This window comes from Amblyomma americanum, chromosome 2 (assembly GCF_052857255.1).
Source record: "Amblyomma americanum isolate KBUSLIRL-KWMA chromosome 2, ASM5285725v1, whole genome shotgun sequence".
In the NCBI taxonomy this organism is placed as follows: Eukaryota; Metazoa; Arthropoda; class Arachnida; order Ixodida; family Ixodidae; genus Amblyomma; species Amblyomma americanum.
This window is the reverse complement of record NC_135498.1, coordinates 164,165,663-164,237,751: the sequence shown is the minus strand read 5'-3', so window position 1 is coordinate 164,237,751 and position 72,089 is coordinate 164,165,663. Positions and strand designations below refer to the sequence as shown.

Here is a 72,089-nt window from a genome sequence, read left to right as displayed (position 1 = left end):
TCATAAAATTAATATCCCTTTCAGAGCCATCATATTGGATGCTGGCGCTTGACACCACGCTGTGTATAGTTTTCTACAAAAGCATCTTTCGGTGCTAGTTCTGGAGGATTTTTTCTTGGTTGACAATATAGACGAGGTATTTCATTTCCAAAAGCAAAACAATAATATTCCTGGTTTTTGTTCTGGCTTCAGTATTGACATCGAAGATCTTTACTACTCTCTTCCTCACAAAGGGATTATGAAAGCGGTGAAAAAATGCATCACTGACGAGAATGATGAAGATGGCTTTATGGGACAGTGCGGAGTGCCTGTTGACACCTTTCTTGAACTGTTGTCTTTTTATTTAAAATCAACTCATTTAGGTTGACGGGGTGACATCTCTGTACAAAAAAGTGAATGTGTACCGGATCGAAGGGTGGTGCCTTTACTGTGCAATATTTTCTTAGGTCAAATCGAGAGAAAACTTGGTAAACATAGTGATGGAATGGCATTGAGGATCTTTAGATTTGTGGATGATTTCTTCGTGCTGATTCAAAAAGTCAACTTCAACAGGCAAATGGTAGACATGTATTGCAGTTGTTTCGAGAGTGTGCTAGTGGCATGTCGTTTACCGTTTAAGTTGCTTTGAATGAATCTCTCCAGTTTTAAGCTATGTTATTTTTCAAGAACGACCACTTATGTTGGCTTTACTCCCGAAGGTCCCGGAAACAGATATTAAACTATTCTTCAGGACACTTAAAAACTGTGAAACCATGTCATTGCTATCTCTTTCATTCGCTCGAGCCAACAGAACTCGCGTCATCACTGTGTCCAAGATAGTCTACTGTTACAGGTGCCCAGGCTAAAAACTGTCGGTTTTCCGGATTCAGTTATCACGATGACTACTGTAACGTTCTTGCGGATGCTAAGGACGGATTTCGTAAATTCAAAAAGCGACAATGCATGTAAGATATGGCGGTTATTACATACATACACAAATAGCACATAATATGAAAAATCTGGCGGGAAGGATTGATGTCTGAGTCAAATAATTTGAGCGGGCTCTGCCGGGTCATTAGAAACCGCGATGAAAAGGTGATAAAATTTAGTTTACTCAAATGCCAGATTCCACACACGCCAAGGTTGGTGAACTGCGAATGCTTAGTAGTTTATGAACTTCCACTATTATGCAATAAGGTCTACATAGGTCAAACCAGTCGATAGATTACCGTTGGCTTGCTTGAGCACCTCAATTAGCTCTCAGGTTCCAGATATTACCTAAAAGCTCACGATTGCGGGAAAGAAGAAAAGAAAAGATAAACTGCCGCCTCTTGGTTACCGCACGGAGATTTTGTTTGGCCACCGAGATAAGACGACCAGGGAAATAATGGAAGCTTATTTCATCAGAAAAGAAGAGGTCACATTGTGTCAGCCAGCCTTCCTTGTTGTTGGTTGATAAAAAGGTATCATGTCTAGATAATTCATGATTTTTTCTGGCTTGAAGTAATCAGGTAGGGTAGGAGGAGAGGAAGTGGTAGGCTCTCGATGGGACTTCTCCCCACGTCAGATGACTGGCGATTGTTTTACTTTCTTGATGTTGCTCCTCAAAGCGCTTGATTTATGCCCTGTCACGTGATTATCTTGCGTAAATGTTTGATTTTATCAATAAAATTTGTTGCCAGATAGCGCTCGTCTGTGTTGTCTTCTTGCTTTTGTCCGTCATCTATTTGGCGCTGTACCGCCCACAATGAGTATTTGAGAGAGCCGTATGGCTATTATCTACATTTGCAAAGCTTGTTAGGAAAGATGTTATGACAAGTATACCTTTTAAATTTAGTGGAGAAATTTCAGGGACGCTGCTGAAATTGCTGAGGAGAATAGCTGGAGAAAGCTGCAGCAGATCCCACACAAGCACTCGCCTTAAAGGCTCATTCAGTTCCGCGAAGCGATCAACTCTGTCATATTCAGCAAACGTGACACGCCTTCCGGCATCCTGAGGTGCGAATCACGGTGTCAAGAAATTGTCGTCAGGACTGAGTGCGCAAAATGGGGCTTCCTTCCTTCGGCCGCTTCCTTCGCTAAAGAAAGACCAATTAGTTTCGGTGATGCAAACTTTTATTCTAGCACTTTAATTATGTGCAGCTGTTTGTCCGTGAGCTACAAGTGCTTTACACTTGATTCTTGGTTGTTGTCTCTTTTTTGGTCGCTATTTTCTTATTTCAGCACACATGACTTCGGCATGGATTGAATTCACTGATGTTCCTCCACACTGTAGGTCACTCCATGAACAGCCAGCAAGATAACTGGAGTAGCGCGAAGCTACGAGAGGTGGAAACTTCCGCGTCCTCAGGCGTTCTCTGATATTTCGTCGGCAGTTGTGTAGAGCGGGCGAATGGGGCAGTACTGTGCCTGCTGGCATCATATGCGAGTTGCACTGATTGTAAGCAGCATCTGATCGTGCAGTCACATCAGTACGACCATGGCTTGCGCGTAATGTGTGAAAAAAATTGTACCTACGGCCGGCATGAGCAACAAGTACGATTTATGCACAGTAGACAGCGAAATTCCAGGCCTCGAAGCAGGTGCGTTGGTAGCTGTACATAGTGTGTTCTTGTGCAAAGATTAAATGTCGCTTGGTATGAAGAGATCGTATCTTCTATCCATAAGGACATGAAACGAAATGGTCATCAATGATATCTGCGCCTACTTAGCGCTGTAGCAAAATCTATACTCCAATGGAAAGTTTAAACCGCGTAATTCGCGAGAGTCTTCAACGCATACGCAAGCGAGATGCATCCATTATTACCAGTAGCTGCAAGAATGTAAGAGCGACATGTTCAAGACGTTCCGACACGCACTAAAGATAAGCTTCTGAGCGGCTCTCCTCGGACAGTATGTGCGAGAAAAGCAAACGCGTTACATAGAATGAAACAGCGACAATGCCTTAAATTGTGCACAACACACTTCGGTGATGGTTGAAAGCAAGTGTGATCAAAAAAAGGAGCGGCCGTCAAATTCCGCTCTTGTTTCCGCTCAGCGAGCACAAACGCGCTCGGTGGTCGTTGAATAGAATGCCTGCCGTTCTTGGCCGTGCTCATAAATTGAGCGCGGCCATATTGACCTGGCAAACTGAGCATAAATTGAGCTGGCAAGGAACCTTCGACATAAGGAACCAAAAGCAACTACAACAATCTGGAAAAATGTGGAAGCAGCTCCGCGTCGTCACGACGACATTTGGTGAGTGTGGTCGCGTCTCGCGTCAAAAACAAAATGATCAAGCTGCGTGACGGTAGCTTTGAGCGACAGCGAACATTATAGATATTCATGGCATTATCGTCAAGAGATTCGTGTGGAGCCATTCAACGATTCGATCGTGATGCACGCTCTCTGAAGCGCAAAAAGTTAAAAATAAAATGAAAAATTTTCATAGAAATAAAATTTTATTTCTCCATACATGAACTGCCATTTGTTATGCTATCATTTGAATAACGCTGCTTCGGAAGTTCTATCTTGTACAAAAGACATCCGAATTACGACCACAACGTATCTAGATGTTAAAATTATTGAAGTCCTAAGCAAAGCAAACGGATCTGGAATACATTTGGCATAACTTCTTCCAATCATCTAAATCAGTCAAGTTTGTCTGGTACTGTTTTCTACAAATAAGTAATTCATACAAAGGTAAAATAAGGAACCTTCCTATCAGCTGCGTACTAATAAGCGTAAAAATAATTATCAAGATTATTCATGGAGCACCAACGCAGCCAGCTAACGCATACATTGTAAAAACAGGAAAGAGATTTCGTTAGCCTAACTTCTGTAGTATTTACTCGTACCCAGGCTGGCCTCGATTCTCATCCGAAATGAGAAGGTTAAATGCCTAATGAAAAAACACTTTCTATGAATGTAAGCCGGCCGAAAAAAACAACCGAGAACGACCGCAGCGGCAGCGGTCAAACAGCTTTTATTTAAAAGAGCTACCCCCGCTCACTCGTCCTCGTCGTCGCTTACATCTTTATCACCGTTCTCTTCGTAGAGTGCACACTCTTTTGTGCCATAAAGTGCATTTGGAGCGAACGCGTAACCAAGCTTTGCGGAGATGTCTCTCCAGGCTGCACCGATAAAGCTAGCTAGAACTCCTACGGACGCGCACTTGATACAGCGTGCTGGAGATCGCTCACTCGATTCATTGGCCACGTGGAATGCCTCGCTCTCTTGCCAGCTCTGTTGCTTTGGCCTCTAACACTTCTGTGGCCACTGGAATTGCCGCTTACTTCCTTAATCTCACGAGCTCTCCCAGTGCTGATTCCACTCCAGGATGGGGGCCGTTCTGCGGGCCCATGATGGCCCTCCTGGAAGGAAGGAAGGAAGGAAGGAAGGCCTCAAACGTTGCTGGCACATACCCACTACGGGGGAGTGGCCAAGACACAGGCGGTTATCCTCTTTTCGGTATATGCAAAAAAAAATCCGCAAGCTGCCCCCTCTAACGGCGAACATTCTTTTCGTCCAGGCCACAGTGCCGACCAGATTGCAGGGTTGAAGACTGCTCTGCAGCGAGCAAAACTTTTCGATTGAAGTCGTCGCTATATTGACACCGTTTACATGGTGCCATGATGTCGGTGAAAAACCACATGGGAAAAATAACGTGTGAAAAACTTGCACTGCAGACGAACATGTGCATGCTACCCACGCTGTCAAACGTTGTCAGATAGGCAGCCAATTATCGTGAGTACTTTTACCTGCATCGGCTACGGATAATATAACGCCTACAGTGCCACATTCTGTTTGTGTTGTGCGGGGGCGCCACCTGTTTGCTACTTCTTTTCCTTTTTATGCGCTGTTGTCGTATTTAATCAATGAAACGAAGAAATCCTGAATATAAACGTGCGTTAGCGCTTCTTATCTCGTGTTCTTAAAAACGTTCCCCTATTTTCGAAAAAATACCGTAAATAATACCGTAGCAGACGCATAGTATCACTGAAAATAATTCTTAAGTAGCCATCGACCGAACTATGCCGAAGTGTCTTCGTTTTGGGGTAGATCTTAGGCCCTGTTGCAGTCCACACCAGAGTGAGGTCCTCATTTCATATTTTCTATAAAGTTAGAGATTGCGATATCTCTAATGTTGACTGCTGCAAGGAACTAGTAAATGCTGATAGTCAGCAACGAAAGTCAGTGGTGTTGGGAATATTGCCAATAGCATTGCACTGTGTAGCATGGAAGCCGTAATATCAGCGCCTTTTGGTAGGAGCGGACAAGACTAGTCCGTTAAGGCAACCATAGACTGTGGAACTTCCTTTAAATGAAGTCCTCTGAGCCCAGCCACACATGCTAACCATACTAAACGAATGAGTGGTGGTCGAACATGCGGTTGAGAGTGAACAGTTAAGAAAAAGGATGAAAAAAAAACCAGCATACTGAGGCGCCTGCCGAAATTAGAGCATCAGGGAGCAAGGTCATCTGGTAATCTTGAAGTAAAATGTTTAGCTTGCGGAAGGGCAGCAGTTTTGCGGTGCTGGGAAAGATGCCATCAACTACAATTTTAATACGTGAAAGGTTCGTGAGGTTGGTGAGGATTTCCGAAATTCGAGCATTGAAGAGTTCAAGGGCAAATTGCGCACATATAATTTCACGAGTGTAAACACAATACCAGTTATCACTAAAAAAATTGCCCCCGGCATAAAATGAGAGGCCAAATAGTGGCAGTTAATGCATATTCACCCACTGTTAAAAAGTTTTCATTCTTGAAATGCGAAATCTTGATATGAGGGATAACGTCCATGTCTCTAGGTACAAAAGATGACTTCCGATGAATGTTCGAAGGCCCAGATACATGTACAAGGTCCACGCTCTAAGAAAGAAGGAGGGTAGTTTAAGCGCAGGCGTTCCGGAAAAAAAACACAGGCGAACTTTAGGATGAAGCGGAAAGTATATGCGATAAATCTAAGAGACTGCGTTCTCTTGCCGGAACGAATATTTCTTTGCGCAGCATGCCAACTAGCAGAACGCCTTTCGCAGTGGCATGGTCTATGGGGGAACCCCAGGCAACAAAGGTGTGATACTTAACCTGGAGACACTACCTGGTCTGAAGGTGGACAATTAGATGCGGTCGATAGACAACAAGAGTTTTTTGCTGAATGAGATGGTGGGAAACTAGCAGCGCTTACCTGTTGCATTGAGACTGAAGTGAAAGTCGTTTGACCATTGCTCGAGAAGATTTTACGCAGAACAGTAAAGATTAATGAAAAAGTGTATGCCACGGGAGAAAAAGATGCTACGGCTACAGCGTACGCATAGATTTTCACAGAACTGCATGGAATAGAGGTGAGCAAGATGTTGGGAAGAGCAAGCGAGAGAACACCCCCCTGAGGAAAGCATTTAGCCTGTGGAAATCTGCTAGAAGTAACTCGGCTTTGATAGCAATAAAACAAGCTCTCAACTGTAAATGCAGAGGTAATTCCATAACGTAACTTGGAAATGCGTCCGCCTGCGATGTTTCTAATAGTTTGCAGTGTTCGATGCTGTTGTAGGCTTTGAAACATCTAGTGCGGCAAGCGCGGCGTACTCTTTTCGTGGTTGAGAGACTTGTATATTGCTGTCAGGGTAGGTTGTGCGCAACGTAGAGAGTACCGCGGCGTGAAACCAATTAGGCTGAGTGGGAACGACACGTCCTCAGAAATGAAATTAGGTGTACTTCGGCCAAGAAAAGCCCTTTCGACAAATTTTACCGATTAGGTTTATGTTGTCTAAAATAACACTCACCCTGGCTCTTAAGGATTATGTGCATATTTTTTTACAAGGCGACGACTATTCAGGATCCAAGAGCCTTTAATAGAGTAATGAAACCTGCTATGGAGCCCACAGAAGACTCCTAAGAAAAGTTTAGACATATTTAAATGACACAGTCAGCGCTTGGAGCAGCATGAGGGGAGCAGAGTACAATTTGCAAGAGCTAAGAAACAAAGCCATCTTCGAACCCATCCATAGAGCAACATCTTTAATGTGCGGAATGCTCGAGAGGCGGTAACAGTAACAGTCTCTTGCCTTCTACTCAACGCTAGGGGAGAGGGGAAGATGAAAAGACAGAAATAGGAAGAAGGTGAAGGTGAGAGGTGATATAATAATCTGAACACGGGATGCGACCTCTTCTATTGACAGTAACGTCAATGTCATAACATGCGGTCACTGCGTAAGAGTAACAAGAACGGCTGCAACCATGGTTAGCAGGAGCATAGCTGGCCTGGCAACAGGCATACATACTACATGAAAACATGCGAAGAGAGCGCAAACCAGATCTTTGATTACCGTAAACATGTGCTCCTCGGTTGTTATCGCTTTTGGCCGACACTATCCAGCACCAGGAGTAGGCGACTGAAGACTGCGCTGCTGAGTCGTCCTTGCTAAGCTACATCCGCGTTAGTACCATTCTGTGAGGGGAAGGAATAACAGTTGTAAAGCAACACTCTGCACCTCTGCCAGACACCTCGAAGGACTTAACGATTTCTGAGTCTCACACCATGGCAGTCGATTGTTGCTGTTCTCCTCAAGAAAATAATGGTGCGCAGCCACTGCGGGTGATTGGCCAAGGCACAGACGGCGACTAACAGGTGCTCAAAGTATTTAATGATAATAATATTAAAATACAATGGAAATAAAAGTGCAGATTTAATTAATCAAATTAACAATAAAACAATTTGAGATTGGCGACTGAAAATGCGAACGGGGTTAATCGTGCCGTGTTTAGGAAGCTTTCGTGAAATTTTAGATAGAATTTGAGCAGGAGTAGCCAGAAGATAGAGTTCAGAAATATTTTAGGCTGGCAGCTGTGGAGTTCGCTAACCTTTCCGCGAACTTGTTTGTCTTGTGTTTGCAAGGAAGGCCGCTCGGAAGTCGCCAACAAAGGGACCCATCCCGTCCCTGCCTCCCCTGCTTACGGCGAACGTCCTTATCTACTCCGCGCTGTCACGGGCATAACCCTCCGGGAAGCGCCCTAATCATATACAGCTGTTGACATGCGTGCGTTGCCAAGGGGTTGCCGAGGCTTCGGGAAAGAAGGGGATTGCAACTGGCTCAGTCTGAAGAGGGGAAACTCAACTGGCGCGATCGGCAGGATCACAACTTCTTTCTACTCGAGGCATTAGACGGAGGGTGAGAAGAGTAAGTCGGTGGACAAGCTGTTTATCCTTAAGGAGAAAACGTGAAGCTGCGTCGAAAGACGACGTTAAGAGCTACAGGATCACTGGTCGTGGCCGAGTGGACGTCGGAGACTCAAGTCAGCGAGGAGCTGAAGGAGCCGGGCAACGACAAGCCATCGTAGGTTCGAGTCAGCAATCTGCTGCAAAAGGACCAGGCGCCCACATCGAAAAGGTTCTGAAAAGAACCAGGTCACCCAGCCAAGCCAGTCAAACGAGGCAGAAGTCAGCGAGCTGCTGAGAGATGCAGGGCTCAAGTCGTCCGCATCAAGGAGCCTGTCGTAATCACTTAGGACGACGAGATCACTGGGGCAGAGAGCAACCAGTAAGGTAGGAGACCTTTCGTTCTCTGAATTCACCATGTCGGTGTAGTGCCTAGTGCCAGAAACGATAGCACGGAAAACGGAGATGGCTGCCGTACGGTATGTTCGGGAGGTCATGATGCGACGCGTTGAGCGGGAAGAGGCTGAATTCTTCTGATGAACGGTTTAGTCATGTTGGAAATAGTTTTCTACTTGTTTGTTTCTTCTTGCTTTATTTATGTTGTAAATATACAGTTAACGGTCTCTTCTCTTCGAATAACGTGAATGGTTGCGAGTTAGAACCACCAGGTCACCAAGAAAACTCGATTTCATCATCAACAAGGTGTTTCGTCACATTTCTTGCTTGGGAGGTGCGGAGTTTGCTGAGCTTTTCGCGAACTCGTTGGTCTTGAGTTTGCAAAGAAGGTCACTAGGAAGTCGCCAACAAAGGGCCCCGTCCCGTCCCTGCCTCCCCTGCTTGCGGCGGACGTCTTTATCTACTCCGCGCCGTCACGGGCATAACCTGCCGGCAAGAGCCCTAACCAGATACAGCTGTTGACATGTGTGCGTTGTCAAGGGGTTGCCGAGGATTCGGGAATGAAGGGGGTTGCAACTGGCGCAGTCTAAAGAGAGGAAACTCAACTGCAGCCATTTCGTGTCTGAGAGGAAGGTTTGAATAGCGGAGAGCACATTCCTGTTGCTGGTCCCAAGGGTGCAAGCACCAAGAGACAGAACAACGCCAGCAGAGAGACTTAGACCGAGCTATCGTAAAGGGTGCTATAGCAGGCGCCTCCGTAAAAAGGAGAAGCGAGAGCAGGTCGCAAGAAGTGGTCTATCGTCTCGGGTTCCGCGTAGAGCGGCACACTGGGGAGACCACCAGACCAAACCTATGCTGGTAGAAGTTTACCTTAAGTAAGCGACAACGTAGACACGTGAAAGAAACATCAAGCTGTTGCGATCGCCATCCTTTACCGCACCACGAGTAGAGAAGCCGCTGGAAGTTGGGAGAGGAGGTAAGTGCTGCTGCTGTAGATTCTTTCAATAGCAGATACCTGCGAAACATGGCCACAGTAATATAAGGGCAGGGCGTAAGGAGAGATATGAAGGGGCCTTAAAGAGATGACTTCGCCAGGTTATTAGCACCCTCATTTAAATGAATTCCTCTTAACCCAGGTACCCAAACGAGCCATAATGAACACATGCGGGATGGTACCAAGCATTTGAGTAAGCGGAGTGCCTGTGTCCCGCATATCCCGTAGAAGCGGTGAGAAAGGAGCACAGGGATAGTGAATCCGTGATAATTAGGACAGAAGACAATAGCCTGTTTTACTTGCTCAAAGCCAGGACTACTGGTTAAAATTCAGAAAAATAAATAGTGGTGAAATCGGTTTGGCGGAGTGAAAATTACCAGTCCAGAGAGAAAGAAAATACACACACCAGCGTTTTCATCACACTGTGACGCATCGCAGGAAATGAAAACATGAGAGTGAAAGCACATCAAGTAATCTTGTAATAAATTGTTGAGCAAATGGAAAGGCATAAATTTTGCATGGTTTTCAAAGATGTCTTCAAAGGCAATCACAGTAGATGTAGAATTGGCGCATATCGGAAGAGTGTTCGAAATGCACACGTTTAAAGGGTCAAGGAGAGATCAAATTTGAGGCATGAAGTGAAGAATTGCACTTTTTTACAAACGTTTGGACTTTTAAGAGCCGAAATATTCAAGGTAATGGCGGAATCCGTGCCACTAGGTGCAAAACAGAATTATCCCAAAATTTTGATAGGACCAGACAGAGGCGCAACGCCTCACACTCCAAGAGAAAAGGGGGGAAGTTTATACGCACTTGATCCGGAGAACAAGACACAGATGAACTCTAAAACAGACGAACTCTAAAGCTGGACGGACATACATTCTATAAATCACCAAAGCGAGTGCCTTCTCATGCCGCAGCATGCTGACCACCCATACTCTTTTCTCAGTGCGATATTCTAGAGGCCGGCGTACTTTGCGATGTCTGTGCACGTTAAAGAACTTGTGTCCTGCATTGAGATAGAAACGTGTCAAGAGGCCGAATGTGATGCACACATGTGAGAAACTATACATTAGCTATAATGAATGGTTGGTATAAAAGAAGATTCAGATCAACAGCCTGAATTTCGCGCTGTGTCCTCATGTTTAAATGATACATTTGCCATGAGGCGAAACTCAGCATACGAACAACAGCAGGCCACCACCTCTTGTCGACCCATCTATCCTCAAAGAGCGATAAGTTTTTAGTTTCAACCACGTTTCCTGAAGATCAATTTGGTCTAGAGTTAGTTAATGGGTTAAACAACCTAAATCTGTTCAAGCGGAAAGAATTGACCGGAAGTTCTACTGCTATACTTTCAGCACCCCCAATTCTACCGAAAGAGCTGCAGAGGCTACCGCCTGTTACAAAAGACTGCCTTTGAGTGGAAACTTGGGGTGATTCATTTCGTCGTTGCCAGGGGGCAAGACAGATCCGCAAAACCTACCGGATACCCACTGCGCTTTTGAGCTCGCATCTGAGCTTAGATATGAACGCACTCTACAGATGATACTTTTGCCACAGTGTGATTTGTATATCTGATTTTAGGAATAGACAAAGGCTCTGACTGAGTAGTGACGGGCACAGAAGTTTGGGGAGGAACAACCAAGGCTAAAGAGATTGTGCCACAAAGAGGAGCGGTGGAGGCTTGAAACAAAGTGGACATCTGTGAGTCAATGACCTGTGAAATTCCCGCAGATAGATTGTCTACTATACAATCTATGGCACTCGTCAATGCTTTCTCTACTGCAGCAGCTATCTCTCGAGACAAGGTGGAATCCACAACAGCAGCATGCCGCGCTGCCACACTGGAATAGCCCGATGCTCTAACCTTTATAGCTGCAAATGCCTCTCGTCTTGTGCACCCGCGCTCGTCAATTAACTCCGGCACTTCAACTTCTTCAGCCCACGCTGTACCGTTAGTATGGCTTGCTGAGTGGCCCCCACATCACAAACAGCACTTCTCGTGCTCAAAACACCCAGCAAGTTCATGGCTCTCTCCGCACGAACAACAATGAAAACTCGATTCACAGGCGTTGGCACTATGGCTAAACCTCCAGCAATCGCAGCACTGTAGAGCAATGTAAACTTATCGGCACAAAAAAACCAATGGCCAAACCTAGACTTCAGATGGGCAAGTCAGCCCGCAAACGTAGCTATAATTTCTCGGTTGGTACCTTCGTCCCGCCCACTATTCCGTTGCATCGGTGAATGGCGCTCACGCCAGCCGAAGTTAGTTTCTCTATCGTCTCAGACGCGCTCAGCTCTGGGTCTACACCGCGGAATAAACATTTAGAGCATGCCAGATGAGGAAGTATAAACGCGCTCACCAGGTGATTGGCGAGAGTACCTGTACAGCCCAGATGTTATTAAGTCTGACTGAGCGCCAATTCACGGGAAGAAGCGCAATTGCGATGCTGCTTCCTCCGCCATGGAAGACGCAATCAAGTGACAACTCATCCCGGGAGAAACAGGCTGACCAGGGAGAGCTACTCTAGCCTGGGGAGCTTGTGGACATCAGTCTATATTCCCGTGTTCAGTCATCCTGAAAAACAGAAAAAGAACGCAAGAAATCAAGCTAAAATTCAAGAGAAAGCGCAGCACCGCCAGGTACTTAGCCGCAACCCATCAGAGATGGTCAGAATCGTGGAAATGGTGGCGGCTTTCCGCAATATTCAAGTTGTTGCGGTTTGCCGCATAAAATGGCACCTACCCGTAAGGGGCATTGCCCATAAGCAAGCAGTGGCGATAATAATGATGATGATTATGATGATGATGATGTCCTTCGGCTTAATGGCACATACCCACGGCGGCCAGGGTGCATTCGCCTAGGTGCATTGTGGATACAAACGTACTCATGAACAATGAGCGGAGTATTTTGATAGTTTCATGTCTTTGACTAGAATTTGTACAAGAAATGAAAAGGAACTAAAAAAACAGCAGTGAATTGTCATTCCAGCAGAGGAATTTGCCTGATGAAATTATATAGTGAATATATTCGCACCCTGGATTCAGAGCATATCACTTGGCGCTTGCCCCGAAGGAGGGGAGAATCGGAGCAGATAGACGGTGCCCTAGTCGAGTAAGGCGGAGCTTAAGTAAATTCTACAGAGAGAAGCGAACCGCCAGCAGTGACATTTCGAATAATTTTCGTACCCCTCCTCGCTGAACCACAACCCACACGTGAATTATTACGCGCGGAAAAGATTTCCTGTCCGCTTTTTTGGGAACCTGTCCAGCTTGTTATAATTATTGCGCCTTTTATTTGATGCGCAGGTGATTTCTTGTAGTAAAGGCAGTTTTTTTCATTTGACGCTAGTGGCTTTTTCAAGTCGGGTTAATTAGAAGAAGAAAACAGCAGTGCCTCCAGGCTGTCTCTCGCTACGCATCGACGAGCTGGCTCGATGGAAACCGTAATCAACGCCGCACAGCTGGAAGGGAGCCCGGTCTCTAGTAACAGTGATCTGGCCACCAGCGCGGAGGACTATGCGGGTGCTGTGAATGAAGCCACTGTTTGGTTAAGCGAGGTACTGAAGGCCAAGGGTACAGGATGTCGGGTCAAGCGGCCTTGAGGGTGGTGCTTTTGAGTCTCCGACGCCAAAATGGAAAAGAAGTTTCCGAGACTTCTACCAGCTTACAGCATTCCACTCTTTCTTTCACTTCTCAACATTGACGCTCGACTTTCTTTAATCGCTGGATATTTGAGCCGGCACCGGTTTTCGAATCTAGTTTCTCCTAAACATGACGCGAATGCACTTTCTCTATGCATCAATGTGCTTTAAACAATGTACTGCAGAATACATTGCATCAGAATAAATGGCAGGGTGTTAACTCTGAAGTTTTCCTTCCTTTTTTTGTATGCACACCCTTCCACGGAGACCTTTGGAGAGCCGGCAGGCTGGAGCAGCTCCAATGAGCCCAAGTCCGTCTCTGCTCCGCCCCTCTCGGCGAGGAAGACTCCCCGGATCATCTCGGCGGCCCCCTCGCTGCTGGCGTTGACGCGGTCTCTGCCGTCTCCCGGTCGGCTGTCGCCGCCTTCCCACGACAAGCAGCGGATGCTGCCTCCGCTCGATGAGGCGGAAAGCAGTCGCGCCAAGACAGGGATCCCTTCGCGCCAGGTACGGCCCTTTCTGTGCGCTAGCGGAACGCTCTGGCGGAGAGGGTCTGCATTGATTTCACAAAGGATGTAGCGTGGTAGTATGATGGCTCTGGCATTTCCACGAAGGACGCAACCTTTTCATTACAGTGAGCCATAAAAGAGGACCATGAGCAGGCGTGGGACGAGTGTGCGGGAAGGTCAAATCGAAATATTACTAGCAGAAAGCAGAACCCTCGAAGGTGAGGTAAGAAATCACAGGCAGCCTCTTCAAGTACACGACGGAAGAATGAATTCTGGGCTCGCTACTTATTTCAGACAACCAAGCACTAAGTCTTCTGCCTGTATACCCGCACAATACGACACGAGACAGTAAGTACACCTCAGAAAATAAATGGACACCATATAACCAGTGCGCGCACTTCGTCTGCCGCTGGGCTTCAAAGTCGTTCGGAGGGCTAACTCGAAAACAAGTGCCCTGCCCCCCCCCCCCCCCCTTATACACACACAGTTGTGCTCCCCATACACGAGAAAGGTGGACGACTTTTTCTGTATTGTGGATCAAGGTGTTGCAGCCTTTCCGCGCGTACTCGTCTGCCAAACGCCCACGACCAGCTCCCTTTGACGATACCTTCACAGTTGCTAGCATGTGGCATACTAGTGAGTAAGGTTATTCTCTTATTCGCTTCTCGAAGGCACAATCGCCGCATTGTACAAAGTCTGTTGGGCATGCGCGATACTGCAGCCTATCCTCTTTGTTTAACCCTTTATGTTGCGCTTTGTGTCAACCGGCGACGTCAGCTGATTCGAGCCGCCTATTCTTAATTCCGCAGCATATTCTGCAACCGGCCAGCAGAAGCCGTCCTGAAATATAACAAAAGTGTTAGGTAGCCTTTCGATTATCCTCTGCTGGGATTATCCTCTGCTCCACCCGGTGTTTCGCGGTGTCAACCATGTTAAATGGTGTCGCTTTGGGACGTTAAATCCCCATAAACCAAACCATAAACCATACATGTTAAATTCTCTATGGTTACTGCACCAAACTGTCGTGAGAACCACATTTATTTTCCTAACTCAATAGCAGTCTTTCCTTCATGTTAAACGAATTCGACCGAACGTCACGCTCTCCAATTGCGTTCTTTGAACAGGCTGTATTATTGCAAAACATTTCGTGCGCATGTTATGAACTATGGCGTCGCTATTCACGTGTTATCGCCGCACGTAAATTCGGTAAAACAATTTTTTTATAAGACCGCACTTAGATTTTCCTGCACCCGTGCGCCGAACCATCTGAAAGGAAGCACGGTCCCAGTCCCAAAAATCAGCCCCACGAAAGAATTGTGGACCCCGGCACAGGGCATATGGCTGCCGTTTGCTTAGCATGCTATCCTCGTTGAGGAAAAGAGAGGAGGGCAATCCGGGGGTATTACCTGCACCAGACAGATCCCTTGTAAATGTTAACCCTCTGAAACCAAAGACGAGATGAATCATACGAACGAAAATCTAAGGTTCAAATCATTACTTTGCAGCACATCATCTGCATGTGCAAATCTCAGTTGGAGCACAGTGCATTGCATTCGCTGTGCAATTCCTCGTTCGATATTTTGAGAGGCGCAATGCTCTTCAGGTGATTTTAACTCCTCCTTCCAAACAGTCCTGTGGCAGGAATAAAACATTAAAACTGCAATTTCGACTGTTAGCGTAACGCATTGCCAGCAAAGAAGCGATGCAGTCACTGGTATTGCATGACGAGTTCGAAACCCCTACGACTTTGCTTGAAATGTAACTGAGAACTTTTCACGTTACGGCGGCGTATAGATGAGTGACACGGTTAAATTCTAACCATTTGTCCTGTCCGCCTTCTTACGATCAAGGAAACCGAGCAGGTTCCGAACAGGCCGTGCAGTACCTGCACCTGGTTAGTGAATGTGTCGCTTATTTTTATCCTTTTATCTCTGGTCCAAGAAATTTTACGCGAACCTTTCAGTATTAAAATTTTCTCGCTTTATATAATTTAGCGCATTATTTGTTTATAATCGCCTCTTCAGCCGTACGAATTTACTTGCTTACACATGAACGCGAATAATTCTGCGACAGCCAAGGCACAAATATGACTGCGTTGATAGTTGGATGCTAACGATAGCTGTGCCGAATTTTATCTTGTTTAAACAAAGTATTCGCTCCGAAACATTTCTTTTCCAGTGCCCCTCTATCCTAGAAAGCCGTTGCCTGCGACTTAAGTGCTGTCATGAAGGAAGAGGCTTCAGTCGCCGCCTCTGGTATCGTAGACCCCGCAAAAGAATGTCGACAGGGTTAAGAAACAATGGAGCAATTAGCTCCAGCGCAATGGGGGCCTAAATGAAGCGGTACCGCTCTGCAACGCAGGCCTCCGCCGAGCTGTATGATCTCACCGGTGCCCATCGGATCTCGGCTGAGCCTTTGGCGCCACGGCTGCCAAGGCTTGCGCGCTGCTTCCTGGTGACGGTCGCCGTGCTGTGCATCGGGTCTGCGCTGCTAGCCCTGGTCGCATGGAGGCTGGACAGCGATCCACTAGGCACCGACCTAGTGCAGAACGTGTCCGGTCTGGTGCCCTGACTGGACAGGCTCGCCTCGACCGCCAAGGCAAAAGACTCGGCTGAGGCCCAAAATCTGCCATCCGCGACGGGTCAGACGCGGTGGCTGCAGCGCGGATAGTCGGCCTTGTCTTATGGCCACCACTGTAAACGCTGTTTGATGATGTCCACGCGTTCTCGATTAGAAGAGAAAATGTTATTGATGACGTGGCTGTTCAAGGACAAATTACATTGTCCTCTGCATTCAATGATTCAGGTTAGAAAGAAAACTTCATTTCTCTGCAAAGATGTCAACGACAATAAATTACGATAATGAGTTACGACAACGTCTTTAATCGGGTCATTTGAAAAGACTGGACACCATCAGCTCCGCCTACTGCCCTTTTTTATTCCATCTCACCGTGACGCAGGCCACCCTGAAGGATAGTGGTGGGAGTTTGGCTGCCGTAGGCACCGTAGTTGTATATAACTTTTCTTGTGTCGATTTTCGCGGTAATGAAATCTCTGATTGCTGGCAATCTTTGTGAAAGTAAACAAAGACGAAAGATACACGTTCAGTATTAGTTACATTATCACATAATAACCGCAGAAGAGTCCAGGAGCTGCCCTTAAAATAAAAAAATTATTCATCGCTAAGTTATTTTCCTCTTACATGTGGTACCGACGAACGGTGAAACGAGAGGAACCTCATTCATTAGGCTGGTGTGAGAATGCTAATTACAATGAGTGTAAAATGCCCGTTACGTCACTTTCGCGGTTGTAGTATAGATGATTTCGATAATTTCTTATCATTGAGAGCCCAGAATAAAACACAATCGCAAAATTTAGAAAGGTTCTAGATTGCAAGCACGTCGAGAATAGCGTTTGCCCGGCCTGTAAATATCTAATAAATGGGCTGGACTCTCCTAAACACGAATAGTCACTTGTACTGCCACGACCTAGGCCTTCATTAGGCGCCATTCATTTACTTTTTCTTTCATTAGTTAGAGCTGCTCTCTGTCCCATAGTTTCTATACCATTCGAGTGAAACAAATTGGTGACATCATGCTTACTTTTTATCTTGTTATTCTTTTTGGGGTGGAAAAACAATTACCGTAAACTAAGATATACCTATTGCGCTGCTGAGAAGTACCCATTTCCGCCAGTGCCGCGCCCTCGGAACCTTAAGTTTGTGTAAAAACAGGTGTAAATAGTTTTGGTTGTGGGGGGTTAACGTCCTAAAGCGATCCGGCCAATGAGGGACGCCGAATATTTCGACCGCCTGGAGTTCATTAACTTGCAATGACATCGGACAGTACACGGGCCTCTAGATTTTTACCTACCTCCATCGAAATTCGACCACCGCGGCCGTGATCGAGCCCGCTTCTTTCGGGTCAGCTGCCAAGGGCCATAACCATTCAGCCACCGCGGCGGCACAGGTGTGAATGAAAGCGAAACTAGGACCTGTTTTTAGGAAACAATGCAGGCATTCAAATTACATTTTTGCCTGCAAGGAGGGGCAGATATGAGAAGGGAAAAGGAAAAAAATCGATTCCTGAAGTAGAGGTCAGAGGTAACGTTAAAGAAATTCTCCGAGTCTGCGAGTGGAGCTGCACTGGCGCACGTGCTGGTACAAAGCATGCAGGAGTCCTATAGTGTAATGGCCCGAGGAGTTCATGAGGCCAAATTCACAACAAGCAGCTACGGGAAAGGGTAACTAAGACAGCAAGTGGCGACAGTGATAAACTGGACGACAGCAGGTCAGACAATGGATCAGCATCGAGAACGCCTGTCAAGAAAATGGAGAACTCTGAATTGTACGAACGTCCGCTTTTGATTCACTTGCCGGCCGCCCTGCTGCTCTTTCGTATAGCGGTAGGATTTCATTTTGCGAGCAGTTGTTTCAGTACGGTCCAATTCGCGTTAACTTTTTCTAAAAGAACGGGTAGTGCTAACAAGACAAACAAATTAAAGTGAGCGTGAATTCAGACAGCATAGAGAAACTGGGCGCATCATTGATAAGGCTGGTTGTTCGTCTATCTGAAAAATCTGACCAAATCTTTGAAACTTTAATTGAAATAAACATCTAGAATTACACCAAGTTTCCAAAAAGAAAAAAACCCAACGCGCGGTCTAGTAATTACTAAGGGTGTTGTGTGCACTAGAGCACATTTCAATTTCTGAAATATGTAAGATATTCAGACAATAACCCTTTCACTGATGGCTTCGCTAAAAACACTACACAGTTGCTAATTGCTCAATTTGCTGGGTTAGCAAGAACATGTACCAGCACAGTTTGATTTCGAAGCTCCGTCGTGCGTAACGACAGAATGTAGCCTACGTGATAATTTTGGTATTTTGCAAAAACTATTTATAATCAGCCCTTCTATTTTAGATAGATAGATAGATAGATAGATAGATAGATAGATAGATAGATAGATAGATAGATAGATAGATAGATAGATAGATAGATAGATAGATAGATAGATAGATAGATAGATAGATAGATAGATAGATAGATAGATAGATAGATAGATAGATAGATAGATAGAAAAAGAAGAGGAGGGAAAGGCGGGCATGTTAACCAGAAAGGGGTTCCGGTTGGCTACCCTGCACTAAGGAAGAGGGATTAGGAGACTAAAAGGAGGAAGAGAGAAGGGAAAAAAGGCATAACCTTCTGTTTTACCTTATACCTGCTCCTACATTATTAAACGGATATATATATATGTTGTATATATTTCTGGCACACGTAACAGGCGGTCGTTTTTATCTTTATCGTGCCATATTGCTTAGCAAGCTTGCCTTGATAGCAAGGAATTATTCGTTCCTGTTGAAAATTGGAAAGGTACAACCAAATCTGTTACAAAATAATTGACTGTGAAGAAAACTTTATTACCTAACCATTCTCTGGCGCCTGGCTCGAGTCGTCGGTGGTGAAATGGACCGACATGGTGGTCCGCCGATCCGACAGCCCTTCACCTCGCAGCGATGAGACTGAGGCCTTACAAAATTCGCGACTCTAAGAGTGTGACCAGTGCATGCGCTCTACGTAATCGCTTTGTGGCTGAACAGAAGGTCTGCGAACTTGCAAGTCGAGTAAATGTAGTGGTAATAAAGAAAAACATTTCCGAGTGAAAACGAAACTTCTTCCTATTACACATAGGACACCATCCGGCAAGTTAAACAGATGGAGATAGTTTTGCTCCTTGACTGCCACTACTGAAACTGGCAATTTCGACAACAAGGTAGGCGGCGAACTCAAACAAGCGGCGACAGCAGCAAGTGCACTCGATACGCTTTCATCTGAAACAGGATTACCATTGTTCTCATCCACGCTGATTTTGAAAATGGCAGCGACACAAAATGGCTGCACTCCAGCTCGTGGGAATTTAGCTGCTGTCTTCCCGCTGTAACGGATGAGAGTTGGCATCAGAAGGGGCTCACTCAATAAGCCTGGCAGCGAGGACGCTGAACCCGCACGTGCATGGTTGATGTTCCATTGGCCGCAGCTCGAGCGTCTCTGCTGGACATATGCCGTAAAGGAACAGTGTTTTAGTGCGGTCGCATTAAGAGCCCCAATTTTATACTTCGCCGATCTTTCTATGTCCGAAGCCTCTGCAAGGTGGCCCACGTCTGCCATGGTGGGGCACCTTGCCATTGTGGTCAATCTGCAAGCACGCTTCATTGCCAACTATGCAAAACAATTTACTGTCAAACACTATGTAGGCGAGCGGGTTTCGAACCCGCAGCGGCATGAGCAGATCAGCTCCACTGGCCACTACATTAGACCACTACACCATCACCGCAGCCGAATATCCTGCGTGTTTAACTGCCAGTCTTGCGTAGTGCTTTGGATGCCGTTGTCTTCATGAACTTCCATCTGCAATAATCACCGGAGGCCCGCCTTGCAAGCTCATTTGCAGCTAGCAATCTAATCTTTTAAGTGAGCACCTTACACCAGAAAAATTGCTGAACACCAAGCAATGGCCTGGTAAAGCCGAACGTGCTTTTACATGTGGTCTGTGGTCGCTTGAAGCAGTCTCCCTAGCAAATACTCTGGATGGGGATTCTTCAAACATACAAACACGTTCAACTGGCACTTGCTCACACAATTCCTCACCAGCCTGAGGGGTTCGGTTAGCAGGTTGGTCCTGTTCGGAGTCTCGAAAACGTAGTGAAATTCTATAAGGTGCGGCTAAGGAAAAACGGCAATAAGCAGATGGTCCGCTATTGTGCGCCCCCAGTACAATGCGTCCATGAAAGCAAGCAGAGTAAGTGAAACGGGTTCTCACGCTCCCTTTGAACGGATCGGAAAACAGTTATGAACGAAGCTCAGTTAGAAATGCGCAGTGAGATGTGAACATAGCGAGAGTCAGCCCCGCTACCTAAATGATGGTCTTGTGGTAGAGCATACGCATTGCATTTATAGCTGCTGGGTTCCATCCCCGGTGCCGCCGGGTACCCGCCAGTCTTCTAATGGGTACAAAGTTTCTCTACGCCTGGTGCTCGGCTTTTCTGTGGTGAAAAGCTTGGAAAAAGGGTCTTCGACCAAACCGTTGCGTTGATGGGCCGGTGATTCTTTCCGCCGTCAAACAACCCTAAATAAATCTCAAGCATTAGCAGCACACATGTTTAGTCGAAGACCTTTTTCCCAACCATTTCAGCCCAGCAAACGTGAGTACCAGGTCGGGGAAAATCTTGTACCATTATAAAACCGATGTGTACCCGGCGTCACTAGCGATATAACCCAGCGCCTCGCTAATACGAGGTGGAAGCTCTGCCACAAGGCCACCGCTTGTTTTTTTTCTTTATTGCGTGAAAATATTTCCCAAAAACAAAATCTAAGTATGTTTAGGCCACAAAACACCAGGCGTCGGTGCAAGCCCATCGCTAAGTTGTCAAGCTGCTAAGTTTCCAGAGCACTAGGGCAAGTCGCGTCTGAGGTTTCTGCTAAGCGAAGAGTTCAGCCTCAAATCCATCTACAGCTCAGAAGGCTAGGCTGTCTTTAAAAAGGCGGGAACCTGAATTCAGCCTCTTTCGGCAGGCACGTCGAGAGAAGGTGCGTAGAAGCTCCTGCGGTGCACTTTTGTGAGGATGCCAGGTCCCTTGACGAATCTGCCTTTGGGAGCACCAGCTGGGGGTTCCTGTGTTGATATGAGCTCGAAGTTGAGCATTGTTATCCAAAGTGCGTTAAAGAAAGGAGAACAGCACCGATGCTGTTGCCCGCGAGGATAGAAACCCGAATCTAGGGTTATTTACGCCTAATATTTTAAATACTGCTTGGTGGTACAAGATTATACCTGCCATTCTTGGAAAGCATAGCTGGCACAAACATTTGCTACCGGTAGAGGCCTCTCGCTGCCTGTATGCGGAATCGTAGGATAAAGTGAACTGGTCGAGAAAGAAATCCACCTTGTGCTCTGTGAAGGAGTCCTGCGCATAGGACAGGAACAGTTTCCTATAGAGACATGGGCGCACTGCAGTCGCCGTAGTTCTATTCCGTACCGTAGCCGGGGAAAGGCTAATCATGTCGCTGTCGTTAAGTCCGGCTCATTCCAGCTAAGGGCTAATGCCTAGCTATAGGTCAGCCAACTAAGCCCGTACGGTCTGCTGAGATGAAAGCTGAATTCTCTCTAAAATTGGCAACACCATCTCAGAACCAATAGAAAAAGCTGACATTGAAGTCTGCCATCGCGTGCCGACGCGAACTGCTGGGAAATCGCACATCCTCGTCCAATTCAAATCCCGCAGGAAGCGGGACATTGTCCTGACGAAGGCGAAAAAAACACGGTTTACAAGCAAAGACATCGGCCTAGACAAATCAGAAGCAATATATGTTAATGAGCACCTCTGTCCAGCATTGAAGAAACTACTTGCAATGGCTGTGAAAAAAAAATATGAGTGTAACTGGAAATCGGTGTGGTCCTACAACGGGAAAATCTTTGCCAAGCAGGCAGATAACACGCCCACTGTGCATGTGACAGGTGAGGACGTTGTCGACAAGATTTTTTCTACTCAAGCGGGCAACACAGCTCGTGATGCCGATAACGTGTGATTGCCGACATCGTGCTCATCTGGCTATCTGCTTCGTGTTTTCAAGCATTGAAAGATGGATTATCAGGAGCTTACTCTGCCATCTGATGTGAAGTTTGATTATTTATCATGCGAATCAGTTACGCATATCAATGCACGTTCAGTGAACCGTAAAGAAGATGACATTGTCCTTTTATTACAGCAATTTTGCTCTCAATTTTCTGTCCTAATGCTGTCGGAAACTTGGTATACAAACAGCAGCAAAATGTTGGAACTAGATGGTTACAATAACTTCTTTCTTAATCGTAAAAACAGCAGGGGTGGTGGCGTCGCAATTCTAGTTGCAAAGCACAAGAAGTGTGAAATTTTGCCGGAATTCAGTAAGACCACTGTGGATTATGAAATCTTAACGCTGAAAAATAAACAAGAAATAATTTCTGTCTTGTATCGTCCACCAACTGGGAATGTTGCACGCTTCTTAGAATTTTATGAAGACTTCTTGGAATTTATTTGTAAAAACAACCTTAGGCTCATCAGTGGTGGTGATTTTAACATAAACATGTTAGAGGAAAATAACTGTGTTCGTGACTTTAGCACAAAACTGGTTTCATCTGGTTTCATAAATGTGATTAAAACACCAACTCGAATTACATGTTCTACATCATCCATGCTAGATCTCATTGTTACGAATCTTGACACTGAAATTTACAATGCAGGCACAGTTGCCTGCGACGTTAGTGATCACTGTCCTACTTTCTTAACATATCGCATTGATTCACTGGACAGGAATGTGAAAAGGGAAACATTTTTTGTTCAGCGCATTACCGAAGGAAAGCTAATCTCGTTCAAGAATGAAATCATGAACCAAGATTGGTCTGCCGTGCTAAAAAATGTGGATGCGAATGACGCGTATAACGAATTCATAAATCGTTTTGTGTGCATCTATGCTAAACATTTCCCTTTGCAAACTATCGTGCCAACAAAAAAGATTAAGAAACCATGGGTCACTCGAGAACACTTACAAATGATCAAAAATAAAAATCGTCACTTTCATTCTTTCTTGCGTGCACGTTCAAAAGAAACTCTAAAGGAGTTTAAAATATTGCGGAATAAGCTAAACGCTGAGCTTCGGAGAGCCAAATCTTTATACTATGAGCAGTTATTTGCAGACTGCGCTCGACAACGCCCGGACGCTGCATGGAAAGCAATAAACACTGTTTTGGGTCGTAAAAGTAAAAGTTCCCTTCCGGATGTTTTAACACATGAAGGTGGTGAATTGAGCGGTAAAGCGCTTGCGGATTACCTTAACAATCATTTTGTGAGTATTGCAAATCCTTGTGACTATCCTCCAGATACAACTGGAATCTCCACTAGTACAATGAAAACAATATACCTTCAGCCTACTGATGAGCAGGACATTTATAACACTTTCATGTTGCTCCGAAACAGTAAGGCGCTTGATATTGAAAACATTCAAATCATGCCGATAAAGTATGTATTGACCTTACTTACATCCGTACTTGCTTACATATTTAATTTAATACTGGATTCAGGCGTCTTTCCTGAAAAAATGAAATGTGCCAGGGTTTCTGTAATCTTCAAGGGCGGCGACCCAAACTTGGCAAAAAACTATCGCCCAATTTCAGTCCTCCCTGTATTTTTTAAGGCACTAGAAAAAATCATTTTTGCTCGTATAACTAACTTCTTTAACAAAGAAAACATAATAACAAATGCACAGTTTGGTTTTAGGAAGGACAGATCGACGGAAACTGCTTTACTAACATTAAAAGAAAATATTTTACGAAACATAGAAAGTAATTTGTTCTCGTTGGCTGTTTTTATAGATTTCAGCAAGGCTTTTGACTGTCTGGACCATAACATTCTTCTATCCAAAATACAAGCTTACGGGATCTGCGGCACGTGTCTAGCTTTGCTGAAATGCTACCTCAGCAACAGGTTTCAGAGAGTGTTTGTCAAAAACTGCAGCTCATCCCTTTTTTCGATAAAGAGTGGCGTACCCCAGGGAAGTGTGTTAGGTCCGCTGTTGTTCAATACATACGTTAATGAGTTGGTGAATATTGATAATACAGTAAAACTAGTGATATATGCTGATGATAGTACTATTCTTATTTCTGGCCCAAATGCTGATGGTTTAATCATGCAATGTAATGAATTTTTAGCTAAGCTATCCACATGGTCCAAGTTACACAGACTTCAAATCAATTGCACTAAAACTAAAGCTATTATATTCCGCGCTAAAAAAAAAATAGTTGAAATAAATCACACTATAACCTATGAGCACCAAGAAATTGAAATCGTTGACAACCATAAAATATTAGGTGTACATTTTTCCTCACATCTAACCTGGGATGCTCACATTGATCACCTTCGTAAAAAACTTTCCTCGATTACAGGAGTTATATCGCGCTGTCGTACTGTACTGCCACCCAAGATAAAACTTCAAGTATATCATGCTTTGTTTAACTCTCATTTAAGATACTGCAGTCTAGTTTGGTGCACAACCACAAAAACCAATTTAAATAAACTCCTGGTTTTACAGAAAAAAATCATCCGTTACATAGCAAATATTGAGCCCATGGAAACTACAAAGGGTGCATTTGAATCATTCAATATCATAAGTGTAGACAAGTTGTATGAATTTCGCCTATTACAGTCAATCTACTTTTCCTCCCCTGAAGTTACTAACCTTCTAAAGTCCTTGGCATCCTTAGAGCGACGAAATATTAGCGTGCAAACAAGAAATGTTGATGCCTGGGCAGTTCCTCATTTTCGTACATTTTATAAATATCAGTCACTTACCCATAACCTCCCAACAATACTAAAAAAATATAGACACACAGTGGGCTTGAACAAAAAACAATTACATTCCTGTTTTGTGCAGTTGTGATCCATTAATTTTTGTTTGTTGTTTCCGCGTATGTGCTTTTCAGTTGTTTTATTTTGGTTTCAGTTCATTACTGGTAGCTTTATGTGATTGACATCATTATTACCTGTCACAGTAACTGTTTTATTATTTCCCTATTACTGTCTACCTATGTACTATTCATCTATTATGTTTCTATTCTTTACGCTGCTGCCTTGTAATGGTCTCTTGGGCCTCGTCAAGCTTTTGTGTAGCTTTTAGCCCAAGAGACCATCCAGTTGTCTTCTGGAAATAAAGAAAGGTGTAGATGTAAGCCCGTACGGTCTGCTGAGATGAAAGCTGAAGAGGGTTCGCACCTCGACGTGATTGAACCGCGAGCTGCCCGCAGCCTGTTCAAGCCGACGAAAACTACGCCCTGGCCATGAGAATAGTGTTTTACCTTGAAAAAGTCACATGACTTTACGAGTCCGTTACGCGAATGTGTTAGTGTTAGCACGGTGTGAAAGCAAGTAATTTTTAAAAATATAATTTTTAAACGCGACTGCTCGCTGACTCTTTCCTGAAGATTTCCTGATCCGGACCGCATTCATTGTCGCCTCTGCCGCATATGCTTATTACTCACAGGTAATGAGACTGGCCCTGTGAGTTCCTGGAATCGGGCGGGTGTTTTTCCACCCACTTTGTTCATGGCGGCGGTGGTATCAAGTGCCCTTCCGAGGCCTACCACGCTTCGCATTCTCTGCTGCCGCGCGTAATATTCCGGCCGACTGTCCGGGGCCTGCTCACCGACACCCTCGCACGGCATGTAGCGTCCGCTGCTGGCTGAGCTGTTCACACACACACACACACACACACACACACACACACACACACACACACACACACACACACACACACACACACACACACACACACACACACACACACACACACACACACACACACACACACACACACACACACACACACACACACACACACACACACACACACACACACACACACACACACACACACACACACACACACACACACACACACACACACACACACACACACACACACACACACACACACACACACACACACACACACACACACACACACACACACACACACACACACACACACACACACACACACACACACACACACACACACACACACACACACACACACACACACACACACGCACACACACACGCACACACGCACACACGCACACACGCGCGCGCACACACACACAAACACACACACACACACACACACACACGCACACACACACACACACACGCACACGAACACGAACACGAACACGCACACGCACACGCACGCACACACACACGCGCGCGCGCGCACGCACACACACACACAGACGCGCACACACGCACACACACACACGGCACGCACACGCACACACACATGCACGGCACTCGTTTTTGCTGACCTCGAAGGCAGCGTTCCGCGCGCATACGGCGAGAGACCGTGCGTCTTTCGGCCAATGCTCTGGCCGGCGTTAACAACGAGGGCACAAAACTAAGCAACGAGCTATGAAGAGCTCATACTCTAAAGCATGCATCTGCTTTATCTGCCTCAAGACAATATCACAGGGTCATGGCGGAGCGCCAAAAACGTCAATGCTGCCATCGATAAGCAGGAGGTAAAGAAACCTGATAGAAAGATTCGACCAGTCTCTAACCTGCGATAACATCGAATGGTACTTGCAAATCTCCATCCTCTTGTGGGATGTTTTGCAGCGGACTTAGAAGAAGCGCGGTAATTTTACTCCTCATTCTGTATGATACCAAACTTGTGCACAATAGATTGATGAGCGCTTCATAAATTTTCTGGTTGTACTGCGCAGCTTATAACTGATATGCACCGGCACTCTGCATCTGTTGTTAGGGCCAAATTCAATTTTAGACAAATTATTGCTTATTTCAGGGACGGGACGTGTGTGACGAGAGAAACTGCAAATCGGATTGCACGACCCTCATAGGAGGAGTACTCAGCCTCGCCTTCCCTGTAGCGCTGTTTGTTTTTCTTGGTGTTTTTTATCTGCATACGTCTTTGATGCCAGCCTCTGCAGCATTTCTGAATGATTACAATGCATAGAACATTGTTTCACTATATTAGATGCTCAGTTGAAAAATCTGACGGCAGCCGTCGGGTCTAAGCAACCGGGAGCTGGAGCTGCTGTGTTGCCATCCGCGCTGGTTCTAATTCACCTCGGGACTGAGCTTTGTTGTTTCCTGGATATCATTTGCACGGACAGTTTCTGAAAGTTTCTGATAAGTTCGCCTTCGTGAGCTTCAGGTTCGCAGTGGTTTCTAGACACTGTGGGCTTCAAGTGGCCGAGAACTTCCACTAAATGCATTTCATACATTATGCACAGTACAGCCTGTTGACAGCCTTTCTGCACACAAGTTGGTTTTGTTTATAGGGTTTAGCGTACCAAACGAACTCAGGTTGCGAGGGACGCCCCAGTGAAGGGCTCCAAATAATTTCGACTACCTGGGGCTATTTAACGTCCACTGGCATCACTCATTGCACGAGACTAGCATTTCGTCTCCACTGAAATGCGACCAGCACGGCCGGGATGAAATCCACGTCTTTCGGGTCATCAAAAATAAGCGGTCAGCGAACGCAGCAGCTTTTCCTGCGCACAAGTCAATCTCCTCATCAATTCCACAGACATCACATGCACGCCTACGGCGATATACAGGCAGTGAACAATTCGTTGGCCCACCATTCTGACTGGCGAGGGAATGCTCCACGACGTCGTCATCTGCTCTTTGTGCTCGTTCTTTTGTGTTCAGCCGCTCCTTTTTGTAGCCATTTGTACGAAGAATAGTCAGGTTTTAGTTTCTTGTCCTTGTCCTCTTATGCTCTTGTGTTGCCCAAACTCTGCGTCGGTTGTCCTTTGCGTGATCCCTTTCATCTTATCATAGCGCGGTGGCTGGCGCACCGTCTACGCAGAAGCTGCTCTCGTAATACCATGCCCAAATCCTCTAATTTTTATAATCGCATTTCACGCAAAGCACGGCGCACAGACATTCGCTCTCTGCAAACGACAGGTTCGTGCCAGGAAGAGCACAGAAATACCCCTCTAAATGTGCCAGGTACAAAAAGCAAGAAAGGATACAATTAAGTTACAAAATAAGCATCCGACGTACTCCTCAGCTCCAGCTAAAAGCGGTAGAGAAAGGAAATTTTCGTTTATTGAGGCTAGTCGCCAAGCACTAGGGAAGGACACATTTCAAAGAGCGGGCTGCAGAGATAAGCCCAAAACTGCTTGACTTCGGCGGCTATATTTCAGCCATCAGCAAGTCGTTTGAATAAACGTTTCCGCCGGAGTGCTGTACCTTTTTTCCATAAAGACTGTAAGGGGAACTTTGAAACAATCTGAACCAATTCTATATTAGCACATTTAAAAACGCAAAAATCTAGAAGGAAACCTCTGTGTAGACATTAGAACCTCCTCGCAGCGCACAGTCGAGAATTCTATGCATTCGCAATTGTACACCATCGTCGAATACATTGCCAGCATCGTTTCTAAGCCGGATACGAAGCAGGCACCTCTTTTAAAAACGGAGCCTGTTTTTATATTTATTGATATTTAGATAATAGTTGATCGGCTCACAAATTCAACGTACTCATGTTGTGCAATAAATTAAGACTACTGTCACTTTTCGAGAGAGAACGATATGAGACTTTAAACGTACTTCCAAGGCTCCAAACGATGCTTACTTCCTGAACATCACACCTCCCCGCTGCTTCTCTAGCATACGTATTCCACTTTAAGAAATCCGCCACAGTAGTGTTGCTGTCGCTCCTCAAATATTCTCACCAGCAACATTCTCCGTAGTCTTTTCCCTCCACCCAGCGCCTCTGCAACCAGTGAAAAGACAAAAAATAAAAGCTCTGTACTTCGCTTCAAAAGCTCAAGCGAGGACTGTAATTCGAAATAGTTGTCAGCCCAGCCCTCGCTGAGTAGCGGGGGTGTTCTGCTCTGGAGACGAGACGACCACGGATCCACCGTGAGGTCGGCTTGTGGTTTCGTCAGCTTCTAATTCTGTCCGTCGTGCCTGGTTGCGGCCATGATGGCTCCCAGCTTCCGATACAGGCGTGGAACGTGCGCCGGCCGTAACCGTGTCCTTTCCACTCGTTTGCGACTCCTGCACCATTGGAAGGGTGGCAGTAACTAAGATACAGTATTTCGGCAGCCTTCTTCATGCGCCTTTAATGCAACCTTCTTGTTAAAAGTAGTCGCGCTTCCTGCCGATCCAAGGACCGCTAGTGCTTTGACCCTGCTGGTGCCAGCCACTCTTCACATGTTTCTCCTTTCATATTTTGCAGCCACAGCAGCACAAACAGCATTTGCCGAGCAGTCTGGCGCTGACCGATTACCCGGCTTAAGTCAGGTGGACAACGGATATGCTATTAATATGAACCAGCAATTTGATTTTCTCCGTAATGCACCCTGATCAATCGCGCCGTTCATACAAGCCTGGCAGAGGGCGTCTTAAGACGGCGGTTTAGATATTGCCTTTCTTGTGATGGCGGTGCGCACACAAAGGACGAACACAGGAAAATGTAGAAGATCAGAAATAGAGACAGCTGACAGATGACAGATTGCGCTCCATCTGCCATCTTCTACTTTTTTTGTGTTCGTCCTGTCGTGTGCGCACCGCCATCCCAAGAAAGCTATGCACCAGCTCGCCCAGCAAGAAGTTCTACATTAGATATTGCCGCAGACTAATCTTGCCCAAGTAGGCTGATTACTCTGAACGTCTTTTGGCAAATATTTAAAAGTTTACAGTTTTATCAACATTAAGGAAAGTGCCTAATTTTCATGGGGAACCTGCGCTGCGAAGGTGGCACTGCAATTGTTTCATTCGGTGACTCAAAACTGCTTTTGTCAGCTGCTTGGGCCGCTGCAAACGCGAGAACACTTTCTGCGCGATTAGATATCCGTGTTTGGCCGACAGCATTCATGGCCTAGCTTCTCTCGGCGTAGCCCAGATAGCTGACGCATGGCACGTGCGCCATCGACAGAGCGCGGAGGCTCACGCCAATAAGCGCCTGAAGGAGGCGCGGAAAAGAACTGATAGTAATACCAAAAACTGCTTGCTCTTCTCGCTAGGCAGTGTGTTATGGCGCTGCGATCGGCACCGCAAACCTCAGCGCAAGTTCCCCATAGTCACCAGTGTTAGCAAAATATACAAAATTAAGCTGCTACAGACAGATAAACCCACATCCAGCCGCGATGACAATCCTGTTTGAAATGAGAACAAAGTGGTTTGACGAAAAACATGGTAGTTTTCTTAACCATGGTTCTAAAAAAAAAACATGAGAGAGTTTAGGTTGCTTATGGTGTCGACAGTGATTTTAATGTCTTTTTGCGATTTTTACGCAAAACCTCTGGTTGAAGTTGATTACATTGCCTCCATTCAGTACACATGAGTCATCGCCTTCTGGAAGATTCAAGTACCTTCCGTTGGATTATCATATCTGGTTATACTATTCGACCCACTGTTCATCTTAGTGCACACGCAAAAACGCACTAATCCATTTTAATGCACTGTCTGGGTTGGGCCAACTTCCATAATTTTGGATGTCTGCAATTTTCGGGATAGGCTAACCTCCAAATTTCTGAGGTATTCAGATTTTCGAAATTGGTGGTGCTTTATAATAGCTCCGTTGGTGTTCACAAAGTGCTTGTGACGTCGCGACCCTCTAAGTAAAATTATTAGATCACGGGAAGTTCTAATACCGCTGCTGGCGCAGTGGTGCAGCGTATAAGGGATGCGCCACTACCCCGGCTGGTGGATGTTGCAAACAGAGCCACCAGTTGGGCTTCTTAGACCCAGGTTGCTCATCGACACCTGCTGCTAAGGTCACATGCAGCGCCACGCTTGGGAGGTGGCAGCTTCATTGAATTTACTTTATTTTATTTCACTGCCACTTGCACGGAGGGCTGTTATCTCACATGCCGGTGAGCAGGTTCCACGTGCCATGGTGTACAGGTTGTGACGAAGTCACAAGGTGTTATGACCTGTCTCTACCGATCTGGGAATTATGCCTGATTGGAGATCACTGGGAAATGGCTTTTTCTCCAGTGAAGCCAACAAGCGTGGCGATCACAAAAGTGTTCTTACCAGAAACGGAAGCTCAACGAAACCGATAAGTAGCTACTCTTCTTTTCCATAATATCATGCTAAAATTTCAGCATAAGAGGAACATCGGCTTTTCCGCCAAATGGGGCCAATAGGGAGACAGCACTGCGTAAATTACAACTATTTATACCAAAACCACACGCGCAGTGATTCTTGAATTAGGTACAGGTAAGAATGTGCACACATTTTAAAATACGTCAGGTATAGCGTCTCTCTTTCCTTAGAAGCTATGGGTTATTTTACTGTTTTCTCTCTACCAAGAATTACCTAGCAAAAAGGGCCCCCTCACGTGTGTCCACCCTTAAGCATAAATCACAAGTGTATAGCTTGCGAGCATGAACATTATTTATCTCAGAACGCCTTAGTGGTAATATTATGTCAGTTTTATGGCAAGGTTCGTCATGCGTACATATCTGTAATAAATTCAACACTACTGAGACCACGTTCGCTTTTCCTCGATAGCTGATGATGTCGTTTACACGCAATATTTGTTTCCCCTAGCCAGCGAACAGAGGAATCAATTCAACATCATCCTTGTCCTCACGGCTTCAATCATGCCAGTTTTTTTCCGGGGCTCGTAAACACAATCAACATTTATGCTACAAATTGTGGATACTTACCTGCTTTGTCGCCATCAGTACTGTTGTAGATTCAGCTAAATCCGTCAAGGGATGGTGGTGCAGCGCGGATTCCTTGGCCTTCTGCACACATGCCAGGAAACAAAAATGTACTCGCTTGGTCTGTTCTGTACCGCGGCGGCCGCGTTTCAAAGAAGGCGAAACGCAAAATACGCCAGCGTGCTGTGCGATGCCAATGCACCTTAAAGATCAACAGGTGTCCGGAGACCTCCACTACGGCACCTCTTTCTTCTTTTTATCTACCACTCCATCCTTCATCCTTTCCCTTGCAGCGCGGTTCGGGTGTCCACCGAGATATGTGAGACAATTACTGCGCCATTTCGTTTCCTCAAAAACCAATTTTCAGTTTTCATTTTCTTTCTGTACCATGTAAATATTTAACGCGAGTTGCAGCAGCAGAAGGGTGGCGGTTGCATCGAATGTGTTGTTAATGAGAAGGCCGAGAATCTTCACCTGAGACACAATGGGCACTGTATTCCCGTACATGTGCAGTTCAATAGGGGATCACTGCGGAGGGGTTTCAACTGCAAGAGTTTCGATTTAGTTGGAGAGAAAATGAGGCCTCTGATTGCTAAACGGGTGGTGTTGATGTATATAGCAAATTGAAGGATATCCTCGGCTGTTCCAAGGGCTCCTCACGTTGTCCATAGAGAAATATCGCCCGCGTATACGGGTGTGTGGAGCCCTGGAATAGCACAGCAGCAAGAGCCATTGGCAGTGGCGCTAGGAAAATGTGAACAATTTACGGTGATAGGACCGCCCCTGTGGGATTCCCCATTTAGGCAGGGGGAGAGGCTGGTAGGTGATATCCCCAAGGTGGAGTACTGCCGTGCGTCTCTGAAGGAAGGCCGGAACATTTTACCACGTGCGGGTGCCACAGCCAGTGGTGGCTAAAGTCGTCAGTATATGATCATGGCTTATTGTGTCGAAAGCCTTATGATTATCGAGGGCCAGTATGGCTCGCGTAGCGACATTATTGCGCTTAGTGTAAAAGAGAGACTCTAAGGGTGAGAAGTACGTCTTGCGCTGAGATGTTTGCACGGAAGCCAAATTGAACGTTGAACCCTTCAGCTCTTCCAAAGACAGACCAAACTGGTCGCGTCACTAATCAGGCGCGTGGCAGCACACAATCATGGGCTGTCTGAACGCGAGACCCTCAATATGACCAATTCATTAATCATTAGCCGCATTATATACCACCTCCAATACCACATGCTCACTCCGCGCTAAACACAACAGGCAGACATAATACGCACAGCTGTCACTTCCACCCAACGTCTTCCGCGGAAGGTTAGGATGAAGCGTCACATGTCCACTGGTACCCACAATATCGTGATCCAATTAATAGAGGCTTAACGTCCCAACCAATTGGTCCGCCTGAGTCGCACGGAAAGAGGACAAAGCCTACTGTGAAATCTCTGTCTCAACAGCCATTCCTACCCCTTGCCCTACACCTTAAATGATTTCTCTGCGCACGCAGGATCACATATACCAGAAGCTCCTATCACGCAATATGATCCCTAGCCTCCATTAGAGTAGGCGGCAGGCTCGAGCGAGCTGTTACTCCAAAACTTACAGCGGCCGCTCCGATATCCTTTATGTCGACGCGACAGAAAATACTAAAGTAGGATTTTTCACGGCAGTCGCAGCGTATGAAGACGGCACAGTGGGGGCCGCCGCCATTATCCGAACTATCGCCTGCACAGGCGGTAGGAGCCGCCATCGCACTTTTGCTTGCCCACTCCACCGTTGACAAAAACAACCGAAATTTGCACAGATTACCAGGCCGCATACCGCCACTACCTAAAGGGTATGGCGACGCCGGCCACACATCATTATCTTTCCACAGCATACTATCTCTGCCAAACGGTTAATCTGTCGTGGATGCCTGGGCATGCCTCGATCCCCGGTAATGAGCGTGTTCATGCGCTGGAGAGAGAACTCTCCTCTCGGACCCCATGCGATCAGGCACCCAACCCTGCGCAAGAGGCCACCTCGGTCCCTCCTACATATAATCAAATCACCACATTCTACAAAATCACCCACATGACACTATCACCACCCCACAGTACTTTGTAGCCCTTATCCAGCGCCACATGGCGAAAATTATAGACGGGCTGCTTTATTTCACCCTATCGCGTCTCATGCTTCCCTCCTCACTGTAACACCTGTGCCAGGCCAACATCAATACTTTTCCACTATTTTTCGGAATGTCCTTCCCACAGACAATACCCCCCTCCCCAATCGAACCCATTCTTCCTGGGAGGATGCTTTACGCACCGCTCAGCCCGTCGGCAAGAAATGGCTGGTGGATCGGGCTTTATGTGAAGCACAAGCCCGTGGACTCCTGGGACAGTATGGAATGACGCAGGAAGATTTATTTTTGTAGCAATAGCTATATTACACTAGCATTCCGAGCCTTCAGCGTGGCGCGCAACCTGTTAGCGGTGCGCCGCCCTTTGGCGGCGCGCAACCTTGTAATGGCGCCACCACCCTATGGCTGCGCAACACCCTCTGGCTGCCCCGCCACGCTCTCACGTGGTTGGTCACGTGGTGCGGAGCAGCTGCCGGCAGCGCGGCACCGTGGCTGACCATGTGGTTCGTCACGTGGTTGGTCACGTGACCATGTTCCACTCGGCGAGCGTTAGCTATCGCGTCACTCCAGGTTTAACCAAAGCTAAACCAGCGGCAATTTTTTTCCATGTAATAAACGTAGTTCCAGCCATCCAGGTAGCAGCTGCATAAGTCGAAACAATACCTGCTGACTTCAGCTGATGCAAGAAATAAAACGTGACAATATAGTTAATGTATGCATCTACAGAACACGACTGAACTGAACATCTTAACCGAGAATTTGCGGCAAGCGAGAATTTCAATTAAATGAATGCAGCTGTTTTTTTAGCAGGGAGGTACACATGCACACCCGTGCGCGTAACAAATGTTTCCACTGCTTCGATAATAACTAAGCCATTCTTTTCCCCCTGCGTTTGCATTCACCATCTGTTTGCCATTCCTGATCTGTCTTGCGAAGTGCTTACACCAAGGGACACCTCATCTCTGCCCGTCAGTTTCGAAAAGCCGCATTCAATTCCTGCAGCCAAGCTTCATCTTCCTTTCTACTGAGTTTCCATAGATTACGTCAGCACAATTACAGTTTGCAATTATTGACGCGGATTTACGCTGACGTAATCCTTCGAACTAATTAAAATCGTTACCGCAAAGACTCATTATGATGACTATCTTGTAATCCTTTCCGGCATAATTATAGCCGAAGAATTGTCGTAATATTTGTTGTTTGGGCGTGCACAAAGTGTTTCTGAATTCATTGTTACGCCTTCTGATCCAACAGAGATCAAAATCCGCTGGTTTGGTTCATTTTACCATGGGAAACCCGACGGCAACGACTATCTGCCAGAGGACGATTTCTGCTGCCCGAAAAAAAATTCCCTGGGGCAATAGCTACTGCAAGAATTTGCGGAACATCCGCTAAAATTTTGTGCCATGAAAATAATGACAGCTTTTTTCAATCAAAAAGCATAGAAAAGCGCCATTATTTTAAGCTACGTTTTTTCGGAACTTCCGGTCGCGGCGGTGGCGCAGGTGCCATCATATACGATTGAGAGAACACTTCGCTGGCGGTGAATATGACTCCCTCTTGACGTCAACAGCCACTGCGCACACTTATCAATTGAAAGCATATATCACTCTAACCGACAGCCTTGCCCTTGAAAGTTGAACATGAGCGTGGAACACAGCCTATTATGCGCATGGGTTGCTTGGAACGTCCTGCCCCACATATAAAAATAGCGCGGCAGAGAGAGTGAGTGAAACAATAAGCACTATTCTGGTGGGTAGACCCCGAGCAAGAACTTGTGATATTTGTGGGTTCGCGCTAAGTAAATTAAGTAAAACAAATCTTCGACTGAAATTCCAACCCGCGGCGTCGCGAATAGACAGCTTCACTGGCTACTGCTTGAGAGAACTATGCTATGGCAGCAGCCAATTACGCCTCGTGTTATGCTGCAACACACCCTTGCTCTCTGCATTTCATATCATGTTCTTTAACTAGTACTACTACAAAACTAATATTCACGCTTTGAATATGTGGTGGTAGTGACAACGAGATTTGTACTCCATGCGTTGCTGTGAACAACGCTGCGACAGAAACAAAGCATTAGAGCAATACCCGTCCGCGTTGACAACATGTCTGCAGAAATGCGGCAGTGGAGCATGGGCTGCCAGCGTACACTGACGATGAAAAAATTCAAGACGCGCAGAACTGGCTCCCTGGGTCAGTGTGGACCTCAATCGCGTTTTCAGGTACATCGCAGTGGTGTGCACCTAAAAAGAACTGTGCTTCACAAAATATTTAAGGTTTATCAGTGCCACACCACCAGCCATTTTTATTACCGGCTTCTCTTCTGATTTTTGAAGACTACCCTTGGTGAGCCACACCGGGGCTCGATTGGGCGTGACACCCGGAAAAGACAACGTGGCCGAGGTGTTTTGTTAAAGAAGGCAGACAGAAGCTCAACGCCAGGTATGTTGGTCACCGAGATCCCTAATGGAAAGAAATTTGTGTAGAAAGAAGGAGTCAAAGACCGCGGTATCGTCATTAGTTGGTGCAAGTGAAAGCACGGATCAAGTATATCTCAACCATAACGAGAGCAGGCTTCGCGGAAACAACCGCTAGGGACACATACTCGTACATTACTGAGTGTTAAAAAACCGCCTAACCAGCAGCTAACTTTACAAACCACTTTCTGTCTACCAGCTTGCTGATTGTTGCATGCATTAAAAACCCTGTATGTGTGTGTGACTGAGGTTGCTGTCACTACAGATCAAATTATGCTTGGTTTATGGTTTATGGGGGTTTAAGTCTCAAACTGACTCAGGCTATGAGGGACGCCGTGGTGAAGGGCTCCGGAAATATCGACCACCTGGGGTTCTTTAACGTGCATTGACATTGCGCAGTACATGGGCCTCTATAATTTTGCCTCCATTGAAATTCAATCGCCGCGGCCGGTATCAAACCCATATCTTTTGGGTCAGCAGCCTAGCGCCATAACTACTGGACCACCGTGACTGCAGAATCTGTGTGTGTGTTGTGAACTAATATAGGTGTGCCAAAATTGTACGAGGCCTTACAAACAGTACTTCAGTCACCAGTATGATTTTAATCAAATCCCGTTATACAAATGTGTACTGTTCTTTTTAATTCTTCGGCTACATGCAGAGGCAGGTTAGCGCTGGGCAAGTTTCTTAGCCTCCGTCCCGCGCTTTTATGGGATCGTGTGATGCCTGCAATGTGCACAGGATAATGTAGGCATCATTCGCAAGCCTAATGCACAACCTGTCAATCAATGCACACCGCTGTAGTGTAGCTGCATGATCAACTGCACAAAAGGGGGTAATTCAGGTGATGGAGGCACAGGTTTTTTTGATATGACCAAGCTCACAGAAGAATTCTGAACAAACTACTTCGAGGAAGACAGTTTTTTGTGGCCTACACATCAAATGGATGTTTATCTAGTAACGTATATATTTAAATGTGCGTAAGTGAATTCCTGTTTGAAGTCCGCCTTTTAACTGTAGCAAAATGTGGCTACTTTGGGCTTGAGCATCTGAGTATCGGGGTGCGTGGCATCAATGTTTTTGCCACTTGGAGCGGAGAATATACTAGAGCAGTGTATGAAGGTTAGTCAAGTTTAAATCATTAACTCGTTTTAACTGCCGTTTCAGTTTGAAGAGTTCTGTATTACTGCCTCACGATCTGCAAATTGGAAAGGCAATCAAAAACTTGAGAGGGCACGTAAGACTGCTTACGTGCAATCAAGGCTAAATCATCAGTGTGTCTGCGTTCGATCATGTCTGAGTTTTCGCACTGAAAAGTGAAACGAGGACGAGCCTCAGAACGCTGATTCTGGAAACGCTGAATGCACAAAGGCCCGAGTGAAACACTCGAACACTCGCTTCGAATAACTTTCGTGAGCTAGCCTTGAACCTGAGAAATCACGTGGCACCAACCGGAAGGGTGTACCACGAACGGCTGCGTCTAATTTTAATACGAAAATTGGTTTTTGAGGAAACAAATTGGTGCAGTAACTGTCTGACATCTCGATGGGCATCTAAAACGTGCCTTAGAAGACGAGGTAGAGTCTGGGAAGGCATACAGATGAAGGTGCGTATGTCGTCGGTTTTAATTCCTCTCACTAGCTAGACTGCAGCATGACTTACACATGTGCGCGATATACAAAGAGAAATTGTTTGACACCACCCAAAATACCGTACGTCAAGCGGTTGCTCAAATGTGGTGCGAATGTACTTGGAAATGCGATTCGGCGTGAAGATCAGTCGGTAGTAAATATATAAGATAAACGAACATGCAAATTATTGTCTTAATTGGCACTGCTTTTCTTGCTGTGTGCATCATAGCACCGCTTGATGACATCGCCCTATTTTCTTGCCCATCGTTGAGATTTTCTCTACTATATGAGAGTACACACACTAAACACGACGACTGGTTTTCTTGTAATAGGGCTAGTAAGGCTTAGCGGCTTAACATGAACGAATGTAAATAAATTGATTAAACTTCGCACAATGCACTTGTATGTTGTAAGTTTCAAGTGGTACAAACATTGATGCTGTGCATCCTAATACTAAACAGATACTCAAGCCCATAGTAACCAAAATCTCCTTTATTTAAAAAGCTGCTGATCTGACACAATTCAACGAACTTCCATATTCAGGCCAAATAATGGAAGATAAATATATAACTATATGTAGGTCACGTGAAACTTTCCTAACTGAAGTAGTTTCTTCACAACTGTTCTCAGATTTGTGTCAAAATAACGACACTATTGACTTCATCATCTGCAATAGCCCCTCTTGTGCAGTTGGTTATTTATGTACGCTATAGTGGTGTGCATCGATTGACAGAGTAGACATTAAGCTTCCGAATGATGCCTACAGTGTGCGCTTTGAACAAGAAAAACGCACGAAATACTCTCGCGAATGTAGCCTAAAATGGAGAATTTGCACTGCTGGAAGAGACCCCCGTCCTAACACGCAAGAAATTGACATCAAACAACTTACGGAGTTCGTTCCAAAGGCGAAGCACGCGGCGGCTCCTAAGAGCAGTGCGAGCACGATGGAGAATGCGATGGCGTTTTTCCCCTCGAAACGCTGCTTCCAGAGGGCGAAGTGGACGTCTTGGTAGTCGTCTTCTTCAGAGCGTCTTGGCGGACGGTCGAATCTCAGCACGTACACAGGGCTGCGAGAGGGCGAACGCAACTGATTCTTTATGGGGAGCATTCGACTGCAAATAGTTTCTCGTTTCGGGTTCACACAAGAAAATGTACACAATTTTTCCAGAAACCATCGCACGTTTGGCGATTGTTAAGTGTACCTTTGCCACATGGCACATACAGCACTTTCAGACCTGCAGATACTTGGCTAATGCCCGATGCTTTTCAAAATCCAGCCCCTCCCTACGCTGCAAGTAGTGCAAAATAACTGCTTGAAAATCAAACACCAGCGGTGGCAATGTCCGCAGCAACCCTCGCATGTTTATCGTAGGCTGCCTGTGACGATATTCCTATTAACATCTGCACAAGAATGGATAATCGCAGGTTTGGTGATGCTGCAACAGTTCGGCCACGACGGCCGCGTATCGAGGGCGGCAAAGTTCAAAAGACGCCCTTGGCCAGTGCGGTGTCCCTGCAACGTTGAACAGCCCCAGGTGGTAAAATTGATTCCCGAGCACTGCACTGCGACGCCTCTGTGTATCGTCGTTCTCCCCCTCTCTCCCTCGTCAGTTCTCTGTGAACTCTTCAACAAGATGCTGCATGAACACACAAAAAAAAGAAGACGACAAGCACAAGCGCCATGTAGCGATTTTTAAGAGTTCACAGGCAGAACCAACTAGCCTAGCAACATACACTAATGCAGTACAGCCTTCTGTCAAAAATATATAGCCCAAGTGGTTTTCTTCCAAGCCATGTAGTGAGTCTCTCAAGCACATCTGGCAGTCCTAGATTCGGGAGGGCCGATTACGCTAGTTCCCTCCAGTGATGGTGCAAAACCAGCCTTTCTCTAGGGCTCACACATGAACTCCTTGTGCTGTATATTCATCGCAATGACTGTACATCCCTTCCGTTGTGGCGCAAATAGCTTTCCACCATCGGCAAGATAAGTACTCTGCCTTCGTTTCCTTATAATTTCTTTATTATTAGAATTATTCACTATTTCAAAACTACGTATTCATGGCAAAAGGTGATAAGCGCCACTTCCTCGACACCAAAAGCAAGATATATCCATCTAAGGCATTCTCTTCATTTGCACGCGATTTCCCATTTTGCTCCCCGTGCGCTAAAGACAACAAGGAACAAGACCTCGAGCAGTGCCTACCTTTCGCTCCTCGGCCGCTTGCGCTCATTGCGAAACCACTGGCGAGCAAAATTCATTGCTGGGCTGCTGGGCTCCGCTGCAGGGCACACAGCTTTCTTCTTCCTCGTGAACTGAGCAGTCTCTCTTCTCGCGCACTGATAGAAGAAGTAAAAGCACTGGGGCATGGAAGAGCCTAGCGCATAACCAGTGCCCTAAGAACTGGATAAATTGCAAATTCTATGCAGCATCTTAAAAAAAAAACAATATCTAAGGCTAAGGATGATCACAGTGCAAATCTGAACACCTATTTGTCTAACGCCAGTCAACCGGAAGTCTCTCGATAGATACAGGTAACGTACTAACGCTGTTCCCTCTTCTTATATCATTCTGTCCACACTGTTGCCCCCTCGGGAAGGGAAAGACCAACTGGAGTCCAAAGGTCAAGGCCTTGCTGCGCATTTTCATGCTCGCACTGCGTTTCCATCAACCCCACTTCATTTTGGTGCACACTTCACTAAGGTCTCTTTATCTGATTCAGCGTCTGTAGTAAATTTTCTGCAGTCGGCTGCACCTGGGTTTGATAGAGTAACAGTGAGCATGCTCCAATAAGTAATGCAAGACTTTGCCCCGGACCTCTTGCAGATTGTCAGTTGATCTTTGGAAAGAGCCTGGATTCTATAAAATTGAAAAACAGCGAAAAAACTTTTACTGCTAAAAGAGCAGAGGAAGGGTTTTGATCTCCACAATATTCAACCGATTGCTCTAACTTGAGATTTGGTTAAGCTAGTAGAACGTGTAGCCTTCTGCCGATCACGAATCATGTTCTGTCTCTTCAAGACTTCAGCGAGGCTCAGATTTGTTTCCGCGGTGGGTGTTGTATTCAGACCACGCACATAGACTTGGAGAGCCGTAATAGCGCTGCTATGAAGCAAAAAGAGGTGTCAGCTCTAATTACTTTGTATATTTCAACGCAGACTGACAGCGCCGAACACAGCATTCTGCTTAAAAAGATAGCTGTTGTACAACCTCCATGGTACCTCTTCGCTTGCATAAGGGAGTTCTTACGTAATAGATCATTCTTTTTCACTTTTCACTACTAATACGTCAAATTCAAACGAATATACCCAGTTTAGAAGCTTCCGAAAGGCTCTGTTCTTTCGCCGCTGTTGTTTAATATACCAGGGTGTGTGATATGCCCATGCACTCGGTCGTCAAAGCTTATGCGTATGCGGATGATATTGCTTTCTTCGCTTCTGCAAAAATATTCATATCCCGTATCAATTGTTTTAACAGTATTTAAATGCTCTGGAAGTTGGGCTCGACAGCCTGATGTTAACTTTAAATGACAACAAGTCTGCTGCCCTTGTTTTCCAACAGTCATCTCCTCTTTACATTTCTTTGTCGTATCACTATGTCCTAATCCCGCAAGTTGATTCTATTTGATACTTGGGCATAATATATGAACCGTAATTAGACTGGCGGCACCAAATTAGAAGTACTGTGCTTAAAGGCGAGCGCGTCCTTGGCCGGTTGGTGAGGATCAGAAACAAAAATTATGGTATGCGTCGGGACACTCTGCTCTTTCTTTCTACGACCTATGTACGGCCGATACTTGGATTTGGCTCTGTTCTATTTTCTGGGTGCCCTAGGAACAAGCTTGAAACCCTGTTTATTATGAAGCCATGCGCTCTGGGCCTTTGCTTAGGCCTGCCTAAATCATTGGCAAATGCTGTGCTGTACTTGGAGGCGCGGATACCTGATCTAAATTTGCGGTTTCAGCTTCTTACCTTGCGCAGATTTTGGGGTCTCTTGAACCGGTCCTTGGATTGGCTAACCCCATGTTTACAACGAACCCGTCTGTGTTCTTTGGTACTTGTTGGCCTAAGTATAAGCTTCCTCCGGTTGTGCTCACTAATTCCCTGCTATCAAGTATTTCTGTATCAAAAAATTCTGTAGTACCAGTTAACCGCCGCCGCATTTACTGAAAGACTCTTGATTGGAGTCATTCAATTCGGGCCGCTGACTAGACCCCTATTTTTGTCGACGAGTTTCTGGCCATTGAGCTGGACTTAATAAAGATTCTCTACAGTATGTGTAAGGTTATTGTACTTTCAGCAGCATTTTTCTTAAAGGTTAAGTTCAGCAACAAAAATTTGGTATGCGGCGGGACACTCGGTTCTTTCTTTTAAAGACCTATCTACGGCGAATACTTGAATTAGGCTCTGTTTTCTTTTCTGGGTGCCCAAGGTAAAAACTTGAACCCCTGCTTGTGTTGTCTTGAAAGCGGTTGAAAAATTGAGGAATATAAGAGCCGTTCTCTTCAATTTTTTTCCACTACATATTAGAGAAGTACGCTTTCACTGGGTTCCTGGGCAGTGCGGCATTGCTTCTAATGAGAGGGTTGATTTTTTAGCAAAGTCCGCCCTTAGTGGACCTATTGTCCCGTTCGTCGCTAATACTGTCTACTTGACTGCAGCACACTTTCAACGATTCCTGCGTCCCCACTACTTAAGGCATGAGCCTCTCTTTGCTGCAGCAGATTTTCAACGCTTGGCATTTCCTTGGAGTGTGCGGATGTGCAGTTCAAGGCAATGTGAGGTGTCCATGACCCTCTTACGCTGCCGAATACTGCGACTAAATCACTATTTATATCGATCAAGGTTATCTCTGACCAACCTCTGTGAATCTTGTGGCGTTATTGAGTCCATACAAAAATTTTCCTCTTTTGCCGGCGGTTCGCTTCTCTCCGTCGAACTTACTTGGAGATCATCTCGCTCGACTGGGGCTTCTTCTTTCTATTCCGATTCTCTTATTCGGGGCAAGCGCCGAGGGATATGCCTTGAAACCAGTGTGCGAATCTATTCACGAATATGTAACTGCGTCAGGTATATCCCTATGCTGCAATGAGCATTCGTGCTTTTTCATTTCCGTTTTATCTACATTTTTAATCCAAGTTCCAGTCTAGGTCCCAAATTTATAGAATTGCTTTACTACTTGCCCATGAGTGCGCTTGTATCAGCAATGCACCCTAGCCAATTCTTTATTAAAGTTTCCTTCTCCTCCTCCTCCCCCACCGTGGGTATACACGATTAAACCTGAGGACATCATCATCATCCCGACATTTGTCTGTGTAGCGGGCTTTTAGCACCGACGGCTGCAGTTATACAGAAACATGCCCGATAACAGAGACCCAAACGAAAGAACTAATCAAAACAATATATATAGGTAGCACTGACACAAAGCCCGAAATCACGAAAACAAAACATGTAGTGCCCGAACTCACCGTAGAACCATGTCTAGTATAATATTCTATTGTTCAACAGTATTCCATTGGCAAATTATCTTAACTGAAAGAAGCACCTCATCCCCTAGAAGAGCAGCGATACCAAAGGAGCTTGAAATGTGCTGAAGTTGTGGTTAAGATATTTAATTTGCCCGACACTCATTATCAGAGGTGTCCCATGAAGGTCTTTTTATGCCATAAAGTCTTAATAATTCAGACAGTGGGCACGGAGTTAGAAATAGATGCCTTCAATAAATTTATAGTGGAGCCGGAAGTCGTAATTCCTTTATCCGGAGATGTCACCGCCTAAATCGATTGCGAAACAGACTCAGGTACGCGCCATCAGCCACCTTGCATTCAAGTAACGAAGGATATTGCGGTACTTTCTTGTTGCACATGTGCTTTAGGATACATGGTGCCAGCTCCCGCAAAAGGAGGCAAAGTGGAGGGGTTTGTAGCAGTGTAAAGCACAGCATAGCGATAGAAGCAAGCAGTCTTTGGGGCACTCGTATCGCATTACCACGCCACCTTCTTGCGCCCATTACCAAGAGGTTCCGCACTCTATCAAAACCACACTAGCCGAGCGTCAGGTATCTGGGCTACGCAAGAAAACCTAGGCAATGAATGCTATCAGCCAAACGCGCGCCTCAAATCGTTCAGAATGTGCTCTCACGTGTGTAACGGCCGAAGCGGCTGATGGCAGCAGTTTTTAATGTACGAATAGAACCATTGTAGGTGTTTTGAGAGGACAGTGAATATTTCCTTGTGCACATTTATTTTACGCAGAAAACAATTTGGTCTTTAATCGCAACCTTCCTATAATATTACCGTTCTTTATCTTACCATTACCAATCTAGCCCCCAATGGTAATATGCTCCTGCAGGTCTCGGAGTTCATGCCGAGAACTCTGAAGATGACTGCATCTTCCTTAGTTGATGCACTGAGGCCCCCCCCCCCCCCCCCCCCCACCCTCCCTTTTTGCTTCTCGCTCTATCGTTTTACAGTGCAGCTGTTAAAAACCCGTTCCTTGCGCTGAGTGCCGGTGTTGCCACTATAAGGAGCAGATCAGCACAGGATACTGGCTACCATGTTACCCACCCGGAGTGCCAAGGGAAGGTAGCCGTGGTTGTGATTACGAAGGAGAGAGGGCGGAGGGTGGCTTCGATGGTGGCTATGGCGAGAGCTGAGGAATGGATAACGCTCTGTCTACGGTGGTAGCTTCAAAACATGCCGTCCGAGGATGGACTAAGCGGCGGACTAGTGAGGAATGGTGACTAACTAATTGCCAAAAATATACACACAATGGCTTTTCTTCTGGGCCATGCTGTAGGGATCGTTGTACATCGCCAGCGATCCAAATCTCAAGAGCATAGCACTCTCGTCCTTGCTTATTGTGAACCTTTTGACGTCCAGCGCTGCTAGGGAACCCGCTACACGGCTTCCACGGTTCCACGGGTGCGTGGAACCGGCGAAATGTCGGTGCTGCGATTCACACGTTTACTTCTGCTGACGCAGGCCTTCCTGTTAACTAGGCATGACAGTGGCTGCCTGGACGCTTCATTCCCGAAGAAAAGTGGATTCCATCACTACGGCTGCGAAGTTTGCCCCACGGACGATTCTGACGGATTCGACGCTGCTTGCCACGAACATTGTGCTGCCTTGTCGGTGGGTGGGGTAGACCGGCGGCTACAAATACCGGCTGGCGTCACAGCGACATCGGGGCGTGGAACCGGCGAAATGTCGGTGCTGCGATTCACACGTTTACTTCTGCTGACGCAGGCCTTCCTGTTAACTAGGCATGACAGTGGCTGCCTGGACGCTTCATTCCCGAAGAAAAGTGGATTCCATCACTACGGCTGCGAAGTTTGCCCCACGGACGATTCTGACGGATTCGACGCTGCTTGCCACGAACATTGTGCTGCCTTGTCGGTGGGTGTGGTAGACTGGCGGCTACAAATACCGGCTGGCGTCACAGCGACATCGGGGCGTGGAACCGGCGAAATGTCGGTGCTGCGATTCACACGTTTACTTCTGCTGACGCAGGCCTTCCTGTTAACTAGGCATGACAGTGGCTGCCTGGACGCTTCATTCCCGAAGAAAAGTGGATTCCATCACTACGGCTGCGAAGTTTGCCCCACGGACGATTCTGACGGATTCGACGCTGCTTGCCACGAACATTGTGCTGCCTTGTCGGTGGGTGTGGTAGACTGGCGGCTACAAATACCGGCTGGCGTCACAGCGACATCGGGGCGTGGAACCGGCGAAATGTCGGTGCTGCGATTCACACGTTTACTTCTGCTGACGCAGGCCTTCCTGTTAACTAGGCATGACAGTGGCTGCCTGGACGCTTCATTCCCGAAGAAAAGTGGATTCCATCACTACGGCTGCGAAGTTTGCCCCACGGACGATTCTGACGGATTCGACGCTGCTTGCCACGAACATTGTGCTGCCTTGTCGGTGGGTGTGGTAGACTGGCGGCTACAAATACCGGCTGGCGTCACAGCGACATCGGGGCGTGGAACCGGCGAAATGTCGGTGCTGCGATTCACACGTTTACTTCTGCTGACGCAGGCCTTCCTGTTAACTAGGCATGACAGTGGCTGCCTGGACGCTTCATTCCCGAAGAAAAGTGGATTCCATCACAACGGCTGCGAAGTTTGCCCCACGGACGATTCTGACGGATTCGACGCTGCTTGCCACGAACATTGTGCGGCCTTGTCGGTGGGTGTGGTAGACTGGCGGCTACAAATACCGGCTGGCGTCACAGCGACATCGGGGCGTGGAACCGGCGAAATGTCGGTGCTGCGATTCACACGTTTACTTCTGCCGACGCAGGCCTTCCTGTTAACTAGGCATGACAGTGGCTGCCTGGACGCTTCATTCCCGAAGAAAAGTGGATTCCATCACTACGGCTGCGAAGTTTGCCCCACGGACGATTCTGACGGATTCGACGCTGCTTGCCACGAACATTGTGCTGCCTTGTCGGTGGGTGTGGTAGACTGGCGGCTACAAATACCGGCTGGCGTCACAGCGACATCGGGGCGTGGAACCGGCGAAATGTCGGTGCTGCGATTCACACGTTTACTTCTGCTGACGCAGGTTGGTCTACGTTCTGCAAAATTTAGTTTTTATTTTTTGCCGGTAACGCCCCACATGTTGTTTCGTTGCATGCATGGTTCTCACGTAGTTAGACATCATGTTAGACGCCGGTTCGTACTGTTGAGAAACGCTGCATTTTTCTTCTTGTTACTGCTGCTCTGTGGTGACGTGGAGCTAAATCCAGGCCCGACCCCCCAAGGCACGAGTAGTGAACTTGTTGCTGCCGTGAAGTGCCTACCACGAATTCTGGAAGTCCAAGAAAATATTCTTAAAGAATTCGGAGCTCTGCGAGAACACCAAGAAATATTTGAAAACAAAATCGGAACGTTATCTTCAAAAATTGAAGGTCTGCTTGAACAGCCAGCCAACGCTGAAAAGGATGAGCTGAAATCCCAACATAGCCAGCTGACAAGTGCTGTAAATGCGGTGCTAGCAAAACAAGATGACATGGAAAACCGGTCCCGTAGAAATAACTTGCTCTTTTTTGGTGCTTCAGATACGGACAAAAAATCATGGGATGATTCGGAGGCTAAGGTCATATCAATCTGCGACGAAAAACTGGGTGTTAAAATTGATCCCGCTGCAATTGAGAGGGCGCATAGAATAGGCAGGTATGATGAAAACAAAAAGAGACCAATCATTGTTAAATTTAACTTATTTAAGGACAAACAGCGGGTTCTTTCTGTTGCATCTAAGTTTAAGGATACCGGTTACTCAGTGAGTGAAGACTACTCGCCCAGTGTGCGTCAGTTAAGAAGCAGGTTAAGTGCGTATGCCCGAGGTCTAAACGCTAAGTATGCGTTAAAGTACGATAAACTAATAATCAATGGGAAAGCATACATTTTTGACAGCGCTACTGATTCTGTTCGTGAATTCGTGCAATAGCAGTCATGTACCCCTCCCCGTCATAATAGGCACTCTATGAGCCAGCTATCTTTTCTTATCGTGAATTGTCGGAGTGTTAGGAACAAGACTGCTGATTTTGCCAGTTTAGTAGGGGTAACACAGGCTCATGTTGTTATTGGAACTGAGTCTTGGCTTGACCACAATATAACAAGCTCTGAAGTTTTTCCCTCGTGTTATGTAGCATATCGAAAGGATCGAGACGCGCATGGCGGTGGAGTGTTTATTCTTGTACGCGACGACATCCAAAGTGTACCAATCAGCGATGTTCATGATGGTGCAGAATCTGTATGGTGCAAAATAATTTTGTCAAATGGGGAGAGCCTTGCCGTGGGATCATTCTACAGGCCACCTAGTTCAAACAACCCGGAAATATTTCACAGGGTATCGAGATCGCTGTCAAGCTTATCATCAGATATGATTATTCTGGGAGGCGATTTTAACATGCCTGATGTCGTATGGAACAACCGGCTTCCTGTCGAACAAAGTAGATCAGCGCTACACTCAGCCTTTTATGAAATGATCCGCAACGATGGGCTCTTTCAATTTGTGGATTTTCCGACTCGCTTATGCACAACTGGTGCAAATGTCTTAGATTTGCTTTTTAGCAATCAAAATGGTACAGTTGAATCTGTTACAGTGGCACCGGGAATAAGTGACCATGAAGCTGTTGCCGCCACTGTTTTTTGCAAGAAACCCGAATTTCAAAAAGGGCGTTCAAGAAAAATATTTCTGTACGAGAGAGGGAACTACGATGCTGTAAAGAATGCTTTAGTAAATTACTTTCCTTTGTTTCTCAGTTATAGCGTAACGTGTGACGTGGATGGCTTGTGGATCGCATTTAAGGACAAGCTTCTCTACTTGATTACATCGTACGTTCCTTCTAAGACTGTATCAGGGAAACTACGCGCTGACAAACCTTGGATTTCAAGGGAATTACGTAGATCCATTAGAAGAAAGGCCACACTGTATAAGAAATATCGTAAAACTAAGAGCCCCTCCTTATTCACAAAACTGAAGTTATTGACGTGTTCGCTTAAGACAGAACTGAAAAGTGCTAAGCGTCTTTACCTCTCGTCTTTATCGGAAAAGATAAGGGTTAATCCAAAACAAGTGTGGAAGCATATTAAAAATACTAAAAAAGATAACATTGAAATTCCGTCTTTGGTGCACAATAACAGCGTTGTGGCAGACGACTTGAGTAAAGCTGAAATTTTTAATGCGTATTTTCACTCAGTATTTGTCAGTGATCAAGCAGATCTCAATTTAGTCACGCAAAATTTTACACACTTGCCGGAAATGGAAGATGTAATGATAACTGAGACGGGTGTGATGACGCTGCTGTCTAATCTAAATTCCCATTCTGCCCACGGCCCAGACGGTATATCTAATCATATTTTGAAGCTATGTGCAATAGAAATAGCTCCATTTTTGGTCGCAATATTCAATAAATCCCTGGATTATAAAAAACTCCCAAACGACTGGAAGCTTGCAAATGTAACGCCTATACATAAAGATGGTGATCGCGCAAATATATGCAATTACAGACCGGTGTCCCTCACCTCTGTTTCTTGTAAAACACTGGAGCATATAATATATTCTGGTCTTATGAAGCACCTTAATGGTCATGATTTCTTCACTACCGCTCAACATGGTTTCCGTTCGGGCCTATCGTGTACAACTCAGCTCACCGAGTTCATCCATGATGTTGCGGAAGGTATAGATAGGGGTGTTCAAATAGACGCAGTTTTTCTTGATTTCCGCAAGGCTTTTGACGTGGTTTCGCATTCTCTACTCTTAACAAAGTTATCGTATTTAGGTATACCTTCTAGACTTCTTGGATGGATTCAAGATTATTTGTATGCACGGCGACAACGGGTACTTATTAACGGTGTCACTTCGCAGTCTGTTCAGGTTTTATCGGGTGTGCCGCAAGGCTCAGTACTTGGGCCTTTGTTGTTTCTTGTTTTTGTAAATGATTTGCCGAGTGAACTGTGCTCCCGTGTTAGGCTGTACGCTGATGACTGTGTTCTTTACCGTTCTGTCACGTGCGCAAATGATACCATTCTGTTGCAGTCTGACCTTGACAAGGTATGTGCGTGGTGTGACAAATGGAAGATGACTCTCAACACCAGTAAATGTTACCTCATGCAGTTCACAAACAAAAAAAAGAAGATATGGGGCAACTATAATCTAAATCAATCTGTTCTACAGACAAAGGACAGAGTAAAGTATCTCGGTATCACATTTACAGCGAAGTTGGATTGGACCGCACACGTCGACGCAATAACTGCCAGGGCTTCCTGCGTTCTCAACCTTTTTAAAAGAAACTTTAAACATACGACTCCACGCCTAAAAGAAACATTGTACTTTGCGAATGTCAGGCCAATTCTCGAATATGGATGCGTATGTTGGGACCCGTTCACAAATATTTTAAAGGACAAGCTAGAACGAGTTCAGAAGCGGGCAGCAAGGTTCGTAACTGGGAATTACAACTTTAAGGTTAGAGGTTCTGAACTTCGGGAAGCTCTTGGTTGGAAGTTATTATCCCACCGAAGAAAAGTTTTTAGAATAAAGTTTTTGTACGACATTTACAATAATAAAACAGGAATTAATAAAAGCCTCTATTTAAGGCAACCTCACTACGTTTCGAGTAGAAGGGACAATACCATGAAAATTAGAGGGTATAACTGCCGGATCAATACATTTAAATATTCATTTTTTCCCAACACAATAAGTGACTGGAATCTGCTGCCTAATGAAGTGTTTGAGAGCGAGAATTTCCAGGCAGCAATTGACCTTGCATTATTCTGATTATGCTGCTGTCAGTGTTGGTTCTGTGTCTCGGGTGCAATCAGAATGCTTTTATCTTTTTGGAAGTTCTTATCATTTTTCTGTAACTTTTATTTCTGTTTTGTTCTCTTGTGCTGTATTGAATTTTACTGTTAATGTACTTACTCCCCCCCCCCCCCTACAATAATGCCTCTCAAGGCGCTGTAGGTACCTTGAATAAATAAATAAATAAATAAATAAATAAATAAATAGAAGTCGGCCCCTTGGAGTTTATATTTTGCGACGAAGACTGTACATATATGGATATCTCTCTGAAACTCTTTACTTATATATATATATATATATAATATATATATATAGAAAGATAAACGTATTTGGTTGCTAGAGGAAGATGCAAAGTTGTCAAACGCTTCATTTAGTCATGAATTTATTTTGTGTCGACGTTTCGGACAGAGCCTGTCCTTTCTCAAGACTGCAGTTACAGCGATCTTCTTCCTCTTCTTAAGGCGTTGGCATTGGCACACATATACGACACATGAACAAAACTAGAAGCAAACGGATGCTGGAAAGATGGACACAAAGGAAAGAATACTAGAAAAGAGAGAGAGAAAAAGGGAAAAAAGGGAAAATAAAAGCGAAAAACGCGCTATCCCCCGCAGCCCACCCAGCAGCCGCGGGCAGCCGGCCCGGGAAAAGAAAAAAAGAAAGAAAAACGAGGAGCGGGAGGGAAAAATGCCACCAAAAATATACATCCCAATAGCATTTCAGGAGAGCAAGCTGCCGGGCTAGTTGGTGATGCATGCTGTAAACTTGGAAGCGCAAAATACCGGACGACGGACAGATGTCGAGCATGCGCGTGGAAAAGGCGCACAAACCGCATATCAGACATGCGCACAAGTTAATCAAAAAAAGAATCTAAAAAGGCACATTCCGATGAATAAACGTGTACAGACGTGTTACTGACACAACGATCCGACAGCTTTCGGATATAATAAGCCTCTAGAACGAGCCTAGCCTTATCATTGACGCTCTTGCCTAGAACCGTGGTTTTCTCCAACCTTGCCCTACACGTGCACGAAGCAAGGTGACGCACGAGATTAGCGTGAACCTGTTTTTTGTGTTCCCTTACTCTGTCCGTCGTCCGGTATTTTGCGCTTCCAAGTTTACAACAATAGCATTTCTTCTGGGCCATGCGGTACGGATCGTTGTGCATCGCCAGCGCTCCAAATCTCAAGAAGAGCACCCCCCTTTTTCATCCCCCTTGTGGGTATGTGCCATTTTGTGAAGGGAACAACAACAACAATGGCCGCCCCTCAAGGCAACAGAGCGGCGGCGATTAAGGTGCACAGAAACAGACGGCGGCTGAATCGCCCAACAGATAAAAATTAGAGAAGCGTGCGCTCGCGTGCCCCGGCCATAAAAAGTAAACAAATAAACAGAATAAAATGCAGACAGGGCAGGAGACTTCTGTCATCTGGAACCTCTTCGGCAGCCAGTGTCAACGCCGAATCAGTGGCGCCATGAGCTTAACTAGACCCACGCGCACTGTGAATGAAAGCACCCAGACACACAAAAGAAAAAAAAGAAAAGAATGGCAAAACATCGTAGTTTGGGCAAGTGTCGTGTGGGGGGTAAATGAAAATGGCGGAGCATTCAAACGAGTTAGGTGCACAGAAACAGACGATGGCGGAATCTTTCAACAGATAAAAATTAGATATGCGTGCACTCGCGTGTCCCGGCTATAAAGAGTAAACAAATAAACAGAATCAAATGCAGACAGGGCAGGAGACTTCCGTCATCTGGAACCTCTTCGGCAGCCAGACTCAAGGCCCAATCAGCGGCGCCGTGAGCTTAACTGGACACACATGCACTGTGCCTGAAAACACCAAGACGCACACACACACAAAAAAGTGGCAAAACATCCGAATTCGGGCAAGTGTCGTGTGGGAGGTAAATGTGAATGGCGTGAGCACCTAGGCAAGGGTTCTTCAACTGCACCCCGCTCGGCAAGGTAATCGAACTGAGAAGATAGGGGTGGGATGTGGTGGGGGTTGAAGAAATTTGTTTGAGCTTTGTCAATCTCACAAAAATTTCTTATATATATATATATATATATATATATATATATATATATATATATATATATATATATATATATATATATATATATATATATATATATATATATATATATATATATATATAACCATTCAGCCGGTGGGATGGTTGTTTTTTCGGCTGCTTTATAAGTAACTTTCATTAAACCAATTGATTGGCAATGAGGGGCTCGTTGCAATGAGGGGCTCGTTTGACAAACATATGAAGGAAGCCAACGGTCACCGAAACCAAGGTACTTAGGGGAATGTTATATATATATATATATAATCATCGTCAGCCTTACTACACCCACTGCAGGGCAAAGGCCTCTCCCATGTCTCTCCAATTAACCCTATTCTTTGCCAGCTGCATCCACCCTTTGCCTGCAAACTTCTTAATCTCATCCGCCCATCTAACCTTCTGCCGCCCCCTGCTACGCTTACGTTCTCTTGGAACCCACTCCGTTACCCTTAAAGACCAGCGGTTATCTTGCCTTCGCATTACATGCCCTGCCCAAGCCCATTTCTTTGTCTTGATTTCGACTAGGATGTCATTAACCCGTGTTTGTTCCCTCACCCACTCTGCCCGCTTCCGATATCTTAACGTTACACCTATCATTTTTCTTTCCATGGCTCGCTGCGTGGTAATTAACTTAAGCTGAACTCTTTTCGTTAGCCTCCACGTTTCTGCCCCGTAGGTGAGTACCGGTAAGATTATGCTGTTGTACGCTTTCCTCTTGAGGGAAATTGGAAAACTGCCACTCATGATCTGCGAGAATTTGCCATATGCGCTCCACCCCATTCTTATCCTTCTAGTTATCTCCCTCTCATGATCCGGATCAGCTGTCACTACCTGCCCTAAGTAGACGTATTCCGGCACAATTTCTAGGCTCTCGCTGCCAATTGTGAACTGTTGTTCCCTTGCTAGGCTGTTGAACATTACCTTGGTTTTCTGCATGTTAATTTTTAGACGCATCGATCTGCTCTGCCTGTCTAACTCGTTGATCATGATTTGCAGTTCACCTCCTGAGTGACTCAGCAAGGCAATGTCATCAGCAAATCTCAGATTATTTAGGTATTCTCTATTTATTCTTATTCCCAACTGTTCACAATTCAGGCCTCGAAATACCTCCTGCAAACATGCGGTGAACAGCATTGGCGAGATCGTCGTCTCCTTGCCTGACGCCCTTCCTTATTGAAATTTTATTGCTGACTTTATGGAGGACTATAGTAGCTGTGCAGTTGCTATATATATCTTCCAGTATTTTGACATAAGGCTCTTCTACCCCCTGATTACGCAATGCCTGTATGACTGCTGAGGTTTCCACTGAGTCGAATGCTTTCTCGTAATCAATGAAAGCTATATATAGAGGTTCGTTATATTCTGCGCATTTCTCTATCACCTGATTGATAGTGTGAATATGATCTATTGTGGAATATCCTTTACGAAAGCCTGCCTGATCATTTGGTTGATTAAAGTCTAACGTTGCCCTGACTCTATTAGCGATTACCTTAGTAAATACTTTGTAGGCAACGGATAGTAAGCTGATCGGCCTGTAATTTTTCAAGTCCTTGGCGTCTCCCTTCTTATGAATTAAGATAATGTTTGCATTCTTCCAAGCTTCTGGTACAGTCGAGGTCATAAGGCATTGCGTATACAGGGTGGCTAGTTTTTCTAGCACGATATCCCCTCCATCCTTCAACAGATCTGCTGTTACCTGATCCTCCCCAGCTGCTTTTCCCCTTTTCATTGCTTCTAAGGCTTTCTTTACTTCATCTTTCGTTACTGGCGGGATGACGCATTGCTGTGCACTGCTGTCTTTCTCATTAGCGCTCTGATTACATTGGCTACTGTACAGGTCGGTGTAGAACTCTTCGGCTACGTTAACTATCTTATCCATATTGCTAATGACATTGCCCTGCTTGTCCCTTAATGTATACATTTGGTTTTTACCTATGCCTAGTTTCCTCTTCACTGTTTTTAGGCTACCCCCGTTCTTTATAGCATTCTCGATTCTCTCCATATTAAACTTCCTTATGTCGGCTACCTTGCGCTTATTTATTAACTTTGATAGCTCCGTTAGTTCTATTCTATCGGTAGTGTTAGATGCCTTCATGTTTTGGCGCTTCTTAATCAGATCTTTCGACACCTGAGATAGCTTCGCGGTACCTTTTCGAACTGTCCTACCGCCTACTTCTACTGCGCACTCCGTAATTATTGATGTCAGGTTATCGTGCATTGAATGAACATCAAGATCATCTTCCTCAGTTAAAGCCGAGTATCTGTTTTGCAGCGCTATCCTAAACTCCTGTGCTTTCCCTCTTACGGCTAACTCGTTAATGGTCTTCTTCTTCACTAGCTTCTTCCGTTCCCTCTTCAGGTCTAAGCTAATTCTAGACCTTACCATTCTATGGTCGCTGCAACGCACCCTTCCGAGGACGGCCACATCCTGAATGATGCCAGGTTTAGCGCATAGTATGAAGTCGATTTCATTTTTAATCTCACCATTGGGGCTCTTCCAGGTCCACTTCCTGTTTTCTCGTTTGCGGAAGAAGGTATTCATGATCCGTAAATTATTTCTATCCGCGAATTCGACTAACAGCTCTCCCCTGCTATTTCTAGAGCCTGTCCCATAGTCACCTACCGCGTGGTCGTCAGCCTGCTTCTTGCCCACCTTTGCATTGAAGTCGCCCATCAGTACAGTGTACTGCGATTTTACTCTGTTCATTGCTGATTCTACGTCCTCATAGAAGCTTTCAATGGTCTGGTCATCATGGCTGGATGTGGGTGCGTAGGCCTGCACCACTTTCAGCTTGTACCTCCTATTCAGCCTAATTACTATAGCTGCTACCCTCTCGTTAATACTGTAGAACTCCTCTACGTTGCCAGCTATATCCTTATTAATGAGGAAGCCCAAACCTAGTTCTCGTCTATCCTCTAACCCGCGATAGCACAGTATGTGTTCGTCCTTTAGTACTGTATACGCCTCACCTGTCCTCCTAACTTCGCTAAGCCCTATCACATCCCCTTTAATTCCCGCTAGTTCCTCGAACAGCACTGCTAGGCTAGCCTCACTAGCTAAAGTTCTAGCGTTAAACGTTGCCAGGTTCAGATTCCAATGGCGGCCTGTCCGGAGCCAGAGATTCTTAGCACCCTCCGCTGCGTCACAGGTCTGACCGCCGCCGTGGTGAGTTGCTCTGCAGCTGCTGGGGACTGAGGGCCGAGGGTTAATTGGTTTGATCATAGAAGGTTGTGGCCAAGTACTACACCAGGGTGGCCAAATCCTGCTCTGGTGAGAGAGTGCGTTGTCGGTTCTGGTCACCGAGATAAGGCCGCACTCCAGGCCTGGTTATGCAATTCCATCGACACGCGGATTTTTTTTTAAACCCGGTGGAGAATTGCGCGGCACCAGGATTTGAACCCCGGTCCTATATATATAAATTAATTTAAAGATACGATGAACAATCGCATTACGTGGTGTCGTAATCATCCAGTGCATTTTTTTTCGTTAATTACATCTCTTTATGTGCAATAGTTGACAATATGTTGACGCAATAGCTGACAATAGTTGACGCAATGGACAATAGTTGACAGAGATTCCTTGGCTTGCCTTCGCGTGTGATCGGAAACAGCGGCCTCTGTCATTGCTAAATTTACTGCGTTATGTATATTTCAAGGAAGACAAGCACGACACTGCAACAATGTTACTCCAAACTTTTCAAAGGAAGGATTTACATACGCTATTAGTACAGATATGCCTGCACATGATCCTTTTCACCGAGCATCCAGTTATGTGCTGGATAGCGGGGCCTAAAAACAGTCAAGCAAATTTTATTTCCGCGCAGTACATGTCGCGAGCTTTTGGAAGCATTGTTAACAAGAAACACGAGTGTTGCTTCATTGGCCTCATTTCGACTGTTAGGCATAGCGCATATATTACTTCCCTTCGCGCTTTTTTCGATAAACTTCATCTAGAAGACATGCGGGTGCCGTGGACGTGGCTGCGAGCTTCCAATAAACAATTCAAGCAGTGGCTGCGCCCGTTCTCTTGCTGTCGCATCCTATGCCTGCATTCCAACTTGGATGCTTCGTGGAGCTCAAAGCACTAAATGAGTGGTTGTGGCTCTTCTCTGCGACGAAAAGTGCAATGGCGCAGTCGTATATTCTGCGTCCTTGGTGTGCTTTGTGAAAAAATCTTGAGAAGAGCCGCAGTTGCCATTTTTTTTCGAACTAAAAGCGTAACCCAGTCAGAAACAAACATTTCTGGGGAAATAAAATGGTCAGCGCGATTAATTGTTTCTGGGAACGTACCTTGACCTATTCACAAAAAAAAAATTCCCAACCTTTCTTTTTACAAAGTTGTTGAACAACTGCGCTAATATCTGCGTCTAAGCCAAACCACGTTGTTCCGCAAGTGTTGTGCCTCGGGGACCATCGACCCTGTCTTCAGTGTCAGCGGCCATGGAGCAAGAAATACAGTGGACATAAAAAACACAGTTGTCCAGCGACGCGGACCGCACTAGAATAGTGGCGGCACCAAGAGCACTTTTCTGTGCAGCTGAAGTGTGCGTGCACATACGCTAACTCAGCCAATCGGTGAATGTTTCCAGGAGTCAGTCGCTGAACGGATAAAAGTTAGTGTGTTCCATGGTGTCTTCCCTCCGCATAAACAGGAGTTTAAGAGTAGACATAGAACGACTTCGCTCCTCCTGTGTGTCACTTTTCCGCCACGCAGGATGACTAAATATGTTATTTATAAAGTTTCCTTGTGGACTCTTCAATGATATAATTTCATGCTTATTACCGGTCGTGTTAACCTCAAGGCATCCAGTACGGTCAGTTGTGCGTCTCGCAAGAATCAGGGCAACTTAAGTATTTAATTGTAGATGACGATAATGATTGCGTTATGAAACATTTTGTCTACTAGAAGTTTGTTCCGCCCAGCAGGAGCCCTCAGTTCAATGCTCCTGCAGGGACTGTCGTCAGCCTTGCCCAATCTACCCAATCTACCAGTTGGCGCTAGTTATCCAGGTCTGATACCGGTGAGCATGGCCTCCCATCGGGTGGGGCAGGGGTTGGTGATGAGGAGGACTGCCGGGTTGAGTTGGCACGGCCATATGGTATAGGAAAGAGTATTCATTACAGTATCGGCACATCTTCGATAGGGGTGGGGGGTAGAAACCTAAAATGAATATATGCATTTGTATGTAGCTGTCGCCAGACGAAGGCCTCGTCTCCCTTGAGTCGTTTCTTGAGGAGTTTGGTATCAAACCCAACGCAGTCGAGGCTGGTTTGTCCTCGCCTTAACTGCATCAAGTTTCGTGGCTAAGGCTAAAAAGAACCAGCCCCGAAAAACTCACATTCTCTCAAAAATATATTCCCCATTCCGGGTGAAAACTGATCTGAAGCTCGCACCCAAATGGTTCGAAACGGTTCTAGAGATTCGTTCCAGTTTCCGTTTAGTTAAAAACAGTGGGGCAAAGAGGATTTCTCAGGCTGCTTGTTAAAGAAAATTAAAGAGGTAAGCTCGAAGGATTATGGGCACTTTTTGGTAATGCTTGGGAATTTGTCAAAATATCTTCGAACTGCGGTCACTTTATTGTTGTGTTCACTTACAGCATCTTTTAGTGGACGGCCTCGTAAAAAAATTGCATCAATTTTTTCTAGTGAGTCGCATTCCATGCGCTTAGTTTATATTCACGGCGCGTTCCATAGTCGAAGCTAACAGAACTCCGCATTTTTTTTCATCTACTCGCCATCTGATTGTCCTATCTTGAATTTCCTGGCACTAGAGGAGACCGCATGCTATCACTCCTCTCTCTATTTTATTGTACCTGCTCTGTTACAATTAGACCATTGCCCACTTCTGGTGTGTATACGACTGAAAAAAGCATCTTCCAGCGCCTTGTAACCTGTGTTATATTGCTAGCATCTGCCCAATACGCTTTACTTTGCCTTCTGACGAGGGATATGTGCGATACACTCCCACTTTAAACCGAATTTCTCGTTTTTTATGTAAATTGTGCCAGGAGAGTCTGCGATCCCCACCTGCGTTATGTGAATAATAATAAACATAGCGCAAGCACGGATTCAAAGCCAGTTTAATGCTCTCTCTTTCTTGCAGACTTGGACGTGACTGGCCTGTGAGTATGCACAGTACACGCAACTTCCTGACCGTACTATTTAGGTTCAGCGCCTGCCTTAGTGTTAGGTACGCTTATTCTAGAGCGAACATTGGCACAGTGAACAACTTCTGCATTCAGAATATCGATGAGTGCGCCGTACTTTATCTGTGCCTTGATCCACTACTGGTCTCACATCACTCTCCCCGGCTGCATGAGAAATGTGAGTTCCTGTGAGACGTAGAGATATTCACTATCGTCGTAGATATGAGCACAGGATTACAAAACAAAAGTTCGCCTTGTTTCTTTCACAAAGGTATGGGGGGTCTGCGTCTGGCTCGCTTTCACGCATTTGGTTATGAGCGTTATTTCTCTGAAGCGATCAAATCATGTTTACCATAGTAAGAAGCATGGTAATACCTCAAAACTGCCACTGCATAATAAAAATATTTATTTCCCTAGTCACCTATGCGTAAACATGCGTGGTTCTTTGCTAGAGATAAGGACAGAGATCTGATTTAAATATACCTACGATGTCCATCTGTTTATAAGTACGTAATAACCCAAGAGCAAATATTAATTGAAAATCTCTCGTAAACGTTATGGAACTCTGAGCAGACAGCGTACGCTAAATAAGACTGCTCTGTTTCCGACGCCCCGTGGAAAATCACACGGAGCACGACAAAGGGAACCATTACAAGCGAACTCGGCTGATTTGGCAATTTTGCAGCGTATAAGCTTTTAGGCGAAAATGAGGTACAATATAACTAACAAAACCTCCCCCGCATAGTCGTTGAATACTAACCAAATCACAAATTTATACTCCTGATCATTCTATTGCTATATGCTCTTGTTCGAACCACGTGAGAGCATTTATGTACGTGCTGTCATGTTGGAGGTTGGGCACTTTCCACACCCAGTTTCAAGCTTTTGTACCTAAGCTCCTGCAGTGCGTGAAGTTCGCGACGATCGGTTACATTAGCAGCGCCTGCAGCAACTCCATCGTCTGCCCGAGATGCTCCGACGCTCAAAGCGGCGACATTTGCCGCGCAACTTCCTTGAAGAGAGCCAACTAGAGTTGCCCTCACGAGTGTTCCTCGAATGACTGCCACCTCCAAATGGTGAGCAGGCGGTCCTGAAGCAAATAATTAGAGACTGTTCTACGCACACAGAGGCCGCTAGAACGGTGCTACTACGTCCTCCGTGCCACCGAAGGTCATACGAGAAGGCAGTCACCTTGGAAGGGGAGGCCCCAAGCACCACTGCAGCGTATCCGTCTCCTCCACTAACCACACTAAACCAAGAGTCTGGTGACGCCAGACGTACTGCCCCAGATATTACTTGGCCACCACTATCGAAGCCTTACACGCCCATTGGGTCAGGAACGTTGCCGCGCTCCCAATGCCCAACGCCTACGACTGACCCAGACATGACCAACGATCCGGGCTGTGGCCAAGATCTGCAAATGATTGCAACGCAAACGTCTTTGATGAATGTCATGCGTGCTCTTCTTTCCAACCTCGGCATGCCAGCAGCGAAAAACGAGCTGCAAGTACTGGATACACTACATCCAGTTCTTTCGACGAAACTCACCTGCAGACCATCATGCTGATGTTCAGCTAATCAGGCAAGAACACCCACATGAAATGACAGCTGCGGTATTAAAGGAAGCCACTACGCGAATCGCGGCCACAGCAGTACACTAACCTCAAGGCCTACAATGGACTATTTTGCTACCTAAGAGCTACCGGACAGAGTGGCAAATTGTGGCGGTGCACCTCTTCCCTTCTACATTTCCTGTTCCAATTCCCCACATCCTCTTCCCCTGCGCCGGGTAGCCGACCAGAATACCCTTCTGGTGAGCATCCCTGCCTTACTTCCTCTTTTTCTCCCTCTATGTCAGCTGTGCATTGAATATCATCATTTTCTCCAACTAATATTACTATCGGCTCATATACCTACGCCCAAGGTTTTTGCAATGCAGGCCATCGTCTTCGACTAATGCAAGTGTCGGATCAATATTGTCTCCAGGCGTTCCGCCGATCCAGCAAAATGAAACCATGACCCAACCAGTCTAAAACACATTCTTTCGCTCGATTACTTGGTTTAACTCCGTTGAATTCCTACCGCCTTTTGTAGCGAGAGCTACATTGGGCTACCAGTCGAGCATTTCGCGGTGCATGGGAGAGGAAAGTTGTGCACATGGGCCGTTACCATGGCAACCGAAGAGGACCGAAGTGCGTCGTGCGCTTCGCCGTCGCCGCGGCCGCCCGCCCGCTCCACCGTCAAATCAATGCGGGATGTCACGCGGATTAACAGTTTTGCGCATGTGCCGATATCATGAATACTAGAAAGACCCCACAGCTGCGCCGCGTTCTTCGTCGCCGCCTCACCGCACGCCGCTCTATCACCCGAAGTCCGCGTCCCATGCGCAAGATTGCGTATAAAAGGCGGAGATAAAGTGGGCGTCTGATTCAAACATTTGACATACATGCACAGAAGGAGAGTCTAGCCGCAGCCAAACGGCGGCATAGACAAGAGAAGACTAACTCTTTCGATGCTGAGGTTATCGCCTGGCAGTTTGCTTGCACCAAATAAGAACGCTGGAGTCTGTGCGTACGTGAAACAAGGTTTCACCGCTCGAGGGGATGCTTGTAGCGCGACAAAAAACACAAGGGACAGAGACGAACGGGACAAGCGCCACTCTCAACTGGTTTTATTCAAAAAAACGATCGCAACATTTATACATTTCCCCTTCTTCTTCAAGAACATAATCAACCGATCCCACATGCGAATGACACGGAAATATCACGCTTGAATCAAATCAGTTTATCTAAAAACCTGTACTCGTAAGAAAACATCGTCACCGAAGGGCTGCTGACACATTCCGACCCTTTCTTTTTGATATGGAACGCCTCATTTAGTTCACGCGTCAGCGCCTCTTTGCTTCTGCCAATGACCTCTGTTCTGTTTAAAAATGGTGAGCATTTGCATGACTTGCAGTGAACTACTATATTTGTTCCGCTCCCATTTTCGAGGCATTTTTCATGTTCGCGCAGGCGCTTGTTCAGGCATCGTCCTGACTGGCCAATATACACTTTGCCACATGAATGTGGAATCTGATAGACAATTCCCACCTTGCAATCAACATATCGGTGTTTATGCCTCGTTTCGCAATCCTTTTTTGCTTTTTCCTCATTCACCTTAGGACAAAGGCTTTTGAGCTTGCAGGGCGCTGAAAAAACCACAGGAATTTTGTATTTATTCGCCACTTTTTTCATGTTGTGGGTCACGCGATGCAAATACGGAATCCCCTGTGGCCTTACGTTATTCACCTTTTCTCTTCTAACTTTCTTGTTCTTTTGCAACAATGTTCCTGCGACCATAACCAACAGGGACAAAGGAAAGCCTGCCGAAAGCGGCCTAGAAACTTGGTCATCAAAACTTTCCTGGACAGCATGAATACAAGACTTGTTGATGGCTTCTTGAATGCACATGGTTGCAACGGCTCTTTTTACTGTCTTGGACTGGGCTGAGTCAAACGGCATTATTTCCTTGAGGGCACGAGGCTTATAGCCCCATTAAGCATGCACATCATTCACTGAAATCTGTAGATCTAAAAACTGCAACTTGTTGTCTATGGCAACCTCATGAGTGAAGTTAAGCTCCCTTCCAAAATTTCTAAAAGCAGATAAAATTTCCACCACAGTCTCGTGGTAGGTCACAGTTTCTAGTTTTTCTAAAAACACTAAAAAATCGTCAACGTACCTAAAAACTTTAATTACTTTTTTCTTGTCTAAAACTTGGTCTAAATCGCGGTCAATGGAAGAGAGAAAAATCTTGCACAACATAGGCGCCACACATGAACCAATACATATGCCACTCTTTTGCACATACGCTCTGCCTTCGAAATTAACCACCGTTGCACCCAGATAAAATTCAAGAAGTGACATGATGTTTCCAACATTTATGCCAGCTGAATTTTGAAATGCTATCACACCATTTTCTTCAATGCAGTTCTGAACGGAGGTAAACAATTCTTCGTGGGGAACAGAATAATAAAGGTCTTCAACGTCTATGGAGAACATGCTGCCAAATGAACGGTTGTCTTGTAGAAAACTAGCTATGACATGCGAATTCCTGGTCTCAAAAGGATCTTTGACACAGGTTAATTTCGAAGGCAGAGCGTATGTGCAAAAGAGTGGCATATGTATTGGTTCATGTGTGGCGCCTGTGTTGTGCAAGATTTTTCTCTCTTCCATTGACCGCGATTTAGACCAAGTTTTAGACAAGAAAAATGTAATTAAAGTTTTTAGGTACGTTGACGATTTTTTAGTGTTTTTAGAAAAACTAGAAACTGTGACCTACCACGAGACTGTGGTGGAAATTTTATCTGCTTTTAGAAAGTTTGGAAGGGGGCTTAACTTCACTCATGAGGTTGCCATAGACAACAAGTTGCAGTTTTTAGATCTACAGATTTCAGTGAATGATGTGCATGCTTGCTGGGGCTATAAGCCTCGTGCCCTCAAGGAAATAATGCCGTTTGACTCAGCCCAGTCCAAGACAGTAAAAAGAGCCGTTGCAACCATGTGCATTCAAGAAGCCATCAACAAGTCTTGTATTCATGCTGTCCAGGAAAGTTTTGATGACCAAGTTTCTAGGCTGCTTTCGGCAGGCTTTCCTTTGTCCCTGTTGGTTATGGTCGCAGAAACATTGTTGCAAAAGAACAAGAAAGTTAGAAGAGAAAAGGTGAATAACGTAAGGCCACAGGTGATTCCGTATTTGCATCGCGTGGCCCACAACATGAAAAAAGTGGCGAATAAATACAAAATTCCTGTGGTTTTTTCAGCGCCCTGCAAGCTCAAAAGCCTTTGTCCTAAGGTGAATGAGGAAAAAGCAAAAAAGGATTGCGAAACGAGGCATAAACACCGATATGTTGATTGCAAGGTGGGAATTGTCTATCAGATTCCACTTTCATGTGGCAAAGTGTATAATGGCCAGTCCGGACGATGCCTGAACAAGCGCCTGCGCGAACATGAAAAATGCCTCGAAAATGGGAGCGGAACAAATATAGTAGTTCACTGCAAGTCATGCAAATGCTCACCATTTTTAAACAGAACAGAGGTCATTGGCAGAAGCAAAGAGGCGCTGACGCGTGAACTAAATGAGGCGTTCCATATCAAAAAGAAAGGGTCGGAATGTGTCAGCAGCCCTTCGGTGACGATGTTTTCTTACGAGTACAGGTTTTTAGATAAACTGATTTGATTCAAGCGTGATATTTCCGTGTCATTCGCATGTGGGATCGGTTGATTATGTTCTTGAAAAAGAAGGGGAAATGTATAAATGTTGCGATCGTTTTTTTGAATAAAACCAGTTGAGATTTGGCGCTTGTCCCGTTCGTCTCTGTCCCTTGTGTTTTTTGTCGCGCTACAAGCATCCCCTCGAGCAAAATGAACCAACTCGCCCAGCAAAATGTTTTATTGAAGGTTTCACCGCTGTCAGACATCTCCCTTGGATCACAGTGAATAATGACGAAGCCTGCTGTGTTCGGCTTCTGGAAAGAGGCATTATCTTCCAAGGAATCTACGTGGCACAGGGAACATCTGTCAAGCAGACGATTGATGGGGTTGCCACGTGTATACCAGCCTACGGCACGGTTTCACAGTTGTGAGTGACTTTGGGCGATTTCAAGAGGGAACAGGACTCTCTTATCCAGTACATGAAATAAAAAGTTTTACTTTAATTTAGCTTCGGGCCCTCAGGTCAAGACTACAAACGGGGAACTACTATAGAGCTTTTATAATAAGAGGCTCTCCCAAATCGAAATTCTGCATCGATTAAGTTGAGACCGCTGAGCTACTTCACAGATCATTGGGCAGTCTTCTTCTCTGTCGAGCAAAATGAATAAAAGATGTGTATACCCAATTCCTCTCACTGCTTAACATACAGTGACCACAACAAGCTCAGCCAGGGAAACCTACCTCTTTTTTAACTCTGTGTTACACAGCCACACATTCATTTTGGTAAAATATGGTATCATTATTCCGGCATCGACAGCGATTATCTTCATTTGTCGACATCAAGATCACTGAAGCACACCCTTTCTAAAACGTTTAGAGCCCCAGGGGAGGGGGGGGGGTGCTTTTTCCGGGGCTATTCTGTGTAGCTCATTATGCATCTGCAGCGTTTCAAACTTCTTTTAGCAGAAAGGGACAGTGGTAATCGTTCCCCCGAAACTTAAGAATTGAACGCAAGTTACTAGAAGACCACTGCACAACTTGGAAGAAAACTCCGCTGGACTCTGAATGTTCGAGCGAAGATGGGCCTCGGGCCAACGGTGGCTGCGACACAAGCCACTCAGAATTTAATGGTTATAAATTCTGACCGGAACCCGCCGCATCGACTTAAACGAAAAAAATGTTGAGCGCACTTTTCGCACGCAAGGTGCAGCAAAGCTGCCGTCTGCAATTATGTGAATGCCCGAATCACTTTCTGAAACACGTTGCGGCACAATCACCGCTACGTGGATCACGCCTCTCTTTAAACGTGGCTAAATTAGGGTGAATTCAGAACAATCCGAAAGCAGCGAGCACATCTGACGCCAAAAGCTGCTTCACCGGGAACAGCAGACGCCTTTACTGCAAATAGATAGGATGTAACTAGTGAGGGCCAATTCGGTTTTGTAACATATGCTGTCGAGCTAAAAAAGCGAAAACAAAAACTCTGACATTGCCATCTGCTTCGAAGAGCTTCAAAGCCTGACTCCAGAAGTAGCTGTCATGCAAGCAAGCAAACAGGGAAGGGGTGCCCTAAAGCATATTGCCTAACCTTATTAGGATTTGTTTCGTTCATGATTTCGACATTACTACGCAATCTGCAAGCTAACAGGGTTATGTTACGACTAGTTAGCAAAGAGACGGCTCTGCTGAGGCAGTCTTCTCAGCCTCAGGGTAAATTTTGTGCCCACTCCAGATATTTGAGACAGCCGTATGGCTTTTCTCTGCAGTAGCAAATCTGTGCTTCGAAGGATGTTATGACAATTATACCTCTGTAAGTTAACGGTGAAATCAATGTAAAAACTTTTGCAATTGCTGAGAACAATAACGGGAAAAAGGTAGAGCAGTTCGCACGCAGGCTTTCCCCTTAACGCTTTATTCAGTTGTGCGAAGATATGAAAGCTCTCAAATTCAGCGAACATAGCGCGCCTTCTAGCATCTACGGCTGCGAATAACGGTGTCATTAATTGTCCACTGGACTGACCGCACCAAACGGGATGTGAAGACTCAAAGCCAATGCTTTCGCTCAACCCGGTGAAAGCGTTGCCTAACAGGCGGCCAGTTTGTTCGCTAGAGAAGCGCAGAGCCGATTAGTACCGGTGATTCACTCTTTGATTCCCATGTTTGAAAAATATGTAGCGCTTTGTCCATGCGCTCTCTTTTTGGCTGTCCGTGCTTTTCAGTTTTTTGGCCTTAGTTCAGCAGACATATCTTCAGCGTCGTCTCTAGTTACCGCTTTTCTTCCGACCTATATGCAAGTCTTTGACTGCTCACCATGTGAATAGCCAGCAATTTTACAGTGGAGTAGCGTAAAACTACGTGTGGCGGCGTCTTTACGAATATCCCATCTTGCATTCACCTTCGTTTGAGAGTGGCTTATGCATGTTCGAAAAAACTCGATTCACTCCGCCAAGCAGCAGGTACCACCTACACACACTTGAGAGCATCGTTCGAGGGCTGTAGGCAGATCATTGTCGCTTCATATCAACAGGTTGCAACCTCCATGCAATAGCACACGAAACGAAATGGTCGTCCATGATGTGTCGTATTGGCGCATGCGGTCGTAAGCTTTCTCCTCAAACAGGAAATTCCAGCAGCATAGCTAATCAGCGGCTTCAACGTGTACATAGGCGACATGCATCCTTGAGTGCCAGAAGGGCCACAACTTGAGGGAGACTGGTTGCAGGTGAAGATGGTCAGCAAACACCAATGGTTAGCCTCGGTGTGTTCGCCCACTGATAGCGAAAAGGAAAACATAAAAGCGTTACACCGAATGAAACAGCGGCAATGCCTTCAATTGGACGTTTTGCTCTTCCGGCAATAATTGAAAGCATACATTATCAAAAACGTGTACCCGCGGCAAGCACAGGACGAAATCATCACAGCAGGACGTCACGAAAGTTGATTAAACGAGAGGCAAGATAGGATAAAAGGGTCACGAAGATGTTCACTGATCACCATCATCATTTATTGGACCGTTAAGGACCCTTTACAGGGTATTACATAAGGGGTAGGGGGGGGGGGGGCGACGTACAAGGACAATACATAGAGCACAAATTTACAAAAGTTTAAAAAGAATATGCAGTAAAACAGCTTAAATATACGAGTACAATAAATACATTATCAGTAAAGTCAGTGCAATACACTGTAATACAATCAAATGAAAATCCAGCTATGACAGATTCAAAGAATGCAGTCAAATTGAATAAGAGAAGTACAAATGAGTTGCTCCAGTACACCAAACTTGTCATGTGAAAGCACAAAACTTGTAAAGGACTTCAGCAGCTGGCCATGCATCATCATCGCGAAAAATTAGAGTTATTCTACTTATATTATCCCAAATAAAATAAACATAGTGGAAAAAATTTTAGTGGAGCACACATCTCCCCGCCCTACACGCTCCTACCATTCTAAAAATCACCGTGATGAACGTGCTCGTGGGCGAAGAAGAGATGGGCGCGGTTGCTGTAAGTGATAGATTATCTTGTGAAAGGAGCATTTTCGTGATATTTTGCGGCAAAAGACCAATGCGGGAAGATCAAGTGATGATTTGGTACTGCTGAGACTGATTTTGTAGTCGTACTTTGAAGACCTGAAGCCAGCGGCGCGATTCTGGTGAGATTCTAGAGATTGATTAGGAAAGTTTCATATGGACACTAAATTGCGGATGTGCATTCTAGTTTTGATCATCCAAAAGATTCATATGCCATTTCACGAACGGAAGAGGGCCGCAACGAGAATATTCTTCTAATAAAGTCAAATATTTTATAGCTTTCAGCAACCAGTTTCATGATGTATTCCGAGCAATTTTAGTTGCTTGCGATTAAGACACCAAGGAAACGATAGGTCTGTACTAGTGAAATAGCTTTTACGTAGCTTTTTCTAATAGTGGCGAAACACCCGTACTATTGGAAGCAACAAAACTATGGTTAGTGACAATTACATTGAAATAGATTATGGAGGCTTTGAAACCATTTGCCGGCCATGGTGTGTTAATCGGCAGTATGTTTTTGAACCCCAATATGGACTGTTTTTCCCTAATACTGCAAAAAATTACAAGCTGTGACTAACCAACCTTTCTCTTCCGTCTAACTGTGCAGTCAGGAGGATAGTGTCTTTCTGTCAGGTGCGCAACGAGCTTTGACCTCTCAATTTTTAGCCAATTTCATTAACATGCCTTTCTTGTTAAATTGTTCAATGTAATTTGGTTCTCATCTTCTCAATTTTCGGTAACTGGACTATTTTTGAATTATAAAGACTGATTTTGCAACATAGGTCGATATAAGATGTAGGTCACAAAATGAACGCAAATTCTTCACCTTGACCTTCGCCTTCGCTTCCATTTTAATAGAAGCAGAACTGCCGAAACCTTATGATGAATTGTGTCATCAAATTGCTACTGATTAAAACGCTTTCTCTTTAGGCATACACATTTTGTCCCATTTAGCAGTGACTCGTAACGAAACTGCTGCCACTCTAAACCAATTTGGTCTTTTTTGTCTTGGTTCTGTATTTATTTTTCCATATACAGGTTTTCTAACATTCCATCCAGCTTTCAATTGTGTTCATACGAAGGCGTAATATCGTCACATTTACCTTCCAGCCATTGAACGGTTGGATTTTGATGGAGTCTTTCGGCAGCGCAAGACATTTATAACAGGAATGAATCTTTTTAAAAAGATTAAACATTGTACCTTCATTCAAGAACTTTCATTTTTTTTCCTATGCTATCACTTGAATAAGTTCTACCTCGAAACAAGTACCTCTGAATTCTGGCCGCACTGTATGCAACTAATTATAGTGTGCAAGTCCAAAGCAAAACAAACGCCTCTGGAGTATATTTGCCATAATTTTTTCTCATTATATGCAGTGGCCAAGTTTGTTTCGTACAGAACGGTGATTCGTACAAAACTAAAATAAGCAAACTTCCTGTGAGTCGCGTTCAAATATGCGTAAAAGTAATTACAAAGATCATCCATGCAGCACCAATGCTGGAAGCTGGTGAATCTACTGAAAATACAGGAAAGCAATTTCGTTAGCCTCCCTTCATGTGGTTACGATCGAAGCAGAAGCATGGCATCACTGAAACCAATGACAGCACTATGTCGAAGATTGTACTGTTGGGGCTCGGTCTTTAACACCTCTTCCAGTACACCCAATCATCAGCTGCTCGCATATATTCTTGAAAGAAAGTTCAACCTTGCGGTATCGCCAAGTTTTGTGCTGCCGAGGAAGAGTAGATACTTTTGATCACTAAAAAATGAGAGGGGCTGAAACAAATCTTCCATTACCATTCGCCTGTGAAGCCTAGCAGCCGCAAAACGTGCGCATCTTTGTAGACTCGCACGTTTTTAAAAACGTGTTAGTCTGCATGAGTGTGGATTCTTAAACAGTCGTTTAAGCCGTAATGGTGACAGCCGATTAACCATTGCTCCTGAAGATTCACGCACAAATGTAGGCTAATGAAGAAAATGTATGACACATGTGGAAGCTAGAAATTCAACGGGTTCAGCGTACACATGGATGTTTACTCAAACATTGCATGGAATAGAGCTAAGTTGTTGGGAAGAGAAGACGAAAGAACAGCTTCTTGAGGAATGCATTTGACCTGTTCAAATACGCCAGAAGCAACCCGGCTTTCATAACAAGAAAACAAGCTTGAACTATTAATGCAGCGTTCATTCCACAACGCATATTACAATGCTCGACGCTGTCTTAGGCTTTGTAACATCTAGTGTGACAAGCGCCGCGTACTCTTTTCTGTCTAAAGATATCTGCATGGGCCCCGGAACCAATTAATTCAAACTAAATGGCACGCTTTTTAGATATTAGGTTTTGCGTTATTCGGCCAAACAGCACCATTTGAGCTCAGCTCACCAATTAGAGGTTAAATAAACTGGCCTTTGTTTTCAAACTATTACCGTTGTTTTTAAAGATTAAGGGTAAACATTTTCAAGGCTTTAGCCATTTGAGATTCAATGCCCGTTCATAAATAATGAAAGCTGCAATATGTAGACTGGAGACTACTAAAAACAGTTTCTCCGTGTTGAATTCTTACAACCAGCTCCTGCGCCTGCACGAGATGAGCAGAGCCTGATTTGCAACAGCTGAGAGAAAGCCTTGTTCTAACCCATCCGTAGCGGGACATCTTTATTTTGCGGAATGGTGGAGAGATTTGCTAGAATAATAGTCTCTGGCCTGCTCCTCTATACTCGGGGAGAGGGTCGAGGAAAAGGCATAAATTGGGAGAAGGTGAAGATGGGAGGAGATGTACTAAGCTGCACACGGATGCGACCTTCTTTAATGGCGGTGGCCCCTAAGTCAAAACCTATGGTCGCAACGTAAGACTTACAAGAACGGCTTCAACCGTGGTTAAGATGAGCATAGCTTCCCTGGTAAAAGGCATGCATACTAAAGGAACACTTGCGCCGGGCACAGACCAGCTGCATAACCATCGTTCTCATGCGCTCCTTTTTGTTACCGCTTTTGGCTGGCACTAAAGAGCACCAGGTGTAGGCGACGGAGGAGAAGACCATGGTATTGGGTCGTCCTTGCTGAGTTCCATCCGAGTTAGTAGCCGTTCTGTGAGGAGACGGAATAACAGTTGTAAAGCAACACTCTGCGCCTCTGCCAGATACCTCAAAGAACATAACGATTTCGTAAGAAGGTCTCACACACCATAGAGTTGATATTTTTGTTGTTTCCTTAGCGCCGTGGCACATACCCACGCGGGGAATTGGTCAGGGCCAGATTCAGCGAGGAGGGCCAAGAAAACAAGGCAAACTGGTGCCAAGCTAGTTGTTGTGCTTGATGCATTACGTCAGATTATCTAAAGAACAAAAAAAGAAAACAGGGGACAAATATCAGAAAATTGAATACATTAGAATTAAAGAAAGCTCGTTGGAATGCGGAAATTTTTTATACAATTAGCAAGGGAATTTTCCGGCAGTAGATACTGAAGCTGAATTTTGTGTAATCTTTGTCCTCCTCCTCCTCCCTGAACCACGGCCCACACTTGGATGATTATACGCAGAAAAGAAAAAGCAGACGAATATTTTCTTACCGCCGTTTGAGGTATCTGTTGATCTTGTTATATTCCTCGCGCCTTGTGTTTGTTGGTCATTTCTTGTAGTGGCGATTTATTGTAGAGAACGCAGAGAATTTTTTTTAATTTGAAGCGCGTGGTTTTTCGAAGTGAGATGTATAAGAGGAAGAAAATAGCAGAGCATCCAGGCAGGCATTGTGTACTATTATGCACATTAAGCAATTGTCCCGTCTTCGATCTCCAAGTTAACTGGACCCCTTTCCTTCCCTCTTCCAATCTATCAGACTACATACTATTACCACTCCTTTTCCCGTCAAAACTTTCCTGTATCCAGTAATTAACCGCCTGTGTCTTGGCCACTCCCCCGTAGTCGGTATGTGCCAGCAACATCTGAGGCCTTCCTTCCTTCCTTCCTTCCTTCCTTCCTTCCTTCCTTCCTTCCTTCCTTCCTTCCTTCCTTCCTTCCTTCCTTCCTTCCTTCCTTCCTTCCTTCCTTCCTTCCTTCCTTCCTTCCTTCCTTCCTTCCTTCCTTCCTTCCTTCCTTCCTTCCTTCCTTCCTTCCTTCCTTCCTTCCTTCCTTCCTTCCTTCCTTCCTTCCTTCCTTCCTTCCTTCCTTCCTGTCTCTCGGTAGGTATCGACGAGCTGACTCGATGGAATATGTTATCAACGCCACATCGATGGAAGAGAGCTCCGTCTCTAGCACCGGAACAGAGGACTACGCGGGCGTGGTGGATGAGGCCACTCCTTGGTTAAGCGAGGTTCCGAAGGGCCCGGATAAAAGATGTCCAGCCAAGTGGAATTGTGAGTGCTGCTTTTCAGTTGTCAACGCCTAAAAATAAGTATTGGAGGATTGTTTCTGTTGTTTTCTGTTTTGAATATTTGCGCTTGGTTTTCTTTATTCCCTCGATATGCATTCCGGCACTGGTGCTCGAAACTGTTCTCCTCTGCATACGACGCGAATGCACTTTCTCTTTACAATCTATGTGCTTTAAATAATCTACTATAGAATACATTGCATCCGAATAAATGATGAGGTGTTAACTCTGAAGCTTTCCTTCCTTTTTTATATGCAGACTCTTCGACGGAGACCTTCGGGGAACCGGCTGGCTGGAGTAGCTCCAATGAGCCCGAGTCCGTCTCTGCTCCGCCCCTCTCGGC

General features: G+C 45.5%; 1 protein-coding gene across 1 annotated transcript; it reads right to left on the bottom strand.

The window, feature by feature from the left end:
- Window positions 1-29,082: 29,082 nt before the first annotated feature.
- Window positions 29,083-40,427, bottom strand: LOC144120200 (uncharacterized). Its single transcript, XM_077652615.1, has 4 exons — window positions 40,335-40,427; window positions 39,021-39,198; window positions 31,908-31,988; window positions 29,083-29,286 (listed from the first exon to the last, which is right to left on the bottom strand). The coding sequence occupies exons 1-4, from the start codon at window positions 40,388-40,390 to the stop codon at window positions 29,083-29,085; spliced, it is 519 nt and encodes a 172-aa protein (XP_077508741.1). The 5' UTR covers window positions 40,391-40,427.
- Window positions 40,428-72,089: the final 31,662 nt, after the last annotated feature.

What these genes read in the sequence shown, in the direction of transcription:
- LOC144120200 (XM_077652615.1), bottom strand. Translation starts at nt 40,390, where the DNA reads ATGAATTTTGCTCGCCAGTGGTTTCGCAATGAGCGCAAGCGGCCGAGG. An exon ending in AAGCGGCCGAGGAGCGAAAG is followed by an intron (nt 39,199 to 40,334) that starts GTAGGCACTGCT and finishes GCCCTCTCGCAG; the next exon opens with CCCTGTGTACGTGCTGAGAT. An exon ending in TCGCCTTTGGAACGAACTCC is followed by an intron (nt 31,989 to 39,020) that starts GTAAGTTGTTTG and finishes GCATGTGTGCAG; the next exon opens with AAGGCCAAGGAATCCGCGCT.